Source organism: Protopterus annectens, chromosome 5.part0 (assembly GCF_019279795.1).
Source record: "Protopterus annectens isolate FY-2018-M chromosome 5.part0, PAN1.0, whole genome shotgun sequence".
Classification (NCBI taxonomy): Eukaryota; Metazoa; Chordata; order Ceratodontiformes; family Protopteridae; genus Protopterus; species Protopterus annectens.
Window position 1 is genome coordinate 1,268,564,727 of NC_056735.1, and position 72,089 is coordinate 1,268,636,815.

Sequence of the window (72,089 nt, forward strand, 5' to 3'; positions counted from 1 at the left end):
ATCACAGACTGACATCTGCACAAGCCAAAATATGACAGTCAGACAAAAGCCCACACATGGGGATGAGGAGTTAATCATGTTCTGTCAAATATAGACTGTTGGGAGACCGGTTTGGTAATTGCTTGTTTGCTCTTATGGGTTTGATGTCTGCTTCCCCACTGTCTGCCATTGCTGTTTTGACATGACCCTTTCTTGTTTGGCAAATAGTTGGCAGGCAATTGCAATGTTAGGACAAGCAGAACAGATATACAAGGCATACTTGTGTGCCTTCTGTGATAACCTGTGTCATTCTAGGGGTATGGCTGTTGGCCACTGACATGTTGTCAGTGCTGACACAGAGAGGTGGCAGCCTTTTATACACACTGACAGTATACTCACCTTCAGGTACCTCAACTTCTGAGAGCCAGACATCTTGACAAAGTCATAAGTGATTGGGGGACAGAGGCCTAAATGTAGGGACCATTTTAAGTGTTGGCCTTACAAACCTAGAAAGGTGGTTCAGTAACAGGTTATGCATTAGTATGCATGTTTCTATGGGTATTCAGTCTGACCCTACAATATGTCATTATTTTCTGACCTTAGTCTTGCGTGATTTGCCAATGAATTGCCAGGGAACCACTATTTCATGTTATACAGACCACAGTTATGATGCAAACCTCTGGACATTGCAGGTCTGTACAATTGAAAGGTATGGTAGGCACTGTGTAGGTTTGCCCAAACTGTGTACTTTCCATATGTGTGGCCCCCTGTCCATGACCTGTACAGCATTCCTGCATTAACAGATATTAACATCTGGACAGTATGTACATCTCCTACTATAGGTGTGGCTTGCATACATAATAGTTGGCACTGCAGTTTTCTGAGCATGGCCCTGTCAAAGATAGAACTGTACCTAAGCCACTACAACACAACAGCCAGGTGTAGATGCTGGCCAAATCCTTACAGTATTAACCACACATATACATAGCTCATTGACCCCTGCATATTGTGGACATGCAACAAGTTATCATGTGTATTTTAGACATCCCTGGAAATGTGTGCTCTGCTGCTATTTCCCTGCAAATGTACCTGTTACTGCATTTCTATGGGAATATGGGGGTGGGGGCACACCTGTCAACTGTATACATTTGCACAGACTGTGCTGCTATTTGTTTACATTTTGGTTCCATTTAGCATACTATTGTGCCCTGTCTTGGGGACTAGAGGCAAATCACTAAAGACCACAGGTCAGATTGTAATGGCATACATTTGAGTTTCAGACTTCTTACCTTTCAGAGCCTTACTGCAACTGCATGACCTGCTATTCTATCACTGTGTAAGTCTGCAGGGGATATCACATCATTGCAACCATTTGTGGGCCTTTGCTAGACATTTATTTATGGTTTTCTACAGCTGACTTGCTGGGTGAGGCTGAGGGGTGAGTATGGAATTCCCACACTGATATCCATGCCTGCGACCTATGGCCCCCCAGTTAGTTTGACCCCCCCCCACATATACTGCAGTGGGATTTGTCACCTTGGGTACTACTGCATAGTGTGGGGAGGCTAGTATTGGACAAAAAATTCCTGGTGTACCACATAGCTGTCAGTTGTCTGCTGTTATCCCAGTAGGCCATCTCATTCACTTGCATGCATGCAGCAATACAATACATATACTACCAGAACATACTAATACATTCATTTATCATTAAACAGACTGACTTACCTTGTGCCTGAGGCAGTTGTATGGACTGTGCTTGAGGGCTGCCTATGTTGGATGCACACAGTACACGGCCTATACATGGTAAGTTACAGGTAATGTGATGTGTGTGTCGTACATTTTTTTCTGTGTGTGCAAGTCAGCGAGAGGTATCAGTCCCTGGATGCCTACAGTGTCAGTGTGTGTGCTATGCATTGCCGCTTTGCCAAGGCCAAGCCATACTGGGCATGCCTCTGTCTGCCTATAGGAGCTGGCTCAGGTGGCTCCTCCTTCGAGTCCCTCTGTGCCTGTGGGGAACTTGGCAATGGTGGGGGGCTGTGTGGCCCTTCCCTGTGCTGTTCATGCTGAAGCTGTTTCCACATGATCATATTGTGTAGCATGGCACATACTATGAATATGTGTGCACATGTGGCTAGAGAGTACTGTGAGGCTCCACCAGATATGTCAAGGCAGCAGAACCGTAACTTGAGAATCCCGAACACACACTTTATAATGATCCTGGTTTGTGCGTGTGCCTCATTATGGCATTCTTGAGTGGGTGTGTGTGCATTTCTGATGGGTGTCATCATCCACGGCTCAAGTACATAGCCAGCATCCCCCACCAGATGGCCATATGGGATGTCCCCACTGGTAAATCCCTGATACAGCTTTGAAGAATGCCAGATGTGGGAGTCATGATAGCTTCCCGGGCTGCCAGCACACACATTCATGATAATGCCCTGGACATTGCACATGACCTGGCAGTTGATGGAGGGGAAGCCCTTGTGGTTTATATCGACCCTACCCTGCTCACCGGGTGGTGTTTTGATGTGGATGTGCGTGCAGTCTATGGCACCCAGTACTTCCAGATAGCCTGCTACATGGTGGAAGTGGCACGTATTGCTGGTCAACTCCTCACGGGTGCTGGGAAAGTAAATAAATGTGCTCACAAACATGTAGTAACATGGCATCCAGGAACTGGTGGAGTACCCTGGATGAAGAGGCCTGTGACACACCCATGGTGTCCCCAGTAGGTCTTTGGAAAGTACCTATAACTAGTATTCTTAATGCTACACATACCTTGTTATCCACAGGGATGGGTTCTCCTCTGTTGGTTCTGGGTCTGAGTTGAGGCTGGCACTTTCCCTTCCCATTTCCTCCCCTTTTAAGCCTCAAGGCACATCATGCAAACCCGGTGCAGAAATGTAAACAGTCCTGCTATTTCCATTTTTTTTTTGTTTTGTTTTAAACCCAGTGCATGCCATGCAAACCCATTTAGCTAAACTAAACACTTTGCAGTAGGAATGGTCCTCCCCTGGACATGAGCACACTCTTCATTTCATGGAATAAGTCAATACAGCCCCGGACACACCTCCTTGCTTAGCTGTGCATAGCTAAGCTCAAATGGGAGCCGTGGAGGTCCAATGTGTTTTCACCAAGCATGACACACCTCTTTTTCATGTCAGCTGCTTCTCCTGCTTACACTGCAGATTTATAACTCCTACATGGTTAGGTGCATTCAGACATGGTCTCCCACTTTGCTTATTTATGTTTTTGTCTAGTAGCCGAATACATTTCTGCAGCGGGCACTATTCTGGCATGGATGCCTGCCTGCTTCCTGAATCACTAATTTACCTCATTTGCATGGTTTTCACCAGCAAATGAGGTAATTAGCATTATTCAGTGGTGTCCATGCTGGAATAGTGCTGGCAGGCTTGTGCATGCTCCCAGCCTGCTTTCCTGAATCGCACAGGTTCCGAACTCCATGTTCAGGCTGTGCCACTATTCGGACACAGGATTTTACATTTATGTATCCCGGGGTGTGTGTACATCATGGCACAACATGCACATGATAGCGTGCTGTTTTGTATTCAGTAATCAACTCTACATGCCATGTAGAGCCACACAAACATGGCAAACATTGTGACATGCTAATGACTGCATAAGCAGCTGAATTGCATGCTAATCAACCAATCCAAGATGGAGAAGCTGTTCAACAAGCTATAAATAAACTGTGTAGATGCAGTGCTGGTTTTCCCTACAAATTCCAAAACTATTGGAATATAGCCACAGAAACTAATCTACATAGAACAACATGTTAGGGGCTGCTGTCACTCTTATTCATGTGCATGTGCCACAGGCCCACATCTATGCTGCTGATGCTGCTGCTAATGGATCATGGCCAAGACAGAGAAGGGTGTTTAAACCGTGTTTAACATTTCACAATCTGCATGAGGTGGAAATTATAGAGAGCTACATAGAGACACACTTCAGGACCTCTGCAACTTCTGTTGTCCTCAGCTGAGAGCAAGGGCAAACTGAGTGGAACCAATCCCAGTGGAGACTAAGGTATGTGCAGCACTTAGAATTTTAGCTTCAGGACCCTTCCAGAGAGACAAACAGCGAACATGCTGGTGTGTCACATTCATCAGCATCCAAGATCCTCCATAAATTCCTGAATGCTATGCTACAACATGCCATTGAGTACATATATTTTCCCCTGTACACTGAGGACAGAGCCAGAACAATGCAGGAGTTCTACCCTATAGCACACCATGCTGAAGTCCTGGGAGCCATAGACTGTACACATGTAGAAATTAAAGCACCACCCAGGGAACAGGAAAGGGTCTACATAAATAGACATGGCTACCACTCTATTAACTGCCAGGTCATGTGTTATATTAAGGGAATCATCTTGAATATGTGTGCTGGCAACCCAGGCAGTTACCATGACTCAAATATCTGGCACAACTGTCAACTGTATCAGATGTTTATTAAGGGGGATATCCCATAGGATCATTTAATGGGGGATGTAGCTTATCCATTGGAACCATGGCTGATGACGCCCATCAGAAATGCACAAACACCAAATGAAGAACACTATAATGAGGCACATGTTCAAACAAGAAATATCATAGAGTGTGTGTTTGGGCTGCTGAAGTTGTGGTTCTGGTGCCAAAATAAGAAAAGACAGGGCTCACAAAAAGGGTGGTGGGGTAGCTATACTCTACTCATCCACCCTATCCATTACTCCCTATAACAAACCCATTCCTCAATTCTCCAATGCAGAATTAGTACTAGCCCTATTTCAGTTAAATAATCACAAACACATCTGCATAGCCTCACTTTACATCCCCCCTGGAGACAATACCTCAGTACTTGAGGATATTCTATCCTGGCTGTCAACCAATATCAGCAATGAAACCATTATCATGGGAGACACAAATATTAATTGGTCTTCCATTCACTCCCCTACTCACCCCCTAAACATCAACCTATACAAGTACTCTCAACTCATCAACCTCACTACCAGACCCTCTAAAGACTTCTCCAGTGGCAGTATCCTAGACTGGATCTTAGTCTCTCACCCCCACTACTACTCTGATAGTGGAACTCTTCCTGATTCCCTCAGTGACCACCTCCCCATCTTTACCAGATGCCTTCCATCTCCATTACAAGTAACTCATAAGTACATCACCACTCGCTACCTAACAAAATTCAACCCAATATCCTTCTCAGAAACCCTAAAATCAATTAATTGGAACTCGCTAAAGACTCTACCCCTAGATAATGCAGTTGTACACTTCAATACAACCTTCCTAAACGTGCTAGATAGTTTTGCCCCCATAAAAACCAAAAGAATAAGAAATAATACCGCTCCCTGGCTAACAAGAAATACACTCACTGCAATGTGACTCAGAAACAAAACCTGGACACGTTACCAAAGAAACAAAACTTCCACCACCCTAAATGAATTCAAAACACTTCGCAATACCGTTAAAAAGCTTATCACAGTAGATAGACAGAATTACTTCTCACTACTCCAAAACAATCACAAAACCAACCCTCAAAAATTTTGGAAAGACATCACTACCCTCCTAAAACCTGGCTCCACTGATAACCCTAGCCCAGACCCTAATGCACCAGATATAGATCTGGCTACCCAATTTAATCCTTTCTTCACAGACTCTATCACCAAACTAACCTCATCCTTCTCCAATCATCCCTCACCTCCTACTTCTACATCCCCCCACTTATCACCCCCTTCATCCCCAGTCTCTCAACTCCCACCATTCTCCCTAAAACCCATTCCTACTTCTACCATAAGGAAACTCCTGCAAAGGCTTAAACCATGCACCAATGTCCCCAATAACATTCCCTCATCCTTCCTCATCATAGCAGCTGAAGCCATTGCCTTCCCCATCAGCATCCTTATCAATCGCTCTATCCAAGAAGGTCTTGTACAGACACTCTGGAAAAAGGCTTTCATCATTCCCCTATACAAAGGAGGCAATAATTACAATATTACTAACTTTCGTCCTATCGCCATCCTCTCTCCCATATCAAAACTCCTAGAGAAATGTATCCATCTTCAACTTCTTCCCTATCTCTTAGATAATAACTTGCTAACTTCCACACAACATGGATTCAGACCCAGTCACAGCACCATGACTGCCCTCCTATCCTTCCTGGAAACCGTTAATAAAGCCAGAGATTCTGGTTCTACTGTATCTACTCTCTTTCTTGACCTCTCTAAGGACTTTGACACTATCTCTCAGAACCTTCTCCTAACTAAACTATCTAAACTAAACCTATCCCCTTCCTCTCTCAAATGGTTCACCAGCTATCTCTCTAACAGGCAACAAGTTGTCAGCTGGACCGAACCACAAAAGGAGGGGGAGTATCCATATTCATAAAGGATACCCACACCTCCAGGTTAGTGGCAATGCACGAAGCATCGGAGACCATCCAGGTGCAATTAACCATAGGTAAAACTGCCCTACAGTTTGTAACATGCTACAGACCACCTTCTCAAACTCAGGAAACCCACACAGCCTTCCTGAAGACACTGGAGAGTATGAATGTCTCTCCAAACACCATCATATTGGGTGACTTCAACTACCCAAACATAGACTGGGAACATTATTCAAGCCCCAACACCCTAGCCCAAAGGTTCCTTGAGTTCATAAACTCAAATGCTATGGAACAACTAGTCACCATTCCCACAAGAGGAGAAAATATACTAGACCTGATCATCACAAACATGGGGACAAAATGCTCCACCCCTCATTGGTGAGATCAGACCATAAATTAATCTCACTGGAGATCCACATCCCGCCCACCCCAGCAAAAAGACCACAGTGAAGAACTTCAAAAAGCAAACTTCACACTTCTTAAGACTGGAGTGGTATCCTTCATGGCCCCGAGCCAGTGGAAACCACAACCCACACTGCTGAATCCCTTACAAATGCCTTCTACGAGCACCTCCAGGAATGTATGGATCAAGCAATCCCTAATAAAATCAAGACCCTTTCCACCAAAGGTCTGGTGGACTCCAGCCATAAACAAACTCTACAACAAGAGGAGAAAGCTACTACATGACAGAGCAAAATCCTAAATGGAAAGGCATCTCTGATCAATACTAGCAAAAACCGATCACTCATAAAATCATCCAAGGCAAACTTTGAGAGAAAAATCTAATGACACAAAAGACAATCATAAAGCCTTCTTTAGCTATGTTAGAAACCTGGGTGGAAACTCCCAGATATGCTCAGAATTAGTTCAAAATGATAAAAAATCACTGAACCCACAGACATTGCCAACATACTGGCAGACAGGTTCAGTGCAAATCTCCCTCCCTCCCCAAAGGAGAAATATCTATCCCACCAGAGTCTAGCCTCCCAAACATCTCAGATGCCCAGGTGAGAGCTGCTCTCTCTAAAGCAAAAACACAGCATCAATGGGACGGACGGTGTCCCTGGCTGTGTGCTACACTAACTCAATGAGGAACTAAACCCACACATAAGGCTGCTGTTTAATCATAGCCTTACTACAGGATACGTACCCAAAGAATGGCGTGACGGCAACTGTGGTCCCACTCACAAAGGAGGTGCTTCGGACCCTGGAAATAGCCTTGTCTGCAAAGCTATGGAGAGGATCATAATGGAACTCATAAATAAAGACATTGGGACCTACAGACACTGGATCCTACCCAATTTGGCTTTGTCAAGGGCAGATCCTGCCTCTTGAACTTGGTCAACTTTTGAAACAGTCACTAAGGCCATTGATGAGGGTAAGGCAGTTCACACAGCCTACCTTGACCTAGCAAAGCGTTGACACAATACCCCGGCATCATAGAAAAGCTCACCAGCTTAGATGTAAACCCATATGTCACAAGATGGGTTGCAAACTGGCTCAAGGACAGAACACACAGGGTTAGAGTTGCTGGTGCCATGTCAGACTCTAAGCTGTTCACGGTGTCCCACAGGGCTCAGTCCTGGGCCCCTCTTGTTCGGCATTTATTTTTCTGAAGTGCAGGCAAACATAGGGGGATTGTGGCTGACAAAATTTGCAGATGACTGCAAACTGGGCACCATAATTGACACTCCATCAGACACAGACATCCTCCAGAAAGGTCTCATAGAAATGGATAACTGGTGCCAGAGCCATGGCCTTAAGCTAAATGCCAAAAAATGTATAGTCATACCCTTTGGGAAAAACAAGGTAACCCCTAATTACCACATAAGTGGTAATCCATTAAACACAGAAGAAGTTATCAGGGACCTGGGGACCCAAGTTGATAGGAACCTCTCTTTTGACACTCACATTGCCAAAGTGGTTAGGAAGACCTTCTACATTGCCCACCTGATCATGAAGGGATTCACATCCAGATCAGGAGAGGTCATTGTACCCCTGTACTCTTCACTTATCAGACCAATGATTGAGTACAACGCCCCATTCGGAATGTACCTTACCTGACACCTGCAGCAGTTGGAAAGACCCCAAAAGTCCCTCACCAAAAGGATAAAGGGGCTCAAACAATATGTCATACGATGCCCGACTGAAGAAACTCCAGCTCTATTCAGTCGCATACCGTCTGCTCAGAGGTTATCTGTGCCTGACATACAAGGCCATGTCCAACCTGGAATTAATGGACATGCTCCACCTCAAAAAATCCAAATCCACCAGAGCCACGAGAGCAAGAGACTTAAACCTCAACACGGATATAAATAGGACGTGCTGGAGGGACAGATTCATCACCCAGAGACTCCCTACACTATGGAACAGAATCCCAGTCCATGTGAGGCAGAGCCCCTCACTGACTCTGTTCAAGAGAAATCTTGACGAGTGGATGGGAGATCGTAGGTTTACCCTGGGAATCATCTCTGTATCACTGCTGGACAGAGGCACAACAAACTAATGGGTATAGTATTCTCATCCTAAGGGGTGGTGAAAGCCACACACACTCTGGCTAGGCTTATAAATGCCTTAGGGCAGATAGCCTAGTATGAACCTATGAACCTATAAGTGGAAAAACACCACCTCCTCTTTCCTTAACACACCCACTGGTGCCCCCCAAGGATCCATTTTGGGTCCTCTCCTCTTCAATATATTCATTAATGATTTCTTCCACTCAATTCCTCATGCTATTATTATTCAATATGCAGATGACTCTACAATTATCTGTGCAGCCACATCCATCCCTGCTCTCCTAAAACTGACTCAAGATGCCTTCTCTACTACAGAACAGTGGATGAAGGACAATCATCTAGCACTAAATGCATCAAAAACCAAACTTATGGTATTTACCCCCTCAATAACTAACACCATTGATAGAAAACTATTCTCCATCACTAGCCAGAATAACACACCTCTTGAACTAGTATCTGAAACAAAACTACTAGGAGTCCAAATAGATAATCAGCTTAAATTCAATAGCCACCTACAACTAAACATAAAAAAAAAACACCAAAAACTTGGCATGCTCTACCGACACAATCGATTCCTCACTACATCTACTGAACTCACTCTTGCTACTACATTTCTCATCCCTTCCCTTCTTTATGGTGCCCCTCTCCTAAGAAACCTACAATCATCTCTCAAAACTAAACTGTCCTCCTGTTATAATAAAATTGCCAAATTTGCCACTAGTAACAAATCATCTACCCATCACTGTACATCTCTTCACAAACTCAACTGGCTAGAGCTTCCCAACTATCTCTCCTATATTCAGCTCACTTTTGCTCACAAACTCATTTTTCATCCATCTCTCTGTCCCTCTCTCAGCTCTACCTTTAAAATGCACCTGCCACAAAGAATTCTAAGATCTAATAACCAAAATCTAATTGAGCTGTATAAACCCCTTCACTCTCAGGAAAAACCTCCTGTCCTTTGCCCTGGCACGACTATGGAACTCCCTTCCTCCCTCCATCCGTATCACCACCTACCTCCCTGCTTTTAAAAAATCACTGCACTCACATCTAACATCCTCTTGGGAATGCTCCTGCTCCCACCCCTCATAGCCTATTCTCCACTTACTACCTTCAACTTATTCATATATTACCAGACACCAAATAATTAAGTCAACTGTAGTTCTCTAACCCTACTATTCCTCTGAAGAAACTATATATATATACTACCACAATGCTTTATTTTTCTAAAAATTTTTTAACTAAACTCTTTCTTTGCTCCTACTTAAATCTGGGTTGTTCTACAAAATAAAACCTAAAAATTACTTTGTAACAGCTTAATCTTTATTTAGTTTGCAACCCACAAATGACTGACATTGTAAACTGCTGCAATCTTTTGTTACCACTGCTTTAAAGCTTTGTGTTTAACCTACTAATAATTTGAAATTGTAAGCTGCTGTAATAATTTTTGTAACCTTTGTTTTGGAGCTTTTCTCCCCAGGACTCCATTGAAAACGGGTTCTTATTGGCCCAATGGACTATCCTGGTTAACCAACTGCAAATAAATAAATAAATAAATAAATAAAATACATCTGGGCAAGCCCTGAAGTACAGTCCCGGTACATGTGCTGAAATATTTACTGTTTGTGCAATGCTGCACAATATTATCCTCAGAAAACAGCTTCAGCAGGAACAGTAAGGGAAAGGGGCACACATCCCACCACCACCACCAGTAAGATCACTGCAAGCACATGCAAGTGAGGAGTCAGAGGGGGAACCAGCAGCCAATATGGATGTAGGCAGACATAAGTGTGCACAATATGCAGTCACACTTGCCAAGAGGCAATGGATAGCACACATGCTCACCACCTAAGGGACAAAACCTTCATCCTATGTACATACATACAGTAAAATTGATACCAGGTAACACTCACAACCTTTACTTACCCACCAGCCACTGGGGATGCACAAGCCAGTGCATTTCTTTGTGCTGGTCCCAAGCCCAGATAAATGGGGAGGGTTGCATCAGGAAGGGCATTCGGCATAAAACCTCTGCCAAGTGACTTATGTGGACAACATTTCATATTTCCAAACCATATCGATCGAGGCCTGGGTTAACAACGACCACCACCAGTACTGTTAGCCAACATGGTGCTGGCGGAAATTGGGCTACTGTTGGCTGAAGGAGAAGAGGAGGGGGAAGGCATGCTCAAAGGCAGAAAGAGAGAAGGTAGGTTAGGAGTGTAGTAGAGAGGGTAGGAACTTTGAATGTTGGCAGTATGACTGGTATAGGGAGAGCACTAGCTGATATGATGGAGAGAAGGAAGGTTGATATATTGTGTGTGCAAGAGACCAGATGGAAGGGAAATAAGGCCAGGTGTATTGGAGGTGGGTTCAAATTGTTCTATCATGGTGTGGATGGCAGGAGAAATGGGGTAGGGGTTATCCTAAAGAAACGGTATGCCAAGAGTGTTTTGGAGGTGAAGAGATGTCTGATAGAGTGTTGTTTATGAAGCTTGAAATTGATGGTATAATGATGAATGTTGTTAGTGCATATGCTCCACAAATTGGGTGTCCGATGGATGAGAAAGAAAAATTTTGGAATGAGTTGGACGAAGTGGTGGTGAGTGTATCCAAGGGTGAGAGACTGGTGATTGGAGCGGTCTTCAATGGGCATGTTGGTGAAGTGAACAGAGGAGATGAAGAAGTGATGGGTAGGTATGGTGTTAAGGAGAGGAATGCAGAAGGTCAGATGATTGTGGATTTTGCAAAAAGGATGGACATGGCTGTGGTGAATATGTATTTTAAGAAGAGGGAGGAGCATATGGTGACGTACAAGAGTGGAGGAAGATGCACACAGGTGGATTATATCCTATGTAGGAGGGCCAGTCTGAAGGAGATTGGAGACTGTAAAGTGGTGACAGGAGAAAGTGTAGTTAAGCAGCATAGAATGGCTGCCTGTAGGATGACGTTGGTGATCAAGAAGAGGAGGAAGAGTGTGAAAGCAGTGCCAAGGATTAAATGGTGGAAGTTAAAAAAGGGAGATTGTGAGGTGGAGTTCAGGGAAGAGTTAAGACAGGCACTGGGAGGCAGTGAAGAGTTACCGAATAGCTGGGTAACTATAGCAGAGCTAGTAAGGGAGACTGCTAGAAAGGTGTTTGGTGTGACATCTGGACAGAGGAAGGAGGACAAGGAGACCTGGTAGTGGAATGAGGAAGTACAGGAGAGTATACAGAGGAAGAGGCTGGCAAAGAAGTGGGATTGTCAAAGAGATGAAGAAAGTAGACATGAATATAAGGAGATGAGGCACGTGGCAAAGAGAGAGGTGGCGAAGGCTAAGGATAAGGCATATGGAGAGTTGTATGAGAGATTGGACACTAAAGAGGGAGAAAAGGACCTGTACCAATTGGCTAGACAGAGGGACAGAGCTGGGAAAGATGTGCAGCAGGTAAGGGTGATAAAGGATAGTGAGGGGAACGTACTTACAAGTGAGGAGATTGTGTTGAGTAAATGGAAATAGTAGTTTTTGGGGTTGATGAATGAAGAGAATGAGAGAGAGAGAGAGAGAAAGTTGTATGATGGGATAGTGAATCAGAAAGTGAAACAGATTAGCAAGGAGGAAGTAAGGACAGCTATGAAGAGGATGAAGAATGGAAAGGCTGTTGGCCCAGATGACATACCAGTGGAAGCATGGAGGTGCTTAGGAGAAATGGCAGTGAAATTTTATCCAGATTGTTTAATGAAATTTTGGAAAGTCACAGGATGCCTGCGGAGTGGAGAAAAACTTTTTTGGTACCTATCTTTAAGAATAAGGGTGATGTGCAGAGCTGCAGTAACTACAGAGGGATAAAATTGATCAGTCACAGCTTGAAGTTATGGGAAAGAGTAGTGGAAGCTAGGTTAAGTAGGGAGGTAATGATTAGTGATCAGCAGTATGGTTTCATGCTAGGAAAGAGCACTATAGATGCAGTGTTTGCTCTGAGAGTGTTGTTGGAGAAATACAGAGAAGGTCAGAAGGAGTTGCATTGTGTCTTTGTGGACTTAAAGCATATAACAGGGTGCCTAGAGAGGAGTTGTGGTATTGTATGAGAAAGTCGGGAGTGGCAGAGAAATATGTAAGAGTGGTACAGGATATGTACGAGGGTAGTGTGACATTGGTGAGGACTGCGGTGGGAGTGACAGATAAATTTAAGGTGGAGGTGGGATTACATCAAAGATCAGCTCTGAGCCCTTTCTTACTTGCAGTGGTGATAGACAGGTTGGCAGATGAGATCAGACAGGAGGCCCCGTGGACTATGATTTTTGCAGATGACATTGTGATATGTAGTGAGAGTAGGGACCATGTTGAGGAGACCCTGGAGAGGTGGAGATATGCTTTAGAGAGGAGAGAAATGAAGGTCAGCAGGGCTAAAACAGAATATATGTGTGTAAATGAGAGGGAGGGTAGAGGAATTGTGAGGATGCAGGGAGTAGAGTTGGTAAAGGTGGATGAGTTTAAGTACTTGGGATCAACAGTTCAGAGTAATGGTGAGTGTGAAAGAGAGGTGAAGAAGAGAGTACAGGCAGGGTGGAATGGGTGGAGAAGAGTGTCAGGAGTGATTTGTGACAGACAGGTACCAGTAAGAGTGAAAGGGAAGGTCTACAAGAGGGTAGTGAGACCAGCTGTGTTATATGGGTTGGAGATGATGGCACTGACAAAAAGGCAGGTGTCAGAGCTGGATGTGGCAGAGTTAAAGATGTTAAGATTTACACTGGGTATGACTAGGATGGACAGGATTAGGAATCAGTATATTAGAGGGTCAGCTCAGGTTGGACAGTTTGGAGACAAAGCAAGAGAGGCGAGAATGCGTTGGTTTGGACATGTGCTGAGGAGGGATGCTGGGTATATTGGGAAAAGGATGCTAAGGATGGAGCTGCCAGGTAAGAGGAAAAGAGGAAGGCCTAAGATAAGGTTTATGGATGTGGCAAGAGAGGACATGCAGGTGGTTGTTGTGAAAGAGCAAGATGCAGAGGACAGGAAGAAATGGAAATAGATGATCTGCTGTGGCAACTCCTAATGGGAACAGCCGAAAGAGGATGATGATGATGATAATGGCTGTGTCCTGCTAGCATCAAACAGAGTCAGCCCCAAACTAAAACTCTTCCAACTGCTGGATTTCCATGGTAAGTGTTGAACCTGTAATAGAAAACAAAAAATGTGTCTATGAATTCAAAGGAATGGTGTATCATTGTATACTGTTAATTGCTAATTTAAGTAAGTATAAGGTAGGTCATTTTTACAGCAATTACATCAAAATGTGACAACAGTGGCTTATGTTTTTTGTCAACTAATTGGCCTCTTGTATCAGAGATTCACAGATTCATATGCCTAATATTTACAGATTTTCACAGAATGTCCACAGTTTTGCATCATAATTTTGTTCTGGCAAATTACTAAAAAGTGAAGTTATAAAATAATGAGACACATTTCAGTTTCAGACTTCATATCTCAGGAAAAAAATAGTAATGCAAAACCTGTTATTATATCACTGTCTAAGTTTGTAAGACCCGCCATATTCAAAAATGTTCCCCTCTGTTATGCGCTTGTCACAGTTTTATTTATGACTTTGTCCAGTTGTGTTGTTCCAACAGGTTGGGAGGGATGTACGCATTTCAAAAACCTGTAAGAAAGCAATACAATTTGTAAATCAGCATCACAAACACATATACTAAGCACTAAGTCAGCTATGCACCCTGACCATCAGGCAAATGACTTATGGATCTCTGAATCTAAAAGATAGAAAACAAGGATATGACACAGTTATCATCATTTACACAGGGTGTTGGGGGGGGCAGATGACCTAGGCTGACAGAAAAGGTAGTGAGTAAGAAAGAGAAAGAAGCAGACATTTGGATAAAGTATAAAATGGCTAGAGAGACAAAATGAGCTGTAAGGCTCACAAGTGACCCATGTAACTGTTAATGTGTGTTTGTGTGTGTGTGTGTGTGTGTGTGTGTGTGTGTGTGTGTGTGTGTGTGTGTGTGTGTGTGTGTGTGTGTGTGTGTGTGTGTGTGTGTGTGTACCTGTATGGTCACGCAAAGTGAAGTTGGTACGTGAGTGTCTACAAGAACACAGCCAAGCTCTGTGCTAGCTCTACATCCTGTTATGTCGTACAGGTGTGAGCTGTGCATGGTAGAGGTGACACATCATTGTCCCCAACCACAAGAACTGGCTATGACAGGAGTTGCACTGGCATATCCATGCCCAGGGTCAGATACACTGCTGCTACTTGAGCATGACTGATGTGTGTTGTATGAGGTCTTCTCGCGAGTACACCCACAACCATGTCCCGATGGCCTGACACATCTGGGTGGACAACTTAACCACTGGCCTGACATGTCTGGGTATGGACACCTTAACCACTGGCAGAACAGTGGAATTACTGCCACTATGACTGGCCATGGCCACATCGGCTAACCTCAGATGATGTGGCTGACCTACATCCATGTGGATGCCAACCCCCTACAAGCAGAGGTTTCATTAAGGACACTGCCTGTTCCAACGTGTCATTCATCCAATCCATTGGACTGGCAACGTGGTGGAGGCAGTCATGCAAGTCAGCCTGTGCCACATCTACATCCCTATGCATTTCCTCATAGGCCCTATTAGAACAAGGCTGTGCCTTCATGTTGGCCCTAAACATATGTCTAGTGGCAAGAAAAGACACACCAGGATCAAATAGAGGATGGACAGCAGAGCTCCTCCGAGCACCCCTAACAACTCTCCTACTCCTGTGTGGTACCTTACCAACCCTTAGGTTGTGGCCAAAGTCAGGAGGCATTGATGCTGCAGTAACTACACTACCCTGATCAAGTATCTCACCTTCCACCTGTCCAATATCGGAGTTCTTACCAGAATGGGTTTGCATAGGCCTTCTGGCTGTGTCCAGTGGAATTATAGGGGATGGCCAAATGCCAAACTCAGTGTCAAGTTCAACCTCTGAACCCCCCCCAACTGTGCCTGTGTTTGTCCATCATCATCAGAGTCTGCGATACTCTGACATCAGGTGGGAAGAGTTCTGTACTTCCACTGTCAGGATCACTTTATGATAATATTAATAAAAAATAAACACAGGAAAGAAATTAATAGTTACACTACTACCATTTAATATTATGTTAAGAAGCTAGCAGTGGTGTCACTATCTCAGATGGTACAGAAATACAAACACAGTCCCAACACCTACCTCATACACATGGATACATTCATATTTCAGTCAAATGCTCATCAGTACAGAAATAAAAATGTTCAGCTTGCTATGTGCAGAGGACTCCACACTTGCTAGGGAGGATGGCCCGGGAAGAAGTTAAGTAAAATATAAGAACACCATCAGCACAATAACACAGGAAGAAATGTTTGGCCTTTATACATCCATTAACAATAGCTTTAATTGAAACTTGGATGACATGTCCACCCCAAGCCCATGTATAAAAAAACAGAATGCGTTGTTAACTGTAGCAATCTATAAGTCTCCCCTCTCCCAATAATGATGTATAACAACAAATTAACTATTGCTTTTAGTACTTCACTATACAAAAGAAATCTTTACATATGTAAGCCTACACAGAAGCTCACGAGTCTATGTTTAATCATCGTAGGTTCTTTCCTCGAACCTCCAATGAATGAAAACAACACACTGACCGTTCATTAATCAAACGTTCACTTACACAAATGTGTAAGATGGGGAAAGTAACTATTTGGTCAACATTTCCCCGTTACATAGAATGCAGTATTTCAAACTCACCCAGATGGGATGCTGCACCCTCAACACCTCCCTTATTTGAACCCAGCTGAACTGAGGTGGGCTACCAGCCACAACTCTGAGGTGAGATTCCAGAAGACTAGAGGCTTTTGAGCTTCCCAAACACCATACGTTTCCTGTTTTTTGCTTGATTATACTATTTATTGCACTTTTTATTGTGTTCTGTATTTTAATACAGTAAACTAAACTGCACTGTTTATACTGCATTTGTCTGCCTTACTGTGCCTGTTAAATTGCGTATTGTTGCTGGTTTCACTGTTTGCAAAGCGTTTGTGCTATTTTCACTGATTGCAAAGTAATTGTTGATATTTTTCACTGATTGCTAAGCATCTGTTCTATTTTCTCTGTTTTCCCACCAAACAGTGTTTTAAATAACTTATTTATTTGCTGTTTAAACATTCTTTAGTGTCTCCTTGCTGTTTTATTTATTTATTTATTTATTTATGTTTAAACTGTTTTTAGTGTCTCACTGCTGTTTTTCTGCTGTTTAAATAATTTTTAGTGTTTCCAGCCTAAATTACTGTAGCTGTCAGCTATAGCATAGTCCAGATATAGTTTTGCTGCATCTGGGTCTGTTTGTAGTGACTATTGTTCTCTGACCACATTTTCCAAGCCATCTTTGATTAGAAGGGGCCCTTCTGCACCCATGTGAGAGAAGTGTGCTGATTGGAACCTGTCTGGTGAAGGGTGATTGGCCTAGGGCTTGGAGTAAGCAACCTTATTGGTTCTTTTGAACTTTTTAAAAGTTTTCTTAAAGTTTTTAGCTTTTGGTATTTAAGCCCCATGTTTGAGCGGGTTTCTGCTTATTTGTGTATCGTGCAGCACCACTCACTGCTGCACAATTGTGCACAATAACTGGACAGATAATTTCGACAATTTTTCCCTTAGATACAGCTGTAGTACATTAGTGTAGTCCTCATCTTTAATATATTTCCAGACTAAGAAATATTGCTAGTGAGCTGTGAACTATTAAACCCCCAGCCAAAAGCCTTGTCAGAAATACCCATTTACAGAGCACCTCCTAGATCAGCCCTGAAACACCCCAGTTGTGATAAGAGTCCTCCAAACCTAGCATTATGGACAGCTGGTCTATCCCTGTTTCTCCTGCCAGCCGTGTTGACTTGGGTCTCTTGAAGCAGTGTAGCAACTGCCTCATGTACACTGACAACCCTCTACTAATAACTCCCTCTTGTACAGAGTGCGAGAGATGTATCTACACCAAGAATCTTGAATTCCTACTCTCTAGCACTCAAAGCAGTAACACTGTAGAGGTTGTCAGCTCACCCACTACTACTCATGCACATAGTACCACTACTCATATCCATAGTATGCATCCAACACATAAATCAACAAATGTGGAGGTTCTCTCAAATATCTTACTGAAACACCAGAGACCTCCAAAACCCAAGACTGCTACAACTATCACATTCCACAGCACCCAAGACATATAGCAACTCCAGCGTCTCAACCACCAAGCCCTTAAGGCATAACACTCATAAACCAAATTTTCTTGTCAGTGCAGAGTCCATAGTGAGACAAACAGATAACCCATTCACCAGGTTAGATAAGTAAAAAGTCACAGCCAACTGACTGTCTGGTGCCAGGGTTTGTCAGATCATGCATGCACTCAGGTCTCTCAGCAACCACTGCCATTATGACTCTGTCATAGCTCATGTTGGAGTGAATGATGTGAGACATACCTCACTGGACTATATGAAGAGATACATGATTGTCCCAGGCAGTTTATGTCCCTAGCCTTGAGCAGCATATTATCCTCACCTAGAATAATGCCACAGTATAAACAAAAAATTATCAATTTCAAACACTGGTTTAGTTTTTGGTGTCATTCCAAGGGGATCCAGTTTCTGTCAGTCTATGATAACATGGTCAACAAATCTCGCTTTTTTGCCAGAGTCAGTTTGCACCTGGCAACACTAGGCTTTTAGCTGCTGGCAAAAGCTCTTTTTAGGCAAGGCCTCAAAAACAAAATTGTCAACATGAAATTTACCAATCATAATAAAATAAGGGTTATGCTGCTAAATGCAATGAGCTTAAACCAAAAACTCCACACCCTGGAAGCACTCCTGTCACTGGAGGATGCAGTCACAGAAACCTGGTTCAAGGCCTCGGAGAGCACCCCAGCCTTGCAAGGCTATAATGCCATCCACACCTTCAGACTGCAAAATGAACATGTGAAAACTAAAGGGGGCTGTGTTTCTATCTATAATGGAGATAAAGTCACCTCCTGACTATTTAGACATGGAAACATCATGATGCTACTCTAAGTTCAGATTACTGTGGGTAGGAACCCCATTGAAGTCACAGTTAGTTATAGATCCCCATCCATGGCTCATGATGCACATGAGGCCTAGTTAACCAAACTGGAGTCATTCCAAATATTTCCAAACACTCTGGTCATGGGGGGGGTTCAATTACCTACCATCAACTGGGAAACCTACTCTAGCCCTAACTCACTAGCACAAACATTCGTTGACTTTGTTAATATAAATGCCTTGGAACAAATTATTCAAACCCCAACAAGAGGAACAAACATAATAGATCTGGTCCTCACTAACATGACAAACAGATGCACCATGGTGACTTTTGGATTTTCATTAGTTAAATCTGACCACAAATCAGTGTCCTTCGAACTGGCACTAACACCAGAACTCACAAAAGGTGAAGTCAGACTAAAAACTGTCACCAAGGCAAACTATACCCACCTAGGGGACAGTATAAATGCTTTTCAAGCCCCATCCCCAATTGGAAGTGGTAACTACATCAAAGCTTACACTAAAGCCCTGTACAATCACTTGTATAAGTGCATAGACTCTGCTGTTCCAGAGAGAATCAAAGCCAGAGTCCCAAGTAAAAACAAGCCACCCTGCTGGGCATCCAACATGAACAAACTTTGCAGCAAACACAAAAGGTTGCTGTCTAGGAAATCTAAGGTGAGGCAGCAACAATGGAAAAGCATCCTCCTCAGCCTCAACAAGCAAATAACACAACATGTCAAATCCTCTAAGGGTAATTTTCAGAAAAACTTAGCAATCACAGCCAAGGATAACCATAAGACCTTTTATAGCTGTGTACACAGTCTAAAAGGTAGGACCCAAGCATGTGCTGAACTAGTGATTAATGGTATCACACACTCTGATTCCGCAGAGATAGCAAACCTGCTGGTGGACAGATTTGGTGAAAATTTCACTCACTTATCCCCTCCAAACTTATCACAAACCTTGACCCCAAATTCCTCCGACCCTACAATCTGAAGAGCAGATTATTAAAGTTTTGTGTAAGGCAAAAAACACAGCCTCTCTGGGACCAGACGGCATCCTAGGCTGTCTTCAAAACAAACTAAAACATGAACTAGCCTCACCATTGAGTACCCTGTTCAATCACAGCCTAACCACAGGCTATGTTCCTGTGAAATGCAGAACTGCAGCAGTTATTCCCCTCCACAAAGGTGGCTTAGCAACAGAACCGGGGAATTATATACCCATAAGTCTGACCAGCCTCATCTGTAAGGCCATGGAACGTATAATCACAGGCCTCATAAATAAAGACATAGGCAACCTCCAAACCCTGGATCTACCCCAATTTGGCTTTGTCAAGGGCAGATCCTGCTTGTTAAACCTGGTGGATTTCTTCAAAAATGTGACCATGGGCATTGACGAGGGCAAATCTGTGCACACAGCATACCTATACTTGACAAAGGCCTTTGACACAATCCCACACACAGGCATTACCGATAAACTTAAAAAAAAATGAATGTCAACTGCTTTGTTGTAAGATTGTTTGCCAACTGACTCACAAACTAGTCACATGCTATCAAAGTGGGTGACTCCACATCAAGCAGCATGCCTGTCCCCAGCAGGGTGCCATAAGGGTCACTGCTAGTCTCCCTACTGTTTGGCATATACTTGTCAGAAGTTCAGGCCAAAACTAAGGGGCTGTGGCTTACCAAATTTGCAGACAATTGAAAACTGGGTGCAATTATCAAATCCACAAATTATATATATACTTCAGGACGGTCTTACACAGACCAACGACTGGTGCCTTAGTCATGGTTTCAAACCAAATGCAAAGAAATGCATCCTCATTCGCTTTGGTAAAAATGGTGTCCCTTCATACTATCTATTAACACCTGTACACTATGTACCTATGAAGTAGTAAGGAATCTGAGATCACAAGTAGACTGCGACCTTAACTTTGACCAACATGTGTCTACTGTATTAAGGAAGGCTTTCTACATAGCACACCTGATTAGCAAAGGCATAGCCTCTACAGCAAAGGAGGTTATAACCCCTCTATACTCATCACTAATCAGGCCGATAATTGAGTATAACACCCCTTTTGTCATGTGCCATACAAAGCACCTGCAGTAATTGGAGTGACCTCAGAGGTTTCTAACAAAAAAGATGAAAGGACTCCAGCACATGCCTTACGCAAACTGACTAAAACCTTTGTCACTATACTCTGTATTATACAGACTTAAGGAGACTTACACCTGGCTTACAGAGCAATCTGCAACCCAAATCTAATGAATTTGCTGCACATCCATAAATCAAACAAGCCAAAAACAAAAATTACAACCCACCTATTTACTAAACAATTTTGACATACAAAAGAAATGTAATGCATCAATATATATATATATATATATATATATATATATATATATATATATATATATATATATATATATATATATATATATATATATATTGGTCACTTTAAATAGGTGAGTTGTAATTTTTGTATTTGACTTTTTTCTATATGTATTGCTGAGAGTGCTAGCTTGCTGTATACACTGAGGACGCCAGGGGGCAAAACCAGTCTGTTTTTTCCTGTTCACTGCTGGTGATTGCTGGGGATATGGCCTACTAAGATGGCAGCATTCCTTTCTGCTGTCTTTTTCATTGTTTTTTTTTTTTTTGCTTATTATGGATTTTCCATATGAATTTGTGGTTGAAACAGTGATTGGATGTATTTGTAATAAATGCTTCAACTGAAGATAAAGAATTGAAGTGCTGGATTATTTGGTCTGTGTGTTTGTCTGGATCTATTTGCACTCAAACTCTGTATATATATATATATATATATATATATATATATATATATATATATATATATATGTATATCAGAAAGAGAGGCCCATGCTGAGCATCTAGAGATAGACTGAGGAAAGCAAGAGAAGCAATAGAAGTATTATTTTAGCTTTTAAATGTATTTCTTTTCTATGCAGTTGTAGCAAAATATGCATGCATATCCTAACTCTAAATGGAAGCATGCATGCTTCAGTTTGTAGCACAAGCCAACTGTAAGAGTCAAGTCTAAGATTGTAGTCAGATGTTGGCGGTTAAAATACCACAAGTAACAAACATAAAATAGTAACATTTTTTAAAAACATTACATACTTTAATTTCTACACAAGTGACATAAATGCCCTGCTGTTAACTTAATCTGTATAACTGGACCAAGCATATATACAATATATGCACATTGCAATGGTTACTTTGAGCAATCCTTACTTATAGTTTGCATTTGTTAAGAACTATACTTAAATGTAAAAGTTCAGATCAAATGCTTTATTATTATGATAATGCATTGTATGTCACATATGATGGTACTAATTTTTTCTCTCTTTTTTTCTCTCACCCCAACCATTATCTCTTTTTTTCTATGTGTTGTCAAACATTTTCCATGTCATCCATCTCTAACAAATCAGAAAATGCTTTACAGTACAGGGAGGTAGGCCAACGCCAGTGGCTCAGCCTGCCCCAGCTTCACGAACTCCATCACTGATGCCCAGCACATCTGGGATCCAACCTGGCAGTACTGCCTCCACTGCCCTTGTACTAACTGTTGCCTCAGGTGGCACTACCCTGCAGCTGGTGCTGTCGTAAACCCAATCATGTTGTCCCCCAGCCTGTTGTGTTCCTCAACATCCCTGTGTCTTGTCTTGTTTGTCCTGTTTGTTTGCATTGCTTCCTTACCTAACCTACTTAGTTGACCTAAAAATGTCTATGTTCCTTACCCGATATTCCTCTCTTACTGAAGTAAAAAAAATGGGCACCTGACCCAAAAAAAAAAATATTGTCCCATACATAGCTCTTCACTTTGCACGCGCCTTCTTGACACACTTGATTTTTGTCCAATCGGCTATACAACATGATTGTGTTGTTGTCACTCCTCTTTGTTAAGGTGACAGTCAAAATTCAGCTAATATTCTGTATCATATTTTCATGTTACACTGTTGAGGAAGTGGATAGCTATGGTTCTTTCTTGCCTTACTCCTGCACATTCCTATATTGCTTTTCATTTGTTCTTCCCCCTGCTTTCCGCCTATTTTACCACTTTCCTATCTACCCCACTTTGACACCTTTAATCTGGTCAAAAATAGACACATAAGTAAAAAAAAACAGCAATGGAGTCCTTCACTTTTTGTCATCTATGTTTGCACAATGGAGAATGGCTCTTCAGCACTGCTGTTACCTCTGTGCAATATCACTTAAACAGACTGTGCTAAGGTAACACACAGTGCATGTAGCATAAAGAATTATTTCACTGCACTATAAATACAGCTGGAAAACTATTAGCTACACCTGGATTTGAACCCTATATCATATGGGCTCTAAAAGAAATGTATCAATCTATTTACACTTACTGCCACACATTCAGCTAAGCAGCAGGTGTGTTTCTTACACTCTGTTCTCAGAACTTTCATAATCTTAACAATGAGGCTCCTGTTTGCTTGGACTTTAAGTATCTACAAACAGTGAAAGCAGTACAAATGTGCATCTCACGTGTGCAAACACTTTGCCATCAGTCACTCAAACCAGCTGCTCGGCAGTGCACTAAGGATAGTTTTCATTAGTATGCATTACTTATGTCTATAATCCATGTAGTCTTCATGCCATTAAAGTACATAGAAAATCAGAAACAAAGAGAAGGAACTTTTTAAGAAAAGAACACATATCTTTACACTGCAGCCATCTGCTACCTGCACCCATGCACTTCAAACTTGGTTGCTCAGTACTTGTTCACAAATATATCAACTATAGTACAGAAATAAATAACAAATGCTTTATTTTATACCATGCACATCTTTGTAATGACAATATGCATTCAGATTTTCCAGTACTTGTAGTAATGTAGACAGCTGTTTGCATATAGTTTGTAAAGCTATTTCTTAAAGTATACCTGCACATTAGAAACACAGCAGCAAATACTGCACTTTGCACCCTCATCAGTCTAGTAACATGCAGAACTTTTATATCTTGACAGTTGTACATGGCTAGCTATCCATTTCAAACAAGCCTCCGAACATCTTCTCTTAAACATCCAGTGCTGATGTCATCTGCAATAAATTGTTCTTCAGCCTTGGAAAAGCCAGAGTTTTGTCATGGTTCTTGCATTAAGTACTGAGATCTCTAATCTGTGTACTTAGGTATGGGTTTTAATCTCACTGCAGTCAGCTGGTGTGTGTGTGTGTGTGTGTGTGTGTGTGTGTGTGTGTGTGTGTGTGTGTGTGTGTGTGTGTGTGTGTGTGTGTCTAGTCAGAAGAACACAATTGTGGATCTTGCAGTCATCACTACAATCCCATGGAGTATCAATATTTTGACAGTTGGACATGCCTACACATCCATTTCATTCAGACCTTCCAACATCTATCAAACATCCAATAATGATGTAATCCACTGTAAACTGCCCTGCAGCTGAGGACAGCCAACTTGTACTGTAGTGCATGTGTTCATTACTGAGTCCTCTAATCTGTGTACTTAGGTAGGGGTTCTAATCTCACTCCAGTTAACTTTTGTGTGTGTGTCTTTGTGCATTTGCTTGACATTAGAAGGAGCATTTTACACCAGCATGTTGGATACTGCTATTACCATCTTCCTCTCACCAGACATTGCTGATGTCATCACTTATAGAGTATTGTGTGACTGTCCAAGTCAGACTTCTGCCATGGTGCTTGCATTAAATATGGCACTCTCTAGTCAGTGTACTTAGATACATAGGGATTCAGTTCTCACTGCAGTCAATTATGGTATGTGTGTGTTTGTGCACTTGCTTGACATTAGAGAGAGAGCTTTTTAACACCAGCATGCGAGATACTGCTATTACCATCTTCCTCTCATCAGAATCTGCTGATGTCATCAGCTATATTGTATTCTCTGACACTATAAAAGCAGGAATTGTGTTCTGGCTGTTGTGTTAAGTACTATCCTCTGCAAATAGAATAGATTTAGAATGATATGTGAATCCACAGCTATGTCCAACACTCCTCCAAACATCTTGTTGTAGCATACAATGATTATATCCTCCTGTGTAAAATGCACTTTGACATCATTCAAGACAAACTAGTGCTGTGGCAGTAACATTAACTACTGTATTTGCAATCTAATTTATCTACACATATAGGTGTTCTAACCTGGCTGCAAGCTGCTTGTGTGTCTATACATACAAATACAACTATCACTTATGAGACAATTTTACACAGGTATTTGACTGCACATCCATGCCTTGCAGTGCTCACAACATGTTCTCCTAAGCATACAATAATGCTATCATACTCCTTAAACTGCAACATTACAGTTTTACCATCAGACATTTCTGGTGTTGTTACTGTGACATTGCATGGCATTCATATTCTATGCATATACAGGTGTAATGTTCATATCAGGCCCACTGTACTGCTGTGTGTTTGGTTGCTGGTGTGATCCTTGGAATAGCTCTGCATTTCACTACCATTTGGGGTACCATTCATTGTAGCCCAGCACATCCTTCTTTATCTTCTGGCCACATGACATCCTTCTTGCAGAGGAGTGAAGGATGTTTTCATGTCAAATATGCATACATACATCATGAAGCAGGAGTCCTTCCATTAGCCTATGCAAGGCATCCCCAGACCACTGTATATGTGATTGCTAATTCTGTCATAGTGTGGTGCACAAGTCCCATATGGACAGTGGCAGAATGTAATTCAATCCAACAAATATACACATACGCACAATAATCTTACTATCTTCCATGCATATAGGCATTTTTACTTTCATTTTAAAATAATGGCTAGGATTTCCTGTGATGTTGGCCATCAGCCTAATAGTGTCCTATGACCCTATGATCACTTGACATGTCAATGTTGCTGTCATTGACATATGCTATATTGAGATGTGGATGTACAGTATGACTACAAGTGAGTATTACAATCTGTGATGTTAGCTAATGTATTGATGACCATTGCTGCCACTACATTACATGATCCTTCTATAATAGCTGCAGTTAATATGCCCACTGAGAACTGTTGACAATCGGTTCATAGTTTCATAGGAGTTTACTAGGCTAGCAGTTCTACAGCCCTTGCAAGTCTAACCATGTCCATCTCAAGTAGCCCCAATTGCCCTTATTAGGTGGATGCAATTGGCAGAGTGAGTCTATGGTCAACACCAACTACTGCTTGCCATGAGGGATGTAGATGCCACCCCCAGGGTGAATTTGCAGTCTCCCATCCATTTGTCTAGATTGTGTTTGAATAGGGTCAGTGAGGAACTCTGCCTCATGTGATTTGGAAGTTTATTCCAGAAGAGTGTCAGTCTCTGGGAGATATATCTATCAAGCATTTTCTGTTAATGTCACAGGCTAGGTTAAGATCCCTAGAGTGATTGACTGTTGTGCCATTACATTTGCGGATGTGCAGCATTTACATAAGGGCAGGGTCAGAGATTGCCCTGTAGGCCAGGCACCAGTCATCTCGCAGAAACCAGTATGATACACAGTACAGTGACAGGGCTTTCAGTCTATCCACTTATGTCATGACATGGTTTGGAGGCCCTGTATTTTCTTGTTGAAAAACCCCTGAGGTCTCTCCACCTACTGTAGGCGTCTGGTGAGGTACATTCAATAGGGAGCAATAATGAAGGTCAGCTGAGGGTCGAGTACAGTGGTGTTATAACATCCTCAGACCTGGATGGCCTTACTTATGAGGTGCATGATGTAGAAGGCTTTCCTTACCACTGTGGAAACTTGGTGGTATAAGTTCAGGTTGCTATCTACCTGTGTTCCCATGTCTTGCATCACTGGGTGGAGCTTAGGGTGGGTGTTGTCAATACTGTAATTAGCAGGGAAATATACTTTGCCAAAGGCAACAATAATGGGACTTCTTTGCACTTAGCTGTAGACCTTGGCTTTGGCACCAATCATTTGTCTGTGTTAGCCCCTCCTGTAAAATGTTAGCATCATTGGTGGGCTCAATGATTCTACCCAATTTGCAAGTATCAGCAAACATGTTAATCCAAAGGCCATCAACTGTAGCCTGGACTTCCAAAAAAATAGATTCCAAACAGTAATGGCCCCAGCACAGATCCTTGTGGTATGCTACTAGTGACGGCTCTACTGATAGAGGTTGAGTCACCAACTTTGACAGTATGTGTTATGTTGTTGAGCCACTTGGCTATCCATCTAGTGACATAAGGGTTAATCCTCAGCTGTGAGAGTTTATCAATGATATCTGAGTGTAGTTTTGTATAAAAGCTTTGGCCAAGTCAAGATAGGTGGTATACAATGTCTTACCTTCATCTAGGTCTTTGGTGACTTTCTCAAAGAATTCTACTAGGTTTAATAAGCAAGATCTACCCTTATCAAATCCAAACTGGATTGGGTCTAGAGTTTGAAAGCCACCTATGTCCTTGTTAATAATGTTCTTGATGATTCTTTTCATGGCCTTGCATATGAGACTGATTAGACTTATGGGTCGATAGTTCCCAGGGTCAGCTGATGCTCCCCCCCTTTATGCAAGTGGATTACTGTTGCTGTTTTCCACTTTGCTGGAACAAAGGCAGTTCTCAGGCTAGGGTTAAAGAGGACGCTAAGTGGGTCCCCTAGGTCCTGTTTTAGATTGCTTAGTAAGCAGCCTGGGATGTTATTTGGTACCATTGATGCTGTGTTTTTAGCCATGAAGAGTGCACATATGACCTGATATCTACAGATACTTGTCAGAGGACTGTTGTCTGGCATGCTTTGAGGTATGGCCTGTGGGTAGAGGGGGGTGAAGTTTGTGCCAAATCTGTGAGCTAACAGTTTGGCAATTTCCTTCAGTACAGCTTCATGTTTAGACTCCTAGCATTAAGCAGCAGAACCTTGAGTTTGCCTCCAGTGAAGTTTTTTACATTGCAACTTTTGTTGCCTTGACATTGCCTGAAAAAGGCACTATGGGGAGGCAAGTGCCTTTGCTAGTGTCCAACAGCCTGGAGGACACAGGTGCAGACCACCTCTGGCAAAACAGTGTGGCCTGTCCACCATCTCATTCCAGGATGACAAATTCTGGATCCCCCTGGATTGACACCAGAAGCTAAGCCAAGTGTTGATATTGATCATTTCTTGTTTATATTGTGGCATCATCCTGGGTGATGGTACAGTGCACAGACACATTCACTGTGCAGTCCATACTGTATCATGTTGACATGTAATTATTGTTCATCCTACAGCTGTCTTCATTGACATGCCCTCATCTGCTGTACATTACCATGTTTCACCTGTTCTCTTTCCCCTGTGTTCATTCCTACAGCTCATCTGTGTGTCATTATTCAATACACACACTTCCCCTGTTTGAATATAATGCATTCTGTGTACTCTTACTGATCATTTACACAACTTTTGTTCAGTATCCTGCCACAGGTTTTCACAATAATCTGCACTGTATACACTTTCATGTAATGTGTTGGAACTATATACATTGCTTTATTAATAACCCTGGTAATTATTGTGGCATTCCGCATAAACATGCATACCTACTTTGCTCACAAGTAAACAGGTTTACATGTCTGCTGCTGTTCATGTGATTTTACATGGTTTCCTAGCTGCCAACACTCTTGCTAGCCATGAACCATATTTATTTATGTTTAAACATGGTACATATGCAATTAGCAATGCTGCTCACCGAGCAAACACATAAACTCTGTATAGGCTTTGCGATAAGCCTACACAGAGTTTATTGAATGCCCACAATTATCTTTCTGACCCCATCAGATTTACACATAAAAATAAATGTACGTATTACTCACCATGTTACAAGTCTTATTCCAGGTTCAGTTTGTTCCTACTTTCATATGCATTATTGGGAGGGAGTGGTAGACCTACAAACTGAGGCTCAGACTCTTTCCAACCTCTCAAAAACTAACATATATACATTTAAATTATACCATATCTAAAGAAAATCATTGTAGTAAATGGAATCTGAATCCCAAACTATTAGAAACTGAAAAGTTGTATCAGTAATGTTCAAATTGTTTAATAACTTCTACAATCAAATATATCAGAATGTCATAAAACTGGATATTAAATGGTCTGCATCCAAAGCTCAGATTACAGGCAGTTTCATTAGTAAAGCCTATATTTTATAAAAAGAAAAGTAAGCAAACAGAAACTGCCTTAAAAGTAAACTAATTAACTGTGAAATCAGCCTTCACAATTTGATGATATGACCTTGAATAAACAAATCATAGCAGCTTGACATAAATAGTATTTCTTTACATGCAATAGCTTTCATGGTATGAAAATAAAACACTGGCTGCATATCCTTAATAGGCTCAACTACCATCAAAAGTCTTAGCCAAATTACTAAAAATGCATTCCACTCCAAAAGCTATAGAAGAAATTATAATAGATAATGTGACATTTACTGCAGATTTAGAAATCTTAAATATCTTACAAAAATATGTTTGGTATGCCTTGAACAACCCTTTGGTCGAGTCTGATATAGAAGTAATCAGTCAATTTCTCAACTAGTTATGTTTCCCTACACTAAATCATGAATATAAAAACCTCTTGTGTAACACAATAAGCATTCAAGAAATTCAACAAACAATACTACACTTAACACAGCATAGCCAGGCCCTGGCAGATGCATAGTTTTAGAATTGTTTTATAGAAATCCTCTCCAAACTTTTGTTACATCTATACAATTACATAACAAAAAATGGTATTACTGACCCATATTTAAATCAATCCAAAACTATTTTAATTCTCAAACCAAATGAAGATCTCACCAACATAGCTACTATAATATAGATAACATTTTTGCTGCTATCTTTGAAAGAAGACTTAAGCAGGTTCAGCCATCTTTTATACTTAAATAGCCATTTGGTTTTCTTAAAGACAGGCAAACAACTGACCAAACACTTAGATTACTTAGATTACAAAAAACTTACTATATGCCAATAAGCCCAATATTTTTGTTATTTTTCTAGACACGTCCACAACCTTTGACAAAATTAGTATGCAATTTCTTTTTAAAGTGGTGGTAATTCAAATTTACAAGTTCCTTCTTAAAGTGTATCAACATTTTATATGAAAACCTAACAATAATCTTGTTAAGAAACGAAATCCATCACCTATAAATATCAGTAACTGAGTACGACAAGAATGACTCCTTCTCCCATTTGTTTAACTTGTATATTGAACCCCTGTTCCTAGCGTTAACTAAAAAAATGTATTAAACTATCCCAGTCTGTTCTGGAATTAATATTTCATTCACTGCTTTTGCAAATTATGTGACTATTTACTTAACCCTACCAAATCAAGACATACCAAAAATGTTCAATACTATTCAAGTTTTTCCTAATTACTCTATCTGCTTATTTCACACTTGCCAAAAAAAGCTCAGAACTTTCCTTTTCATACAAAGACTTGCAAAATCTGTGGATCAGACAATGCAGAGATTTTTTTCTACATTTTTGGGACTGTAAATATTCTAAAAGCCTATGGCCTAAGTTAGTTTCAAAGATCAAATCAGTTATCTGAGAAATAAGAAATATTTCATGAAAATTATCTATTTATACATTCCTTCCTCCTCAGCTCATAAAAAACTTATTTGTTTTGATAATTTGGTTTTCCTTACTCAAATTATACATATCTCAGAACAAGGAGAAATAAGAATACTTTGTGCAATTGTCAACCATTAACAAAAATCTTTACAGTTAATAAAATCTGGAATAATTCCATCTTATTTTCAGGCTGCTTAATTTAATTTAGTATATTCCAAAATTAAGGTTTTATCTTCTTTCTATAACTCACAATATTGGACTTCTGAAGATGTCATTGCTATTTGTATATTTGCCAAATGTTTCTATTAAGTTCTTTCTTTCCATTATTGAACAAGCAGGACACTTTTCATGTCATTTTAGATCTCACTATTTTAGTCTACATAGTGTAAATAGCTTATTCTTTTATAATTTGGTAGTTATGTAGTTCCACATGTTATTTGTATTTTGTTAAATAGAACATTTCATACTCCACACAAATAGCCAGAGTATGTCTCTCTCTCTCTCTCACACACACACACACACACACACACACACACACACACACACACACACACACACACATAAGTTTTATATGTTAGAGATATATACATGCAGAATGGGGCATGTTTTTGGTGAATGTACAAAACTTGGAACTAAGTGGGATAAACCACAGACGTAATAAATATTATATACAAATAATGTTAAGCTTATGAACAGTATGATTTTATCTATTCCAATGAGATTGAGTGTAAATAATAATTACTTCCTTCTTAGACAGTTCTTTATTTATGACAATAAAAATGACATCAAGAAACTGTAACACAAAAAAGAAACTGAACCAAACATTACCAATTTTTGTTTCTCCTTCTGAAAGTCTTTTATAAAGAAATTGTAATAACAATTTGACAAAACAAAAATTAAATTCTGGCCTAAGCAGAAATTTTGGAAATCTATATAACAGTGGTGCCACATCAAATGAATGAATTATGAATGTCATGTTTTATATGAAATCAGTGCATTTATGGAGAACAAGTACATACTGTAAATAGTTATGACATCAGTAGTTAGTAAGAGGATGTTTAGAAAGAGCTTTGATAGCCAAAGAATGTTTAAGAAACATATATTTCCTCAGAGTATTTATTGTTATATGGCAAAGACAAACCAAAATGCATAACTGACAAAAATTAAAAAAAGAAAGAAAACAGCTGTTTGTAGATCCCAAAGTATGTTAAGGATCACATACTTCCCATAGCTAAGGGGAATGTTCAGTTTGGTTTAGCCACATATCTGCTTTTGCACTGAATACTACCTGTTTCCAACATTCATAAACCAGTAAGTTAGTTGACAACTATTTTCCCACATACCACAGCATCTTGAATCGGTATTTCCCTTTCTTTATCTGTATTTCTTATCACAGTTGTAGCTAATGTAAAATAATGCAATACAGTAATAATTAAGTCAATCTAATTCATTTATTAAACAATAAAAACAAAGATCTGACATACTGCTGGGATCCCAACAATATGAACTACTTCAACTCCACACACTTACTCCCTGAGCAGCTCGACCTCATGAAAAGAACTCGTTCAACCTGAGACTCTACTCACAAGCCACATCTACTCTCATTACCCCCTTATTACCCTAGAACCACACTCTGCAGCTTTGCATATGCCTTCTGCTCTACAGCACCTACTCATTGGTAAGATCTGCCCATTGGCATGAAAGAAGACAACACCAACTCCAAATTCAGAATGCAACTCAAAAAACAGATCATCCTAGCCAAATTCTCTTGCTTCAACACAGGACCTGTCACATAACACTCCATCCCTATCTCTTTCCCAAGTCTCTTCTCCTACTGAATGTTGTCCCATTTCAGAAACTAAACTATATATTGTGCATTACACTCTGCCTGTTCAAGATAATTTATATACTTAGAAAAATATATAGAAATACTCAACTCCTTGGCCCCCATCAGGAAACTTAGGATCAAAACTCATTTTACCCCCTGGCTAAAACAAGCCACCAGAACACTTATGAAGAAGAGAGATAGTGGATGGAATAAACATTAGAAATATAAATCCTTCACCAATCTTCAAAACTACAGAGAACTCCATAACTTAACCTAAAAAAGGTGACCATTGATAAAACTTTTTCCATAAGCCATTTGATATCCCACACTCTAACCCCCAAAAATTCTGGCAATCTGATTACATCCTGGATGCCCATCTTCCCCCAAGCCCTGCCCTAACAGCTCTTCCACAGACACTGTTACATTCCTTAATACCTTCATCGACTCTATCTGTACCCTGACTAAAACAATATCCATAATCCTACTCTCCCATTTCCACCCATTCTACTGTCTTTTCTCTCAAACCTGTCTTCACAGCCTATATCAAGTCCCTTCTCTCTAAACTTAAAAAATATTCTCCATCAGTTGATAATCTACCTCCACAATTCCTAAAAATAGTTGCCTACTCTATCGCTTTCCCCATTTCCATATCACTCAATAGATCCATTCAGCAAAACACTGTACCTAATATCTGGAAAAAATTCTATGTCATTCTCTTTCACAAAGGCATCAATGCAGCTGATCCCTCTAATTTCCATCCTATCTCCCCTGTCAAAAATATTGGGAAAATGCATTCAGAAACACCTCCTTGATCATCTACCCCTCCAAGAAAATCTTCTTACTTCTTCTCGGCATGTCTTTTGCCCAAAACATAGTACTGCTACTGCTCTTATAACCTTCATAACTACCATTCCACTAGCCTGTGATAATAATAAGTTAGTCTACTGCATGTTTCTTGATCTATCCAACACCTTCAACACTGTTTTCCACAAACTACTTTTATCCAAACGAGCTTCACTTAACCTTTCTCACTATCTTGGTTCTCCAGCTACTTCTCAAACAGATTCCGGGCTGTAAAATGGTAATCTAGCTTCTTCCCTTCTTACCTGTTCAAACTGTGGTGCTTCAAGGTTCCATCTTTGGACCCCTACTTTTCAATATCTGTATTATTGACCTTCACTCTTCTTGCCCACTATCTACTGTTATTCAATATGCTGATGTTTTCACAATAATCTCTGCTCTGACAACATTAATCACCTTAATTTCCTCACCCAACATCTCCTTCACTCTGTTGAACAATGTTTACTTCTAACCAATTGTTACTGAAACCTAAGAAAACTAACTTTTCCTATTCCTCCCTTCAACTCTCCAACACCATAAAACTATTTTTTTGTCTCCTCCTTGGACAACACAGCCATCTCTACTAAACCTCACACAAAATTTCCTTGGAGTTATTATTGATGACCACCTGAAGTCTGATCTCCACACTCAGCAATATATTAAAAAAAATCATCAAAACCTCAGACTCCTATACAGACACAAAAACATTCTCACTCTTTCCTCCAGACTCTCCCTTGCTGAAGCCTTCCTACTCCTGAAATTACTCTATGCAGCCCTATACTCACAAACCTCCAATCTAATCTTCTGACTAAATTAGAGGTCACCTACAACAAACCTGCAAGATTTGCCTCTAATTTTCCCTATTGGACTCATCATTGCCAGGCCCTAATTAACCTGTAATGCCTGGAATTTCAGCACCAAATTCTGTTCCCCCAGCTTCTCACAGCTCATTCAGACTTATACAATCCATCATTTTGCCCCTCCCTCTCTACTCTCATCCAGCCTTACATTCCCAGCCATGCTCTCCTTAGTTCTCATCAGAACCTACTGCAAGTCTATAAGCCTAGCAAAAATATTGGCAAACTTCTCTACAGCTACTCTGTCGCAAATGTCTGGAAAAAACTTCCACTATATGTCAGATCAATCACTAACTCTAGCTCCTTTAAAATAGATTTAAAAGACACCTATCGTAAGTCATGGTCATGCCTTTGTAACGACCCAACATAACTTATGGCTTACAAATGTCTGTAGTGTTTTTCTTGTACTCTACACTCAACCTCTCATTATTGCTGTCTTCCTAGCATGGCTTATAACTGTCTGTACCGTATTACTCCTTTTGCATTTATTTACACCCTCTTTATGCAGTTTTGTATCTAACTTACTTACTTACAGCAGATTTGTACTGTGCACATTTTGTTTTTCTCATTACTGTCTCACAAAAAAATTGAACTTGTTATTAACTATTTGCTATTTTATGTTTGTAATTTTTAATCTTTTCCTCCTGTAAGTATTTAAAATTGTTATTCACTGTATTTTTTTTTGTTTGTTTTTTTTTTTGTAATTCTGGAGCTTTTCTTCTTGAGTTTGTAATTGTTATTCACTGTTTTTTGTAATGCTGGAGCTTTTCTCCTCGGATCTCTGCTGAAAAAGGGTCTCTGCCCAGTCGGACTAACTCGGTCAACAAATGTCAAATAAATAAATAAATATACAGTTTTTCCATCTAACTAGTCTGAACTACTTTGTTATTGCTTCCATTTCTGTGTTTTTTACTTGTGAAATGTTTTGTATTTCATCTCAGTTCAGCCTGAAATCAGTGGACTATCCTGGTAAGCAAATATATGCATAAATAACCATTACTATATTTATTATACAGAAAATACTACTAGACATATATATTTACTGGATTATATGTAACTGAATAAAACACCTTTATGGGACTAAACAAACTGATTTGTTTAGAATACATCCCCATTTAAATGTAAATCAGTCATGGTTTATGCCATGGAGGCAGACAACTGGAGTGCTAGAGTCAAGACAGCTACAGGAAAACAGCACATTAAAGAAACTGTCAGACTATCCTTCAGATTATCTTCTTTTCTCACCTACCATTCATTTTCATTCAGGTTTGCACTTGTTGAATCCCTTTCTTTGTTTGTTCCTCTCAATAAGTGTATCTCCTGGAATATGCTCATTGACTCTTAATTAATCTCTCAAGCTTTTTTTTCATGACTGAATTTCCTAGAATAATTAGAATTCATTTTCATAACTTCTTACAAGGACATTAATACTTAGCAATGGCTTCTTTTTGGTACTTACTGCACAGCCTTTTTGTCATGCAGGTGATAAGCAAACATCATCATCATCGACCCCTTTTTCTTATTTTCTGTGCGTTTTATCATTCAATCCATCCGTCTTGTTGCTAGACACTCTAGTTTCATCTTGCCTTCATCCTATCGCTACTAAATTTTCTTCACCAAATTGTCTTCTGATTTTCTGCACATGTTCCTACACCACAGTAATCTGTTCTCTTTGACCTTCTATACAATGGGGCTATTTTAGCTTCTACTCTGAGGACCTCATTTCTTCATCCGCCCACATTGTGTATCCTCTCACCCATCTCAGACACTTTATCACCTTTATCTTCCTCAACTACTCTACCTGGTTTCTGAACCATACAGTACTACTGGTCACACAAATCATTTGTACACCTTACTTTTCAGCTCCTTTGACATTCTTATATCATACACTACCACTGGCACTTTTTCCAGTTGGCTGCAGCAACTCTGATTCTAGCTTTGACCTCCTCATTCAGAATTCCCCTCTCCTCAACTATTCCTAAAAGATACTTGAAGCTTTTAAGCTGATCCACTTTTTTCTCTTCGATCTCTGATTTCCCCCATTTACTACCATTACAACTGTCTTACCTGTACTCAGTTTTAAATTATATGTCTTCAGTTTTGAATTCAGTTCCCCCATCCATTCCTGAAGTTATTGCTCAGAGTCTGTCTGTAATACTACATCAACTGCATACAGTAACTTTGCTAGTCTGATCCCTCCAGCCTGTTTCCTAATATAGTCCAACACCAATATGAACAGTGGCAGCCTCACTGCTGGACTGTGATGCATACCTACTCCCACAGGAAATCCCTCTGTCTGGGACTGTGAACCACTGCAGGACTGCCCAAATCAGCTTTCTTTGGACCTTATCATATGCTTTCTCCAAGTCTAGGAATGCCCAGTTTGGCCTTTTCCTCATATCTAGCTTCTTCTCAACTATCTAACAGCAAACATCTGGTCATGTCTGTTGCATCTTGACCTGAATCCAAATTGCTCATTTCCTGTTTTACTTTTTACTACCCTCGCTAGGACATTCATTCAATGTAACATGAATTTGATACCTGTGGACTGCCCATAGTTGTGAATATCCCATTTGTTCTTATGCACTGGCACTACTTTGCTTATTCTCTAGTCATCTGGGATATGTCTCTCTCTCTCTCCATACTGCTACAAGTACCTTCAGGAGCAATTTCTCCTCTGCCTCACCCAACATCTTGATCATATCTGATGTGGCTTCATTAGATATGGCTTCATTTTCCTTAATGCTGTTACTACACCTTCTAGAGTGGGTTCCTCCTCTTCTCTCATCTCAGGCTGTGTCTGGGGTTGTACAGTTTCTCTGGGGGTTTCTTCATTTAGAAGCTGCTGAACGTACTCCTTCCAATTGCCTTTGATGGCCTATGGACTGGGAAGCAGGCTGCTGATGGAATCCCTTATAAAGGGTGTCTGACTATCTTCTTTATCTTTCTGTCACTTTTGACAAGCTGGTAGAGGGCATCTAGTGCCTTGGTCTTTGCTATTGCAACTCTTCTCTTAGCCTCTTTGTTAGCTTAACAGTCTACCTTCTTAGCCTGATCAGCCTTTTCTATCTCTGATTTTTTTGTTGTACTAATTCTTTTATTTGACAGCTTCCTGAACTTTTGCATTCCACAGCCAGCTTTCCTTGTGTACTTTGCTTCCGTACCTGGCTTGGCTGAATATCAGTTTTATAGTCCTCAAACATGATCTTTAGAAGTGCTGCCATTCTTCTTCAACTCTATTTCCTCTTCTTCCTGAGGTGCTAGAACCCTGAATAATTCCTTGAAGACTTGTGATTCTCTACAGCCTAGTATCTATTCACCTTAGAGCCTCTTCTGACCACAGCTTGCAGCTAATTGTGACAACTAGTGGTTTATGCCATGAGATGTCTGTTTCACTGATTCTACCCAAATGCCCTTTTATTACTAGGAGAAAGTCTACTTGAGTTGCATGTTGGCCACTCTTGTATTTAATCTTTTGACTGTTGCTTTTTCTGAACTATATGGTGGCTACCATGAAGCTATTAACCAGACAGAAGATTAGAATTCTCTCTCCTTTTTTATTTGTTGCACCACACATGTAGAACCAAGCAGTCTGTCTGACTCGATATGTGTATTCAGGTCACCCATTATCAAGACCAGCTCATGTTGCCCTGCTTTATCTAGTAGGTCCTGCAAATGCTGCCTGAATGCACTCCTTTCCTTAATATCACACCCCTGCTGTGGGGGATATGTTGATATTATGAACAGTGCATATCCTTATATTGGAGTCTGAGTGCCCTGAGTCTATCACTAATTCTAATGATTTTCTGAAGCACCTCCTCTCCACAATTCCAACACCATTTCTTGTCTTTCCTCCTCCTGAATAGATGACTCTGGATCCCAAGACAAGTAGCTTTGCTGCACTGTGGCATTGGGCCTCACAACACCCCTGGGCAGGCATTATTTACACAGTAACACACACTCTGTTGTGCCCTATTGCTTGCATACCAGCTGAAAGTATTGCATATACAATCTCTATTCTAATAATTGATTCATATTGGAAAATAATGTCCTCTACCTATGGAAAAAATCATTTATTCCACTACACGAGGTCAATCAATCATATTAAGACAATTATCATTTTATCTTCTTATCAAAATTATTAAAAAAAAATGTATTCATATGCAACTTTTCAACTACCTAGGAGATAATCAACTTCTGTCTTCAACTCAGCATGGCTTCCATTCTCATCACAGCATGACTAATCCTTTACTGAAGTTTGCTAATATTATCAACACCTATAGAAATACATGAAGCATAGTCTCCACCATCTTGCTAGACTTATAAAAAGTCTTGATAATCTCCCCCAAACAGAAACTCTCACATAATCTCTCATCCTTAGGGCTCATCAACTATGGGTCCCACAAGGATCTATACAAGGCCCCATGCATATTCATCAATGATCTCTACACTACTACAAGAATGCTACCCCAGTTCAATACATTGAGGACTCATTCCTAATCTGATCTGTCAACACTCTAAATTCCAAGACCTTGCACAACAATCCTTATGGATTAAAACATGGCTAAATAATTTGCAACTACTTCTAAACCCTAAAATAAATAAATAAATTACTGCTCTTTATCCCAAAACATGTATCAATGAAAACAATATTGTTCACTGTCTTCTCTGCCAATGACACCATGATAGAACCAACAAACTACATTAATTTATAGGTTCATAGGTAGGTACTAGGCTAGCAGCCCAAGGGCCTATGTAAGCCTAGCCAACAAGGTTCCCTGGCTTAAACCACCCAAGAAAGTTATTTTCCTGTGCCACTGTTGAGCAGAGACACAGAAGTGATCGCCAGGGTGTATTTCCTATTCCCCATCCACTCATCAAGATTTTTCTTGAAAAGTGCTAATGAAGAACTTTGCTTGACATAGATGTGTACACTGTTCCAGAGTATGGAAAGTCTCTGGGACAGGAATCTATCCCTCCAGCATGTCCTGTTTATTGTGGTGACAAGGTTTAGGTACCTATAGCGTGAAGCTCGGAGGGATTGGGATTTCTTTAGGTGTAGCATGTCCAACAGCTCTGGGTTTGACATAGCTTTATATGTTAGGCAGAGATCACCTAGGAGTAGGTGATATGCTATGGAGTAAAGCTGGAGTTTTTTGAGACGGTCAGTGTAGGGCATTTGTTTGAGGCCAGTAATCCTCTTTGTGAGGTACTTCTGTGGCCCTTCCAGCTGCTGCAGATGTCTTGTGAGGTACATTCCAAAAGGGGAGGCTGTACTCTATTATCAGTGAGTGTCAAGTAGAGGGGAACAATGACCTCTTTTTTCCTGGATGAGAACGCTTTTATGATGAGGTGTGCCACGTAGAAGGACTTCCTGACTACTGTGGTGATGTGACTATCAAAGGGGAGATTACTGTCCACATGTGTCCCAAGGTCTCTTATCACACATTTAGTGTTAAGTAGATTGCTGCCTATGTGGTAGTTCATGGGTACAGAGTTTTTAGCAAAGGGGATGACACTGCACTTTTTGGCATTAAGCTTGAGACCATGGCTCTGACACTGGCATCTGTCTCAGCAAGGCCCTTCTGTAGGATGTCCACATCATTTGGGGACATGACTATGGCTCCTAGTTTGCAGTCATCTGTGAACTTCATTAGCCAGAGGCCTTCTGTGTTAGCCTGTACTTCAGAGAATTAGATACCAAACAGGAGAGGTCTCAGGACTGAACCCTGTGGTACTCCACTTTTCACTGGTTTGAGGTCAGATTTGGAGTCTGCAACCTTTACAGTGTGGGTTCTGTCAGTGAGCCAGTTGGCAACCCATCTAGTGATGTAGGGATTTATACCTATTTTAGTGAGTTTAGCTATAATTCCAGAATGGGGGATGGTGTTGAAAGTCTTAGCGAGGTCAAGATAGTATGTGTGAACCACCTTACCCTCATCTACGGCTTTGGTGACTGCCTCAAAGAAGTCAATCAGGTTCAGAAGGCATGATCTGCCTTTCACAAACCCGAACTGGGTGGGATCCAGAGTTTGGAGGTTACCAATGTCTTTGTTTATGAGTTCCATGATGATATGTTCCATGGCCTTGCAGACTAGGCTTGTCAGGCTAATAGGGCGATAGTTCCCTTTGTGGAGTGGGATAACTGTTGCTGTGTGCCATTCAGTGGGCACAAAGCCTGATGCAAGGCTATTATTGAACATGGGGCTTAGGTGGGGAGCCAGTTTGTTCTGAAGTTTGTGTAAAATGCAGCCTGGGATGTTGTCCCGTCCCATGGATGCTATGTTTTTGGCTTTAGAGAGTGCAGCTTTTACCTGTATAGTTGTGATTACAGGGACTCTGCATTTTTCCTGTATAGATATGGGCCCTTTAGGGGGTGAGGTGGGGGTAAAGTGAGCACTGAACTTATCTGCCAGGATGTTGGCAATATGAGTTGGTTCTGTAATTTTTGTGCCGTTGTGCTGTAACTCAGAGCAGATCTGGGTGTTGCCATCGAGATTCTTGACATAGCTATAGAATGCTTTGTGGTTGTCCTTAGAATTAGTGGTGATTTTGTTTTCATAGCTAGCTTTGGAGAATTTTATAAGGGATCTCAGCTTGAGCTCCTCCACTCATGGGATTTTACTCTCTTTTGCAACAGTTTCTTCCTTCTGTTGTACAGTTTGTTTATGGCAGGGGACCACCAGATTGGCTTCCTTTTTTTGGAGGAGGCGTCTTGGTTCTGTTTGGGATAGCATGATCCATGAATTTGTGTAAGTGCTTATAGAGTGCATTTGTGTAGGATTCAGCAGTTGTAACTGTATTGTCCATCTGCATGGGTGTTATGAAGTTTACCACTTCTGTCTTAAGAAGCATGAAGTTGGCTTTGGAGAAATTTTTTACCGTGGTTTTCTTAATGGGGGGGAGGGTGGGATGTGGATATCAAGGCTGATTAGCTTATGGTCGGATTGGACCAACAAGGAGTTGACTTCAGGTGTGGAACACCTGTCACTCATGCTGGTAATGACTAGGTCTAGGATATTGTTGCCCCTGGTGGGGGGTGTGGATAAGTTGATCCAGGGCAATGGAGTTTATGAATTCCAGAAAGCGATGAGCTAAGGAGTTGGTACATGAGTAGTTTTCCCAGATAATGGTGGGGTAGTTGAAGTCGCCCATTATTAGGGTGTTTGGTTGAACCCTAATATTTTCCAGTTCATCAAGAAAAGAGGAGTGGGAATCCTGGGACATGGTGGGGGATTGCAGTTTTGCCCAGAGTTAATTGCACTTGGATAACCTCAGATGCATTGTGCTGAGCAACTAACCTGGAGGTGTGGATGTCCTTAACGAATATGGACACACCTCCACCTTTGGTGCTTCGGACCAGGTTACATAGCCAAAAAGTGTGGTATGAGTTATAGCCTGGAACTGTAGGGGTGATCTCTAGAGCCTAGAACCAGGTCTCAATCACTGCACAGATATCGATGTTCTCCATTTTAAGGAGTGCCTCACATGAGTGCATTTTGATATTTAGACTTCTAGCATGGAGTAGCATTACCCTTAGTTTTTGCTTACCTGTTTCTGTTACGGTGGTGAATTTGTCATTTGAACCTTGCCTAAAAAAGGCACTATAGGGGCGGCAAGAGCCTTATCCAGTATCCGGAATCCCAGGGGTGACAAGTGCAGGCCATCTCTGGCAAAGCATCATGGTCTGTCGACCATGTCATCCCAAGCAGACAGATACTGGATCCCCTTAGAATGACACCAGAAGCTTAGCCAATTGTTGAAGTCAATCATTTTGTCCTTGTACTGTGGTATCATTCTGGGCGATGGCAAAATGCTACTCAGGGTTACGGTCATGGCTGCCTGGGCTACAAGATCAGAGAGCTCTTCCATGTCTCTTTTCATGTAGTCCAGGGAGGTACATCTCAAGTCATTCACACAAACATGGACAATGACAGAGTCATATTTGTACTTGTTGGGGAGTGACCTGAGTGCAAGGGGTTATGTGGTGGATCCTGGCAACCGACAGGCAGCTGACAGTAACCTTCTCTGTGTTTAGCCTTTACTTTCCTTCATCATAGATTATCAACTGAAATTTGGCAACCACGTACCAGATGTGGTTAAAAAACAAAAAAAGCTAGGTATGTTGTAACTCATTAAAAACTATCCCTGGGATTCAATAAACTACATGTAGGTTCTGTGCAGAGCCTACACAGAGTGTAGTCATGTACATGATACTGCTTATAATGCTGCATTGTGCCACGAATATTAATGATGTGTGGTGGATGTAAGCAAGTTTTTGTGGCTCGACCTGGAGTTACTGGCTACAAAACCTGTATAAGGAATGCAGATCATTCCACACAACCATTTAGTGCCTGTAATGTCATCAAATAGTAAACTAATGAGGGGACAAAGAGCAAGCATGCCCTTTCTGAAGGATATGAAGTACGTAACAGAAATGTATGTCATTATATATTGACTGCAATCTTCACTGATTTCACAATAAACCACAGATTTTACAAGGAACAGGTCAAACATATGATGCTAATATCTGGACATTTTGCAAATCTGTGGACAGTCTGCCTTTTGTCTTTTAATTTCTTTTTTTTTTTTTCCTCTTTTTTTCTTACCAGTGTTTGTGCGATATGCCACTTGGCATAAACATGTTTAGATGTGCTCACCTGGTTTGCATGAAGTGCAGCAGTACACAAACTGGAGAAGTGCAGCTGTGCACAAACTGCAGGAATGGACTTCCCAGGTTGTAGACAGGATCCAGACATCCACACATACAAACTAGATGCATTTAATTAATGATATTGTGCATCGCATGGCCACGGTAAGCAACGTTGATTAACAGCAGGAACCTTACAATGACTACTAAGATAGGAGATATCATCTCACTCAACCAGTGACAACAGATGTTAAGTCTAGGTGTGGAGTGCAGATGATCCGGGGTTCTGTGTGCACATTTTGTTTTACTCTTGTAAGATTGCAGATTATAGCAATTAAGTGCAACATACACAACTGTTTTCTCAACCTTCTTGGTGTAATAGTTGTAAGTGTAGGAAAACTGTATATAAGGTACATTTGACTAGCCCATTTACACAAGTGCCTGTACACCTAATAAGCTAGAAATTGCATTGTTTGCCACTGGTGTGCATCACTTACTATCACACAAACATGGTGCCCATCAGTGTACACCCTCACCTACCATATTTGCACGATGCTAAGTAATGCACAATACTTTCAAATGTTCCAAAACCAAAATGTGCCCACTCTTAGTAAGTTCAAGAAGTGCAATAGGTGGGAAACAGCAGCATATAAAATGCAACTGGGTGGAAATGCTCATTAGACATTGAACTTGAACTATAGCGGGCATGTCAGGAGTTGCTGGAGAGGGTGTGCACTTTTGGGCACAGTGTTGGGGTGTCCAGGAGTCCAAGATTTTTGTTGGATTCCTAGTTAAGGAACATGGGCCCAGGTTGCTGCAGTGGGACTATTCAGGCTCAGAATATAAATCTGAAGTCTGGAATAGTGTTGTCAGTGCCATAACCAGTGTGACAGGTATATCCCACACAGGTGAGAAATGCAGATGTCATTTTAATGACCTCTGGAGGAGGAAGTGGGATACTCTCAACCTTTGATTCAGGGAATGTCGAATAGGGGACACCCCACAGATGTGAACGTGTCAATTTCAGTGAGTAATTGTAAGAGTTAAAAGCTGAGTATAGTCAAGGCTGGTATTCATAATAGTGTTCTGTTCTGTTTTTTCCACAGCTGCTGAGGCACAAGACATAAATATTCGGTCCCATGCTACATACCTAGTAAGGATGCAAGCAGCATGTGTTATGAAGGCATCAGAACAGTACTGCCTAAATAGTATTCTAATAATATTAATAATAATTTGCATAGTAATTTTGTAGCATTAACAGTTTAGGAATGCTTAGTTGGTATTTAATAGAATTGTATCAAATTGAGCATGAGTATCCCAACTGTAAAAGAAACTGTGCATGCCTTAGTCTGTAGCACAAAGCAATGGTGCCATACTCTCAAATAACAGTGATCATGCATCTCTAAACTGTAAAAGGAATGTATGCATGTAGTAGTCTGTAGGACAAAAGAACGTACAGTATTTTAGTGTAGCCATCTGTTGTGGGTTCAAAAACCACACTTCCCAAATTTACAATACTGTTGGATTTTCATCATTACTGGAATGTAACTTCATACATCTATACCAGTGGCACAAATGTCCTTCTATAAACTGTAATCAGAATAACTGGAACATTCATATGTACAATAAATGCACACATCAAGGATTTGTGGTTACAGTCTGTACTACAGTGTGGCTCTTATAAACTGGGTAGTCTTAAAAGTAATGAAGAAACTTGTTAGGAGTTTGTAGTGTTAAAAGCAAAGGTAACAGAATAGAGTCAAATATTTGTATCAATGCTTTGTATGTCATATATGAAATTACTAATGCTCTCCCTTTTTTCTCACAACCCAACCCTTTTCTCTCTTTCTTTTTTTTATTGTTTTATTTTTTGTTTTTCCCACAGCACAGCGAGATAGGAGTGTCAAATGGGATCCACTTCTCTCCAATCCATTGGCTACAGCAGTGCTGCCCAGCATGTCTAGTGCAGATCCTGGTAGCACCCCCTCTGCTGCCCCTGCCCTACCTAGTCCCTCAGGTAATTCTGCCGTGGAGGATAAGCCTGTGGCCCCCTCTGGGAGCAGTGGCAGATGGGGTGAGTTTATCACCAGTGAAGAACTGCCAGGGATGGTGCACAAGATTGTGCGCTGCACTGTTGGCACAGCCCAACACCAGATGGAGTGCCTGCTCTCCATCCTCATGTGGACACCCATAGGAGGCACAGACACTGGGCACTGCAGTCATTGGCACAGTGAGGTGACAGTGATGACAGCCCACTGGGTGAGCAATAGATTCTCACTGTTAACCACCTCGGTGTGTGTGGGACTGAGATTCCCCACCTTCTCCCCATCCATAGTGTTCACCCACCTCATGTGTCCTTCACCATCTTTGTCTCTTGTCTTGTCTTGTCTGTCTTGTCTGTCTACAATTTCTTCCTCATCTTCCCAACTTAATACATCCGGACATTCCCAAAATTCCTCTCTCTCACAAAAAAAAATCTTGCTGTACATTTTGCAGACATCTTCATTATACACATGATTCTTTCCAATTCTCTATACAACAGATTGTGTTGTGGTCACCCCTCTCTCTGGAGGTGACAGTCCAAATTCAGCAAAATTTGTGCATATATGTTCATGTTTTATTCTGGAAGAAATGGTTAGCTTTGGTTCTTTCCTACATTCTTCCTGCACACTCCTGCCTTGCTTTCACTTTGTCTTTCCCCTACTTGCCCCCATTTCATACTTTCCAGTCTTCCCCATTTCTTTTCTTTAAAGAATTATTGTGCAATGGTGCACTGTACAGCCAGAGAGTCAGTTAAATAGCAGGTGTATACAACAGCAGTTAAGTCTGCCATTTGCTATACAGTCTCTAAAATAAACCTGATAACCAACTGAGTCTATAGCACCACCTGTTAATGCAGTGATACATATATTTTTGGTTCAGATGTTACTTGGTTCAAATCCAGATGTATGTTAACAGTGTCAAATAATTTTACATGTAAATCCAAATTGTGATGTGTGATAGTTGGTAAGGAGTGTTGAAAATATGGCTAGAAGGTACTGGTTTCCAATCCAGCTATATAACACTTAGAACTGGTTCTGCCATAGCCACTTCTTAGTGTGTGATGGTTCTTTACAGAAATTAGGAAGACAGAAAAGTGGTGAAATGTGGAGCAAGCATGGGAATGAACAAAGCAAAAGAAAGGTAAGAATGTGCAGGAATGATGTAGGAGAGTACCATAGCTATCCATTTCTTCAAGAATAAAACATGAACATATATACACAAATTTGGCTGAGTTTGGACTGTCACCTCTAGACAGATGGGGCAACAACACAATCTGTTGTATAAGAAATTGGACTGAATTGTGTGTGCCATTAAGACAGGTGTGCAAAATGGAGACCTATATATGGGACAATACGTTTTTGTGGGACAGGTGCTCTTTTTTTTTTTTTTTTTGAGAGAGAAAGAGGAATATTGGGGAAAGGGGTGTAGGAATGTCTGGATGTGTTAAGTTGGGCAGGTGAGGAAGCAATTGCAGACAGACAAGACAAACAAGACAAGAGACAGGGACAGTGAAGGAAACATGGGGGTGAACACCATGGTTGGGATGAGGGTGGGGACCTTGCGAACCCATGGACGTAAGTTGGTTGACAATGCAAATCGAGTCCTCACAAAGTGGACTGTCATCACTGTCACATCACTGTGCCAATGGCTGCAGTGTCTGACATTTGCGTCTCCATGTTAATACAATGATGGATTGCAGTGTCGCCATCCAGCATAGGCGTGCACCAACAGTGTGGCACACAGTCCTGCTTACCATTCCTAGCAGTTCATCAGAGTTGATAAACTCAGCACTTCTGCCACTGCTCCCAGAGGGGGCCACAGGCTTATCCTCTGTGGTAGAGCTACCTGAGGACCCGTGTAGTGCAGGGGCTGCAGGTGGGGGTGTTACCAGGTTCTGCACCAGATATGATGGTCAGTGTTGCTGTAGCCAGTGGAGTACTTGCAGATGGATCTTGTGGGACAGTCCCACCCTGCTGTGATGTGGGCAACATACAAGATAATAAATAAACAAACAAACAATCAAATACATAAATAAAGATAGTGAAAAGGGTTGGTGTTTGAGAAAAAAATATAACATTGGTAACTTCATATGTGACATACAAAGCATTGATGCAAGTATTTTACTCTATTCTATTACATTTTCTTTTAACAGTATCAACTTTTAACAAATGCTTTTGTTTAATGTTAAGACTACCCAGCTCCTAACAGATCCACAATATACCACAGATTGCAGTAAGCAATCCTTGATGTGTGCATACATTGCACATATGTCTGGTCCAAATATACTGATTACAGTTTACTTCAAGCCAGTCGTGACATTGCTTTACAGCTGTGACATTACATTGCAATCCTGATGAAACCTTAGCAGTACTGCATATTTGGGAAGAGTAGATTTTGAAGGCAAAACCTATGTCTACACCATTTGGAGGGTGGCTTAATGGTTCAGGTGCTTGCCTTACAAGCACAAGGTGCAGGGTTTGACTTTCACAAGGGATAATTAGCTAGCCTTAAAATGGCTTGCAAGGGCAGTTAGCTAAGTACGAACCTATAATGAACTGTTGTTTTGCCTTCCAGAGTAATGCATGCATACTTCCCTAATACAGTTAAGAAATGAATGCTCAATTTGAGACAGCTGTATAATTAACCAGTAAATGAGTCATAACTTTTAATGCTAAAATAACCCCAGTGTTGGGATGCATATATACTGCGTGTCCTGCATCCATGCCAATCTAGGAAAATGGGTTGTACATTCAGTCCCCGGTCTGTGACTGCTGTGGAAAAAACATAACAGAACAGAATACCATTAAGCATGCCCATCCTGACTATATTCAGCTTTTAACTCTGACAAGGAGTGTCTGTAAATGATACTTACATATCTGTGGGGATCCCCCAGTCTTACATTCCTCAATCCAATGGTCCAGGGTATCACTCTTCCTCATCCTGACTTCTCAGTAGTGATTTCTACACTGTTCATCAGTGCAGGATATACTGGTAGCCCAGGCCAGACTGTTCCATGCTTCTGCTTTGTAATCTGAGCCAGTATAGCCCATGTTCTTTCACTTCTAATCCAACAAACACTTTAGACTCCTGGGCACCCCATCTTTGAGCTCAAAATCTCAAAAACTCTCCATGAATGCCAGCCATGCCTATCACAGATTATGACCATTGTCGAATGACGTTTTCCCACCAATTGCAAGTATGTCGCTTACTGGGAGTGTGAACTTTCTGGATTTGCAACATTTGACAGTGCTGCATATCACTTATCATTGTGCAAACATGCTGCAAACATGCTGCACAAGAGTGTGAGCTGCTGGGAAATGTGTTTCCCAGAATACCAATAGTATTATTTGAATGGATCCCGTATATGTTTTGGGCTGTCTGTGTCCTGTCGGCTACTTGAGTGGTCAATTCAGCTGGTTTGTGCACTGGCACTCTATGTGCAAAAGCGATATGTGTAGCCAAAGCCATTTGTGCTAAGCAGTGCATCATGAAAACAGTGCCCCCCCAAAAAAAAAACAAAAAGGCAAAAAATATAAAATATGGAAAATTAGTTAAAATGCAGAAAATCAATCTATGACATATAGAGTTGAAACTGTTAGTACACGTGATATGACTACATAGATCTGGATCCCAACTCTCATTGCAAAGCACCATCACAAAACAGGAGGGATGACTTATCCATCCTTGCACCACAAACACCTTTGCAGCAAATACATGATGTAATTCTTCATACAACCAAGTGCAACTGAATGTACACTGATATCAAAGCATGACCTGTTAGTTGTTAATGTATTCTATGTAATATATTTGGATGTTGTGCATTCACTAATCACACTACCAGCTATTATTATTCCTTGCAAATATACGGCTGTGTCCTACCTTTCTGTGTTGCTTGGTCATTCATCAGTTATCTGACCAGTACTCAGAGACATGTAGTGTGTAACCCAGTCTATATCATTAAGTAATATTATTAAGTATCATTAAGAAGCAGTAATGTATTAAAATGTGTGAGAATATTCACTGGATGCACAAACAAACATAGACTGATGTTTTGGGGGTGGGGGTCAAAGGTGTGTTCCTGTCATGGAACATGTAAGGGTATATTATTCTTTCAAGGGGATGGACCCACGCTGAGCTACTGTTATGGCACAAACAAGGCTATGTTGCTCTTTTTGTTTTTTTTTTTTTACATTTGTTAACCGGGAAAGTCCGACTGGATACATGTCCATTTTCAGCGGAGGCCCGGGGAGAAGAGCTCCACATTGCAATAAGTGATACTTAAGAATGTGGTTACATAGAAATCTAAGCAGTTAACAAATCACTAACAATTTATAATCAAAGTTCCATTTAAATGAAGCAAACATTGTGGGTTTATGGTATAAATATACAGAGATAACATTATACATCTTTGAAGTGTGTAAAAAAGAAAGAAAAGTATTTCAAGGTTGAATGTAAGGATGATAGTTAAGATAAAAGGTGGTTAGCTAAGAAGGAAAGTTATTGTGAATAGAATGTAGAGGGGAAGAAGAGCATAGGCTTAGAATGGGTAGTAAACAAGTTATCTTCCTGATAATAGAATTCTAAAGTTTGTAGAGAAGTGAATGTTGTCTGGGTGGGGAATGGTTATTAATGGGTATTTCACCTCTGTAAGCTATGTTTATCTTACCTTTGTCTTTTTATTTTTTGGGTTAGTCTGAGTGTAGACATGGACATAGCTATGTTTTTCTTACCTTTTTGTTATTTTTTGGGTAGTCTGTGTTTAGACATGGACATAGCAAATCCCTGTTTAGATACATCTTTAGGGGTATTCTGAATTGGGGCAAGGAGGATATAGTGGTTAGTTCAGCAGGAAGTAGGTTCCATTTTTTTCCAACAGAGTTGGAGAATAATGATTCTCCAGCTGAGTTGTTGGCTTTGGTAGATCGTGCTAGCATTCTGTTGGATGAGCGGAGGGATGCTAGGCTGCTGTAAGGGGTAATAATATTAGTCAGAATGGGAGTACTAGTACGTAGGTAGAGGATTTTATGAATAACTATGAGTTTTTTATAATGGAGCTGATTGGGTAGTTCTAGCCAGCCTAATTTGTGAAGATTGTAACAGTGGTGGGTTCAATAGGCTGAGCCTGTGGCAAATCTAGCTATATTGTTATAGCAGCTAGTGATTTTGTTAAGGTTTGATTTACTTAGATTTGTAAGGATGGGTGAAGCATAGAGAAGGGTTGGCAGCAGATGTGTCCAAGCTACGGCAGTTATGGCAGATGGGGTTAAGAATTGTTTAATCCTATACAAGGAGCCTATTTTTTGTTAACTGTTTTATGGTTTTGTCTATATGGGCATCATACTTCAGATTATTATCAATGATTATTCCAAGATGTTTAATGCAAGGTTCAGGGGAGATTATGGTGCCATTGTTAGATGAGATTGTAATTATTGGTAATGTTAACTTACGGGTAGGGGAGAAAAGTACAAGTTTGGTTTTGTTTGGGTTAAGTAGGAGACAGCGATTATTCAGCCAGTTCTCTACTTTGTGAAGGTGATTTGGGATAGGGATTGTAGTTCTGTGGGAGTGGATGCAGAACAGATAAGTGTGGAATCATCTGCATACTGTATACACGTTGCATCTGGGATAACTTTGGGCAGGTCATTAAAGAAAATAAAGAAAAGGATGGGACCCATTATAGAACCTTGGGGTACTCCAAGGTTGACAGGTAGAAGGCGGGTTAGATTGTCTTTCCATAGAACAGCTTGTTGTCTGCCATGCAGGTAAGAGTGGAACCAGTTGATTACTGGGTTGTCTAAGGAAAGTGAATTTAGAGAGTCTAGGAGTAGGTGGTGATTCACCACATTGAATGCTTTTGATAGATCGAGAAAGAGGGCAGAGGAGAGCTTATTCTGATTACAGTTGTGATTTATTGTGTGAGAAAAGGAGAGAAGGGCAGCAGTTTTACTATCTGTGGGTCTAAATCCATGCTGGGTTGGTGCTAGGAGAGTATTCTGAGTAAGGTGAGTTATAATTTGCTTATGTATGCATTTCTCCATTATTTTGGCTAAGGGAGATAGCATGGCTATAGGTCTGTAGTTAGAGACTTCTGTGGAGTTTACCCCTTTATGAAGTGGAATAATGTGAGAGGTTTTCCAGATGGAGGTGATGTAAGATTCGTGAATAGTACAATTGATTAGGATGGAGATAGGGTATGCTATTTCATTAGCGGCCTTTTTCAGAAACTCTGCAAGAAGTAGGTCTGCTGCCAGGGTGATGGGTTTTAGTTTCTTAAGTAGGGATTTAATATAGTCATTGGGGATAGGATCAAATTTTAAGGTAGAGATATTTACCTGAGTGGGTGTGGTTGTAGTAGAAGAGGTGGGAGATAGATTATTAGCTAGGGACTGGGCTGTTTCTGTGGAGAAAGTATTAAAGGTCTTTGCAACACACATAGGAGGTAGCTGTTGGGTAGCTGAGGGGGTGGGGGTTGCGGATTTGCCTGGGTGGAGCAGTTTATTCAGACATGACCAGAATTTTTGGGGCTGATTTTGGTGTTTTTTCTGCAAATTGAAATAGTAGTTTTGTTTGTCTAACACAACAGACCTTTTTGTCTCATTTCTCATTCGTTTGTATCTAATGTGGGCTTGTGGGGATTTGGCGGCTCTCCAGGAGGTCCATGCTGTCTTTCTAGCAATAAGGTTTTGTCTAGTACTATTGGTTAGCCATGGAGCAATTTTGTTTTTGGTTCTGATGGTTAATGTGGGAGCATGCGTGTCTAAGATGGCAAGGAATCTAGCATTGAAGTCTGAGACTGCTTTGTCAAGGGGAAGTACTTTAAGACTGGCCCATTTGCATGAGTTAAGTTTGGCTTGGAAACAAGTTAGGTTAAAGTTCTTTGTATACCTAAGGGTTTTAATGGTGGTTTGGTGAGACATGTCATCCTTTTTTCTGATTATATAGGTTAGGAGGTGATCACTCATGTCCTCAGGTAGGGTGCCTGATTTGTATAACTGAGGGTTGTTATTTATTAAGATCCAATCTAGGATACTTTCCTTATTGTTGGGCTTATTGATTCTAGTGGAGGAAGTAATAATCTGGGAGAAACCATGTAAGTTGATATGGATGGTTTGATGAACATGTTAGCCAGTCGATATTGAAGTCCCCGAGAATAATTGTTTCTTGGGGGTGGTTAGTGGATAGCCATTGGAGGGTACATTCTAAGGTGTCTATGTTGTTGCCTGGGGGAATATAGCTACATACTATGTTTATAGATTTGTGTTTGTTAAGTTGGACTTTTGACATGATTGTTTCAGAGTTGGTAGTTGTTAGGTCTTGTGGGGTGCTAATTGTGGATACCTCAAGAGTGGATTTATATAGGATGGCTACTCTGCCTCCTTTTCTACCTTTCCGGTCAAGACTTATTATATTGTAGTTGGGGATATAATTTCATTATCAGGGATAGTGGGTTTGAGCCAGGTTTCTGTAAGGCAGAGTAGATCAGGGGAGTGCATGTCCAGGAGGGCATGCAGATAGTGGATTTTCTTATTTATACTTCTGATATTTAGGTGACAGACTAGAAATGACTTAGGGGCATCATATGAGCTTCTTAGGTTAGAAGGAGTACCATTTGTGGGGTTAGTGGTAGCAGGTGAGTTTGGGCCTGGGTTAGGGTAGATGTCGCCGCCGGCTATGGGGGTACGTAATATACTCCTTATGAGTTTGGTGATCTTTAGTAGGAGCTGGTAATAGTTTTTAGCCCTAGGGTTTAAATATGTAGGCCGTATGGGATGGAGAGCTTTTGGAGTAGTGGAATTGGAGATGAGGTGAGGTAGTATTGGCATGGGGGTGTGTGGTTGGATGCTAGTGGTGGTAACTGAAGTAGGATATTGAGCGTTAGGTAGATAGTGGAATTCATAGGCGGTGAGAAGATAAAGTATGAAAAGTGGGGGTATGAGGTAGTAATATGGTCTAGGTTGTGGAGATAAGGTGGGAGTTAGTGGAGACATTGTGGGATAAGGTAGTAATTGCGATAGAGAGTATGGGTGGGGTAATAGAAGAGAGTGAATTATGATGGATTGGGAGTGGGAGTTGGGTGTACAGAAAGGAAGAATTGTAGTCGTAGGAATGTGATGTGTTGGAATGGCAGAGTAATTAGAGGGTGTGGTTAGGGTAGTATAAATGTAGGTGTACTGGGGTGTGTGAGAATTGGGGGCAGGGTAGGGGAGCAGAGTGAGCCCGCAGGGTGAACAGAGCAGGTACAGCCAGTGAAGGACTAAATTCTGAGAAAACAGTCAGTGGAGTGCTGACTTTTAAGGTGAGTTTAAGGGGAGATAGTAGGGTGTGCAGTTGAGAAATGTATAGTAAAAAAGAGGGGTATAGTGGGTCTACCAGATAGATAAATATATTAGGAAGATACTGCCCGAGATTTATAAATTAAGATTAGAAGAAAGTTATTCAAGGAGATTAGACCTGGGAAGAGGGTGCCACCTAGTGGGAAAAGGTTATCCTGCAACCAAGGCTACTCGCAGGGCTAGCAGATCTAGTGGGAAAGGGAGGGTAACACAGGAGTTTTATGAAGAGGCTATAAAAGGGGAAGGTATGGAAGTTGGGAGGAGAGAAGGTTTTGACTGCTGGCTGTTCTGGCTAGGGAGTGTACAATAGACACTTGGGGTTATATAACAAGTATATTATTTACAATCAGTGGTTTAAAACATGCTTTCTTGTATCCTTGAGGGAATGATGCCCAGAGAAAGGTTTGGCTATGTTTCTTAGCTTGGGGAAGAGGCAGCAGTCTTAGACAGGGCAATAAAGCCAAAACCTAGTACAGGTCAGGCAGGTTGGATAGCTGGGTACATAAAGGGAAAGAGAAAAACAATGGTGAGGTAAGCAGTACGTCGGACACACTTTCTAAGCAACTTTACAACTAAACACAGTGCATATGTAATCACTTAACCAGGTATATACTAGTTAGTATTCCAAAATATTCTATGAGGTTAACACAGTAAGGTGCAAGGTAAATGCAGTTTTCCAGTGATATATACACAGTAGGGATCAAAGTATCAGTATAATAACAACTATACAGTTCTTAAAAAAACAAAGCAGTACAAGGAATACACTAAACATCAATATACATCTTAGTGCAGATAACAGTTGCCCAGCATGGAGAAAGAGGTAGGTGATTCATTTGTAACTGTTGGCTAAAATACTACATGTGTTCTCTTGTTAACAAGAACCGAAATTTGCCTAAATATAACATGTATGGGGCCACCCTACCATGAACATTAACTTAATTCAGCGTTTTAGCACTAAAGAGTACTAATACAGCTTCAATATCCCGTTGTATATCAGGTAAACCAAAAATATATATAAACCACACATATGCAGTCTACAATATGGAGCGCCAATTTAACCCGGTGTTTTCTGGTTTAAAAAAGTACCGCTTCCTCTTAAATTATAATCAGTTAAGTTCCAAAGCATACGCGGTTTGCTTCACAGAGAATGCTATTTCTGCATGCTATATTCCTTGTAGTGTTAGAACAGTGTCAATGATGGTGAGGTGTAGATTAAATCTAATTCTTTCATTTATTTCCTACTAAGGATCCAATCTCTGTGCAGTCCCCATTACAAAAAAGCCACTACCTTAGCGTGGCATTTCAGGTTTTAAGTTGGTTAGTAGTTTGCTGTAACCGCCCTCGCATATACAGTAGTAAATGCTTAAACGCTACCCTGACTTCGCGTTCACTGTGTAGACATAAAGCAATCTCTTACTGTTAATTTAAAATAATAATCCGGCACAATCACTCTACTGCCAGTGAAACGCTATGCAGATTTTGTAATGCCTGTTAGAAAAGGACCATTACTCCCTACAGTAGGAATGGAACATATTGTAGGTTCATTCAGTAGTGCGTACAGCTCCACGTGCTACAAGGATACAAACATAGTTGCTGACAGAGATAAAGCAGCTAGTACACCATTACAAATGTAAAATTATAGCATTTAGCTATGCAGAAACAGTTTCTATCACTATAGTAAGCAGCATATGTCTCTTTAAACAAATGATAAAGCAATATGAATCACTTACACAAGGTGTGGACACCGGAGGCAGGGGTGCACAGCAGCCGGGAGTTAAGCTAAGATTTAAATATGGCACAACTTGGGGTTAGGTATATTTATGGGTTAGGTGAGGAAATAGGAAGAAGGGAGAGGAGTATGGTAGGTTAGTGCAAGTACAGACCGGATGTGATCAGTACTCTGCTCCAGCAGGGTAGGCTGGAAAAAGATAAAACCTATTGTGCTTCACTAAGCTAATTTAGTTAGGCTTGAGAAAGGAGGGTGGATCTTGTTTTGCATCTTGCCGGTTTCATCTTGTGAAGGTGGTGAAGATGGAAACTGCTATGTGTCTCATCATTTCAAACTTCCCATTACAAACTTATGCTGCTAAACTGAGGGCATGCAGTAATCATCATTCATTTGGGGAGGTATCAATGTTGTGAATCATTGAGGCCTGCGGCCTACTACTTGCTTATGGATACATACAAGTCAAATAACTCTCTGCTGTCTCATATGACATTAATTTATGTACAACTCTACCACCTTGTAGTTGTTTACTGTACCAAGTGATGAAATATAGGGACATGCCATAATAGTATTATACAGCACAGTACATGTTCAGGACTTACCTTGTAAATGCAGCAGTTGCCATAGTATTAGTTCATGGTTGTCTGTGATGCAAGCAGTACACAGCCAATACATGCAGAGGTAAAAGCTGTGGCTCTGAGTTGAGGCCAGCAGAGGTCATAGGGCTCCTGTATTGTGCCCTCTCCACCCTGTAGCACTCTGCAATGTCCATATAATGTATATTGTGATAAGTTAAATGTGGCCTGAAATCTCTTCTCCTTCTCGATGTAGGCCTATTGGCAGCAGCAGCATTGCCTGCAGCCTGTAGCACAAACAAATGGAGTTAAGCAGCAGCAGCTCCTAACATTCTGTCTGTGCAGACTTTATGTATCAGTACTCCACTACTTTTTAAATCCGTAAGAAAATTAAGCATGGAGTCTAACTGGTTGCTTTATAACTTCTTGAATAGCTCCACCAGACTGGTTGATTAGCATGCAATTCAGCTGCTTATGCTGTAATTAGCATCTCTGAAACAGCCTAAATAGATGCAGTTCATTAATAATCTACTCCATTATAAAAAGGCAAATGTGTAGCTAGCCAAACTGATGGTCAGGATACTTGCTACATGTTCAACAAAACAAAATATTTCCCAAGCTATCATTACAGACGAATAGTGAACTCCAGCATGTATGTTGTCAATTCTTACCTATATAATGATTATTATGGAAGATATGAATGAATAATGTGAAGCAAAACCTTTTACACTGTTATCTGTATGCATTACACAGAAGTGTACTGATGGCATGGCCTTGTTTGTCAAGCTATTTCAGAGGTACAAATGATTGACAATACAAAAAACTGGTAAGCTGTTTGATACATATGTAAAAATGTTTCAGGGGCAGGTCCTTTGAATGCATGTTTAGCATTTCAAATGTGTTTTATTAGTAAAATGGTTCATGTGCCTGTTCTTTAGTGGGTGATGGGGAAGAGAAGTTACTGTTATTTCACAAACTATAATAGACTGTTCTTTTGGGCAGTAGACAGTTGAGTTACTGCTATGGCACATATAAGGATATATTGCCCTTGCTACTCTCCTTGTTTTGAATCCTGCCTGTTGTTAGTATTTCACATACTGTATGTCATATGTGTTATGTTTTTTTCCAGTGGGTACTACTGACTGCCTACCTTAACTGTTTTATCTGGTAACAGTTACTTTGTAGTTATGTGATAGTTATGTGTATTATCATTCTGTTGTGTTTTAGGACCAAAAATGTCACTGAGGTGCAGACCCCCCCATTAGTGATGCAGAAAACACAATCATAGCGGATGCGCTTCATCAACATGGCATGTTTCTTCTTGGAAGGGGTCCTCCCAATATGTCAGAGAGACTGAGAACATGGCAGCAAATTATTGCTAACATAAAGGCCATGGGCAGCCATGGCTGTACTGATGAGCAGGTGTGCCGCAGGGCCACTGACATGTTCACATCTGCACAGAGGCATGCAGCTTTTGTTGCCTGAGATGAGAGGGTAACCAGGGTGGGCCTGCTTCAGAATCAGCTCTCACCCCCCAGTGGGGAATTCCTGGTGAAACATCTGCAACAGGACAACTCACAGCAGAGTAGCCCACAATATGTGATTGATGTGGGTGCCCCTACTTCTCAGTCCCAGGATGAGCTTCCAGGTAGGTATTGTTATATGACCAGTTGAATACTGTTATGTAGTAAAACAATTGAAATAAAAGTTACTTATCTATCACTTGTGTTTTTTGCAGGGATTGAATATTAATACAGTGATAAGCAGAGTTTGGACTTGTCAGCCACATTCTTGGTGAAGTAACACGGCATGCTGGCTGGGAGGAGTACATGTAGTACCTCCTGTGTTATTGTGAAATGTGATGATATTGGCCTTACCTCTTGCTTAACTTATTTCAGGACCTTCAGGAATCCAACAATGCAGGCCTCCTGCAGATGTTAAGCCAAATCAAGTTATTTCAGTACTGCAGATCAAGTTCTAAAAATGTAATGTGTCATTTTAGGCCCGTTGTGTGTATTGCTGTACTGTCTGTAATAGTGGTAACACTGTTAGTTGTTCAGCATATATTGTACCATAATAGTGCAGGTATTAATCTATGCATGTGTTTCTCCCTTTTTATCACAGGTGATTATGACTGTAGGAGTGAGGGCTCTGTGCAACCTGATTTCAGTTTATCATCAGACGCTGATGATGATGATGATGATGATGCTGATGATGGTGCTAAAACTAAGGCACAGTTGGCAGGTGCAGAGGTTGAATCTGACACAGAGGTTGACATCATCCCCTTCTTTTTCCTCAGACACAGCCAGTAGGCCTATGCCTACTCAGTCCACTGTCCCCACAGATATAGGACAGATGGAGGGTGATGACATTGAGCAGGGAAGTGGGACTACTGTGGCTTCATTGCCTGTTGAGTCTGGCCATAGCCAAAGTATTGGTGAGGAGCCATGCAGGAGGGTTGATAGGGGTGCTTGGATGGAGCCTGCTGTCTCACCTCTACCTGCTGCAGGTGCCTCTTCCAGTGTCACACAATGTACAGTATGTTTAGGACCATCATGGAGGCACAGGCATGTCCAGAAAGGGGTTCCAGACAAATGCTCAGCATTGTGGATGTGTCACAATCTGACAAGCATGACTGCTTCCACCATGTCACCAATTCCCTGGATCAGATGAATGACACATTGGAATGAGGTGTGTCTGTGATAGACCAAGGGGTGTGTATCATGCAACAATCAGTGTCTGTGATGGAATGTCTGTTGGGAGGGGAATGGCACCCGCATGGTCATAGGACAGTCACAACATCTGCTGATAGCCAATGTGGTTGTTCCAATCACACCCCCATAGTGGCAGTACTTCTCTTGGTCTATCTGTGATTGTGCTATCCACACTCAGATATCGCAGGCCATGGGGTCATGGTCCTGGGTATTCCTGTGAATGGATCACATCCAGCAGTCATGCTCAGGTAGAAGCACTCATCTGACCTTGAGTGTGGAGGTGTCGGTGCAACTCCTGGCAGAGCCAGTTCTTGTAGTCAGCTGCACAATGATGAACTGCCACCTCTACCTTCCATAGCTCACACCTGTCCAACATACCAAGATGTAGAGCTAACACTGAGCTTGGCTGTGTTCATGCAGACTCTCACAAACCACTTTCACATGGAGGACCCCTACAGACACATACACAGCCTGCCTGTTTCCCTTTCTCACCCACACACACTCACCAACCTTTTGTGTCAGCCTAGGCTTTCTGCACCCCCCGCTGTGCAAATGATGATAACTGTGCCATGTCCCTGTTTTCTTTCTTTCGGATTTAAGGATACAAAATCTTTGCATGCATAGCTGCATTAGTGCCTACTATATCTGCATTTGTTTTGGTGAACTGATAATTGTACCTGTCAGTTATATTTGCCTTGATAAATTCTACAGTAAATGGCATCATCATGACAGTACTTTCTAGTGTATTCTCTTGTAAGGGTTGTGTAGTCAGGAACTGCAATGTGTCTCATTACTTTATAATCTTTCTCTTTAATGTTTTCCAGTAAACAAATATGGTGCACATCATAAGACACCATTAGATTCAGATCTCAGAATTGTATGACAGCACTGTAGTCAGACTCATCAGAACAGTAATACAGTATAATGCTGTCTTCAGCAGGACACCAGACACATGCAGCAACTGAACAGACCACAGGGCTTTCTCATCAAGATAACACAGGGCCTACTAACCATGACGTGATGTATGTGGGTAGATTAAAAGACATGTCACTGTCATCTGTTTGGCATTACATTAGATTGTAACTGTTATTCTAAGCCTATTACTTTTGATTTAAGCACTTGGGCTTCAAGCCAGTTATATTACATTGAGAAGGTTTATAGTCTACACTCTGGTGGGAGGAGATGGTAGCCTTTGCCCTTCTGAACTGGAAATTGCTGGTTGAATGCTTATTGTGGTTGTTCTAAGTCTCTTTGTTATGGTTTAACTCATTACAGCTGAGCTTGCCTCTAGGCATTTCTGCAGTTACCTCCTACTGCACCTCTAGGCATTAAATATCGCTTGTTCATATTTGCATTATTAATTCCAAAATCATACTACATAAAATGAATCAGAATATTTTATGTTGAAGCATACATGATGAAAAATGCAATTGTATTGATATTTGACCTCTGTCAATGAGTATTTGTTAGAATTGTAAGGTGATAACTTCATTTTTTAAAGGTCCAAGCCACACTCACTGGGAATTAAAGGTACACATTCAAAAGACCTGCACTGGAGGGAATGAGTTAAGCACTTGGCCTCCAAACCAGTTATGTTACATTAGAAAGGTTTGTGGTGTAGACTCTTGCGGCAGGTGAGAATGGTCTTCACCTTTCTAAGCTGGGAATTGCTGTTTGAAGATTTATTGTGTCTATTCTTCTGAAAATGTCTTAGTTCTGGTTTAGACACTTGGGTTCCAGACCAGATATTTCACACTAAGAAGGTTTGTTGTCTATGATCTTGCTGGAGTATTCTACTGAATTGCTGCTTTATTTAAACTGTTTCTTCTTCTGTTGTGAATGTGATTTTCTGCACTTTGGATTTCTAGTACTTCTGCATTTTATAACACAGACTCGATTCAGATTTGCTGACTCTAGACTGTTGGTATAACTGGAGCACTAAAACCAGCCGTCTTACATTAAGAAGGCCCCCTTGCATCCTTGTGGCAGAACTGTAAATCAAAAACCCATCTGAATTGGAGATTGCTGGTAACACCTTACTGTTGTCCTTTCCCTTTGTTTACTTGTTTAAAGCAGTCTAACTTTACTTGTATTCTGACGTTGTGTTTTGGGGTGTTTGCACTCAGTTTACCATAGCTGCTCAGAGCTTGCACTGCTGCCCTGCGAGTAAGTCAGTTTTGCATTCTGAAACATTGACACATTTTTGTGACCCTAACCCCCCATAGAATAGACACATTTTGTTAGTCTTACACCAAGACCTGGTCCATCTAGCCCTCTCCCCACTGGTTACTACAGTATACACCTTCTATAATGGATGGACAGTTTCCCTTAATTTCTCTAGGCAGTATGATTTAAATGAGAATCAAGAGGCAACAGAGCCATTGTCTCATGTATACTAACAACTAGTTACTGCTAAAAACAAACTAATACAGCATGTGAGAGCTGTATCGATACTATGAATTTGCAATCAATTCCCTAACAAACAAACCAGATATCAGACATGTTGTCAGCATACTCAATTCAACTCTTGCACATAAGCTCACAACACATAAACCCACATACTCAGAGGTACTTGCTAGAAACCTAACTGAAGATAAGAGACCTCCCAAAGGCAAATCTACTGCACACAGTGCAGACCCAACAGAATCCACTGCACGTAATAATGCACGCACCTGTGTCTCAGCTAATAAGTCCCTCAGGCAAAACACCTCAAAACCAAATGTCTTTCTCAGAAGTGACTCCATAGTGAGACACACAGATGTCTCCCTCGCCAGGCTGAAGAAGGAGAAGGTCACAGTCAACTGCCTGTCAGGTGTCAGGGTCTGTCATATCACGGCCACACTCAAGTCTCTCAACAAGTACCATTATGAATCTGTCAGAGTCCATGTTGCAGTGAATGACTAGAGATGTACCTCAGTGTACCATCTGAAGGTACTTGCCTCCCCCCTAGTGGTCTTTTTAAGCAATGTCAGAATAGCTAAAGTCCCAACTTAAAAGAATCCACTACAGACAAACTGAAGGTTATTCTGCATAATGCAAGGAGTATAAATCAGAAACTGTACTCTCTGGAAGAACTTTTTACCTTGGAAGATGCCCATGTCTGTGCAGTCACACAGACATGGTTCAAGACTTAAGAGAGCACCTTGGCCAAGCAAGGGTACAATGCCTTCCACACATTCATTCACACATCAAAATAAGCATGGAAGAACTGCAGGCAGAGGTGTATACATCTTCATTAAAGACAAATGCACTGCAAGACTGGTCAAAGGGTACAACTCCGTAATGCTACTCCAAGTCCAACTATCTGTATGTAAACCCCACTTCCATATAATTTTTAGCTACAGGTCCCCCACCATGAACCATGACTACCACTTTGCCTACTTGAACCTGAGTCACTCATTAGACAGCCAAACATTTTGGTCATAAGTGATTTCAATTATCTTTGTTTTGATTTGGCGAGATATATATGCACAAACACACTCACCCTAAGGTTTCTAGACTAATACACTTGCTGTATAACAGATGGTCTGCACCCCTACAAGTGACTTGAATGTCCTAGACTTAGTACTGACCAGCACAGTGGTTCTCTGCACTAACCCCTGTGTGCTGGCCCCCATGGTAAGGACAGATCATAATTCAGTTTTGTTCACATTCACAATCATAACTAACTCCCCCCTCAAGAGCAGAAAGGATGAAACATTTATCTAAAGCAAATTATAAGCTTCTAACTGATGCCATAAAGAGTTGCAACCCCCCTGCTACCACTATCAATGATGACTGCTATATAGAGGTGTACAGAAATGGCCTGTATAAACAGCTATACAAATGTAGACAGTTGGCTGAAAGTGAGCAGATCAAATCAAGTTCCTCACAGAAAATAAGCCACTCTGGTGGGGATCAAGCATACATAGGTTATACAACAAGTGGAAGAAAGTAATGTCTAAAACAAGACATAACTGCCTCAGTAGAGGAAGGACACCTTCCACAGCTTGAAAAAGGAAATTAACTATCTTGAAAAGTTCTCTACAGCAACATGCAAACCTAAAGTAGCATCTCCAGCTAAAGATAATCAGGAGGCATTATTTAGCTACATCAGAAATCTAACAGTGAAGTCCCAACTTTGTGCCAAACTAGTAGTGGATGGTACCACTCATACTGGCACTGAGAACATTGCCAACCTGCTACCAGACAGTTTGGGGCAAACTTCACCCCCCCCCCCCGTCTCCAGCAGACATACGCCAAAGCATACTTGTCATCAGTCCTCTACCTAGTAACCTCCTATGAACCTAAGGTGATGTCTGACTGGGCTCCAGGCCAGTGTCTGATCCTGGCCTGGTGGGATGGTTGTATATGCAATAATCTGATACAGTTGATTACATCAACATTGTCTGTTGAGCATATGGTGATAAAAGTGTACCGCATGCTGGTGTAAAATGATCTCTGTAATGTGAAGTAACATCTATCACACACACACATTTGATGGCAGTGAGACCAGAACCCCTACTAGACTACAGAACTCAGTACTTTATGCAAGCAGCATGGCACAAGTCTGACCTTTACATGGCTGCAGGGGAACTTATGGTAGATGACATCAGCAGGTCATGTGGGACACAACAGGTTATGAGGTCTGCATAGGCACGTGGATTTCTTGGTTCATATGAGACCAGTAACCTAACTGTAGAGTGTGTCCTAGATGTGTAGAAGCCTAGCTGTAAAAACCCAAGTACCCTTACTGATCATAGTTGGATGTTTGAGTTGAGCAGAACTAGGTTGTCAGCACCACCGACTGGCCATGTCCATGAGGGAGCACACATTATATATTACACTTTGTAGTGTGTTTGATATGTGTGTGAAAACTGCTGAGCTCCCAGTGTTGTATTGCTTGGTAGGGGTGGACAACACATGTATGTACTGCAAATATATGATGTAAACTGAGAATGTGCCCTGAAAAACTGATTATATACACAGAAGCTTAGGTGAATTTGGACTGTCACCTCCAGAGAGAGAGGTGACAACGATGTAATCATGTTGTATAGCCAACTGGACTGAATCAAATGTGCCATGTAGACATGTTTGTGACATGGAGAGCTATGTATGGGATAGTTTTTTTTTTTAGGACAACTGCCCTTCTTTTGGAGAGAGACAGGAATGTTGGGGAAGAGACATAGCTATGTCTGGGGGAGGTAAGTTGGCAAGGTGAGGAAGCAATAGCTGACAGACAAGACATACATGACCAAACACAGGGATGATGAAGAACACAAGAGGTGGGTGAACACCATGGTTGCAAGGGTTTGAACCTCTCAAGCCCATGGACATCAAGCTGGGTGACAGTGAGAATCAAGTCCTCACCTAGGTGACTGTCATCACTGTCATCACCATCACCTCACTCTGCTGATAGCTGCAGTGTCTGATGCCTGTGTCTCCTTGTGTTATTCAGTATAATAATGAAGCGCAGTATCTCCATCCAGCATAGGCATGTGCCCACAGTGTGGCACACAAACCTATGCACTATCCCTGGCAGTTCTTCTTGGATGATAAAATTGCCCCCTCTACTCCTGGAGGGAACCCCCAAGCCTGCCCTCTAGGGCAGAAGTACCTGAGGAGCCAGGCAGTGTAAGGGCAGCAAAACAGGTGTTACCAGGTTGCAGCTCAGATGTGCTGGGCCTTGCTGCCATAGCTGGTAGAGTGGGGGAGGTATATCATTTTGCCAGGCCTGCCTGCTGTGCTATGGAGGCAAAAAATTAAAACAACACAAACAAGCGAAAGAGAAAACAAGATTTGGGGTGAGAGATTGCACAAGTTGTCTTATTTGCTTGTTTAGGTTGAGGAGAATGGTCTTCAAGTTCTGAGGTTTCATGTTTGTATTTGTAGACAGCAACTTCTTTTGCTTACTGTATAATCTAGTAATAACAGATGTGTATCTGTGCAGGGCAAGATAAGTGACCTACAGGCTGCTGTAAAAAGCTCACTGTAATGTCCAGTGATATCTCTCTCTTTGTCACACACACCCTCTCCATTTGACTACAGGGAGAATAGAAGCCCTGCCTATCCAAGTACACAGACTACAGAACACAGTACTTAATGCAAGCACCATGGCTCAAATCTGAGTCAGAATGTGTCAGACAAAACTTTACAGATGATGACATCAGAAGTGTCTGTTGAGGACAAGATAACAGTGTACCACACGCTGCTGTGAAAGGCTCACTGTAAAGTCCAGCAACAGCTCACACATACCAACACCCCCATTTGAATGCAGTGAGAATAGAACCCCTACCTATCAAAGTACATGCCCTACAGAACACAGTACTTAATGCACATGCCACAGCACAAGGTTGATTTTGAGAGGACTGCAGGAATGTGGGCGACAAGAGGTTAGGAGGCCTGCATGAAATGGATGTGTAGGTTTGTGCAAGTCTCAAAAACTGGCAAGCTATGCCAATGAAGAGATAACTGTGAGATACCCACTTCTGCTTTTTTGTGCATATGTACACACATGCACTCACACCTAGATGACTACAGTTAGAATAGAACCCCTCAACTATCAAAGTAGACACCCTACAGAACACAGTACTTAATGCACATGCCATGGCACAAGGTTGATTTTGATAGGACTGCAGGTAAACTTATAATAGCTGGCATCGGCAGGCCATGTGGGAGACAAGAGTTTAGGAGGCCTGCATGAAATGGATGTGCAAGTCTCAAAAAACTGGCCAGCCAAAGTAACTGGGGGATATGCACTTCTGTGTAGAAACACAGAAGCACACCCAGTTGACTGCAGTGAGAATAGAACCCCTACCTATTTAAATATCAACAGGCCATATGGGAGACAAGAGGTTGGGAGGTCTGCATTGGTACATTGTTTTATAGTGTCATCTGAGGCTAATAGCCTAATAGCAGTGGGCTGTTTGAAAGCCTAGCTATGTAGCAACACAAGTACCCTTATTTACCTTACATGGCTGTTTAAGTTTTGCAGAACAAGACTTTGAGCCCCAGCAAGTGGTCCTGTCCATGAGTGAGCACATGACATTATATATAAAGCTTTGTATTGTGGTTGACATATGTGTAGAAAAAGTAATGAGACCCTAGAGTTGTAGTGCTTGTTTGGGGTAGTTTGATGGGAGGGGGGACAAATGTTGTTGTGTCTTTCGGCTTTTCCTGGTGAGAGGTTGCCACAATGGAACTCCAGTCTGCTAATGATTGGCAGTAAATTTTTACGTGCTGGCTTGCCAGGCCTAATGCACAACCTTCAATGAAGGAACGCCCATTCACGCATGTCACCACACAGAAGATGCTCTAACTGAGAATTGAATGAGCAAAGTCTAACTGTGAGGCAACAACACTACCGCAGCACCACCACCGCAGTTGTATGTATTGTAATATTGTGCCCTTAGTTTGCAATGTTTCCACATGTAGTTTTATTTCATACAAACAAACTGAACAAAAATACCAATAATAAGTTATCATATATACAATTTCAGTGTGCAATGAGAGATGGTTAACAAAATGTACACATATGTGAGAAGGTTACTGTCAGCTGCCTGTTGGGTGCCAGGATCTGCCACATAACCCATGCACTCAGGTCACTCCACAACAAGTACAAATATGACTCTGTCATTGTCCATGTTAGTGTGAATGACCTGAGACGTACCTCCTTGGACTACATGAAAAGAGACATGGAAGAGCTCTCCGATCTTGTAGCTCAAGCAGGTATGACCCTAGCCTTGAGTAACATTCTGCCATCATCCAGAATGATGCCACAGTACAAGGACAAAATGATTGGCTTCAACAATTGGCTAAGCTTCTGGTGCCATTCAAAAGGGATCCAGTATCTCTCTGCCTGGGATGACATGGTCGACAGACAACGATGCTTTGCCAGAGATGGCCTGCACCTGTCACCCCTGGGATTCCGGATACTGGCTAAGGTTCTTGCCGCCCCTATAGTGCCTTTTTTAGGCAAGGTTCAAATGACAAATTAACCACCGTAACCAGAGCAGGCAAGCAAAAACTGAGGGTGATGCTACTCAGTGCTAGAAGTCTAAATCTCAAAATGCACTCACTCGAGGCACTCCTTAAAATGGAGAAGATTGATATCCGTGCAGTGACTGAGACCTCGTTCGAGGCTCCAGACAGCACCCCTGCACTACCAGGCTATAATTCATACTACACTTTTCAGCCATGTAACCTGGACCGGAACACCAAAGGCAGAGGTGTGTCCGTATTCATTAAGGATATCCACACCTCCAGGCTAGTTGCTCACCATAATGCAGCCAAGGTTATCCAAGTGCAACTAACTCTGGGAAAAACTGCAATCCAAATTGTAGCTTGCTACAGATCACCCACCATGCCCCAGGATTCCCACTCCTCTTTTCTTGATGTACTGGAAAATATTAGGGTTCAACCAAACACCCTAATAATGGGCAATTTCAACTGCCCCACCATTAACTGGGAAAACTACTCATGTACCAACTCCTTCGCTCAACGCTTTCTGGAATTCATAAACTCCAATGCCCTGGATCAACTTATCCACACCCCCACCAGGAGCAACAATATCCTAGATCTAGTCATTACCAACATGAGTGACCGGTGTTCCACACATGAAGTCAACGCCTCATTGGTCCGATCCGGCCATAAGCTAATTACCCTAGATATACACATCCTGCCCCCAACCCCCATTAAGGAAACCATGGTAAAAAATTTCTCCAAAGCAAACTTTATGCTTCTTAAGACAGAAGTGGTGAACTTCATGACACCTATGCAGATGGACAATACAGTTACGACTACTGAATCCTACACAATTACACTTTATAAGCACTTACATGAGTGCATGGATCGTGCTATGCCAAACAGAACCAAGACGCTATCCTCCAAAAAAAGGAAGCCAATCTGGTGGTCCCATGCTATAAACAAACTGTACAACAGAAGGAAGAAACTGTTGCAAAAGAGAGTAAAATCCCATGAGTGGAGGAGCTCCCTGGTCAGCCTCAGTAAGAAGCTGCAATCCCTGTAAAATCCTCCAAAGCTATTTATGAAAACAACATCGCCACTGATTCTAAAGACAACCACAAAGCATTCTATAGCTATGTCAATAATCTCAATGGCAACTCTCAGATCTGCTCTGAGTTACAGCACAATGGCACAGAATATGCAGACCCAACTGATACTGCCAACATCCTGGCAGATAGGTTCAGTGCTAACTTTACCCCACTCTCACCCCCTAAAGAGCCCATCTTTATACCGGAAGAATGCAAAGTTCCTGTAATCATGGCTGCACAGGTAAAATCCACACTCTCCAAACCAAGAACCCAGCATCCACGGGACCAGACAACATCCCAGGCTGCATTCTACACGAACTACAGAATGAACTGGCACCCCACCTAAGTACCATGTTCAATCATAGGCTCACCTCAGGCTTTGTGCCTGTTGAGTGGTGCACAGCGACGGTTATCCCACTCCACAAAGGGGGAGCCACCATGGACCCCGGGAACTACTGCCCCATTAGCCTGACAAGCCTGGTCTGCAAGGCCATGGAATGTATCATCATAGAACTTATAAACAAAGGCATTGGTAATCTCCAAATTCTGGACCCCACCCAGTTCAGGTTTGTAAAAGGCAGATTATGTCTCCTAAACCTGACAGACTTCTTTGAAGCAGTCATCAAAGTCGTAAACAAGGGTAAGGTGGTTCACACAGCCTATCTTGATCTTGCCAAGGCTTTCAACATCATCCCCCACTCTAGAATCATAGATAAACTCACTAAACTAGGTATAAATCCCTATGTCACAAGATGGGTTTCCAACTGGCTCACTGACAGAACCCACACTGTGAAAGTAGCAGACTCCAAATACGACTTCAGACCAGTGACAAGTGGAGTACCACAGGGTTCAGTCCTGGGTCCTCTCATCTTTGGTATCTACTTCTCTGAAGTACAGGCTAACACAGAATGTCTTTGGCTAATGAAGTTCACAGATGACTGCAAACTAGGAGCCATAATTGAAATTCCTAATGATGTGGACATCTTACAAAAGGGCCTCACTGAGACAGATGCCTGGTGTCAAAGTCATCGCCTCAAGTTCAATGCCAAAAAGTGCATTGTCATCCCCTTTGGCAAAAACTCTGTACCCATGAACTACAACATGGGTGGTAGTATACTTAATGCCGAAAGTATGATAAGAGGCCTTGCGACACAGGTGGACAGTAAACTCTCCTTTGATAATCACATCACCACAGTAGTCAGGAAATCCTTCTACATGGCATACCTCATCACAAAAGGTTTCTCATCCAGAAAAAAGAGGTCATTGTTCCCCTCTACTCATCACTCATTAGACCCACTATAGAGTACAATGCCCCTTTTGGTATGTACCTCACAAGACATCTGCAACAACTGGAAAGGCCACAGAAATACCTCACAAAGAGGATTACCGGCCTCAAACAGACGCCCTACGCAGACCGTCTCAAAAAACTCCAGCTTTACCCTGTCACATATTGGCTACTCAGAGGTGATCTCTGCCTAACATACAAAGCTATGTCAAACCCAGAGCTGTTGGACATGCTCCACTTAAAGAAATCCCAATCCCTCAGAGCTACACACTCTAGGGAACTAAACCTTGTCACCACATTAAACAGAACATACTGGAAGGATAGATTCCTGTCCCAGAGACTTCCCATACTCTGGAATAAACTACCTATCTATATCAAACAAAGCTCCTCATTAGCACTCTTCAAGAAAAATCTTGATGATTGGATGGGAAATAGGAAATTCACCCCGGGGATCACCTCTGTGGCTCTGCTCAACAGTGGCACAGGAAAATAATTTTTTGGGTGGCAAAAGCCATGGCACCTTTTTGGCTAGGCTTGTATAAGCCCCAGGGCCAATAGCCTAGTACCTACCTATGAACCTATAGGTTTGTTTACATGTAGGGAAGCAGTGCAGAAACACAACTTTCATTGTTAATGTTTGCTACTATACCCCAGTCACATCTGTACTCCAGGCTGGCTTTTCACGATGGTTAAGAGCATTAATTGAATGAATTCATTTTCTATTTTTAGGTGTCTGCTTCTAGGAATCAGTTTTTCCCTGTTTCTGCAATGTTGCACTTCACACAAACAAGATAAGCTTAGTCAAACTGTTTTTCAGGATGTAGTGCATCACTCAAAAGTGGAATTAAAATACAAAGAGAAAAATATACTAAAACTAAGGAAAACATACACAAAATTTGTAAAAGCACAGTAAAAATTGATAGTACACAACACAAATTTCTACATATGTCAGGATTTGAACCCTCACACTAATGCAGCTTCAGAAAATAGGAGGATGATTTAGTCCTCTTTGCCATACAAACAGCTTTGCATCAACAAAATGACGTAATTGTTCATACAACTGTATGCATCAGAATGTACACTGCTATCAAACCATCAGCTGTGATTTAAACATTTAATTCTCTCTACTATATTTGGACATAGAGCAGTTTGTGGTTACACCACCTGGCATAAATATGCTTACAAATATACAGCTCTGGCTTACCTTTCTGTGTTTCTTGATCATTAATCTGTTATCTAACCCTTGCAGTGTGTAAGCCACTCCATATCACTGGCCTTAACATGTGAGAGGATATTAACTGGGAATAACATGATATGCAATTGCTAACAAATGAAGTCCAGGTTGGATGGGGCAAACAATCATATACTGTTCCTTTGGGGGTAACATAGCTGAGTTACTGTTATGGCAGGAACAAAGGGTACACTCCTCTTTGGGGGAAACAAAGCTCACTTACTGTTGTGACGCAAACAAGTCTGATGTCTGCAACTGAGATGTGTATCATCACTTTTTTAACTTCTGTCTTTAATGATTTACTAGTAAAAACCTATGGTGCTAAACTGAGGCCATGCAGGGTACATCAGTATTCTTCAGAGGTATGGATGTGTGAATCTTTCATGCCTAATGCCTATTAATTACTAGTTGACAAATAAAAGTAAAATAAGTGTCTAGTGTCACATGTTAAGACACTTTCTGTACATATCCACCACTATTTACTTGCTTACTGTGTCAGGTTAGGAAATACAAGGATGTGCCATAATATTATTAAAGAATACACTCTAGGTTCAGGACTTACCTTGTAAATGGAGCAATTGATACCTTTACTTTAGGGCTAACTCTGTCTGATGCAAGTAGCACATGGCCAATACATGGGGAGGTAAAGGTTGTCTGGTTGCCTGCCATCAATTTACTATATGTATATGAGTAGGAGAAAGTTATTAGGTCCCTAGGTGGTCAGTGAATTCACTATGCATTGTCTCTTAGCCAAAGCAAGGGCATACTGAGCACCCCTATGTCTAACTACAGGGACAGCAACTGGGTGTTCCTCCTATGACTGTGGCTGTGGTGACCTAGGCATTGGTGGGAAGATGTGTCTCCCTTCCCCTTGCTAATCCTGCTGTAGCTGTTTCTGCAGAATCAGATTGTGGAGCATAGCATGTACTGTGAATATCTGTGTACAGGTGCATGGATTATACTGCAGGGCTCCACCGGATATATCTAGGCACCAGAACCATGACTTTAGAAGCTCAATAACATGGTCTATGACATTTCTAGTTTGCATGTGTGCCTCATTATGGCATTTTCTATGGGTGTTTATGCACTTTGATGGGTGTCATCATCCACAGTTTCAGGGCATAGCCAGCATCCACCAGTAAATGACCCTGTGAGATGTTCACCCTAGCAAACATCTGATATAGCTGTGATGTGTGCCAGATAAGGGAGTCATGATAACTGCCAGGGTTTCAGCATACACATTCAAGCTAATTCTCTGGGCATTACACACAACTTGTCAGCTGATGGAGTGGTATCCCTTGTGGTTAATGTAGATTCTACACTGCTCACTGGGTGGTGCCTTGATGTATATATGAGTACAATTTATGGCACCCAGTAATTCAGGGTACTGCACTACATGGTAAAACAGTTCCATATTACTGGCCCTCTCTTCAGAACTATGGGAGAAAAGATGTGCTCATTGGCATGTATGACCATAGCATCCAGAAACTGATGGAGAATCCTGGAGGCTGATGTCTGTGAAACACTCATCATGTCCTCAGTTGGTCTTTGAAAAGTACCAGTAGCTAATATTCTAAGGGATACACATAGCTTAGTTTCCACTGGGATGTGTTCCCCTCGGTTGGCTCTGGCTCTGAGTTGAGGGTGGCAGGTTCAGTTCTTGTAATGTGTCCACCCTGTAGCACTCTACAATTGCCAGCTCATGTAGCACCTGGAAAGTCACCCTGGGCCTGAACACTCTTCTCCTTGGCCTAGGCTTATTATCAGCAGCCCCAACAGCATTGGCTTCAGCTTCTAGCACATACAGATGTAGAATAGCTACAGCAGCCCCTAGCATTGTGTCAGTTAAAATCTCATTGTCTCTACCCCAATGGTATTGAAGGATTGAGGAAAAAGAATGGAGGCTACAAGGATACTTTATACATTGTTGAATAGCTCCTCCATGTTTGATTGATTGATTAACATGCAACTCACCTGCTTATGCTATAACTAGCATCTATTAAACATATCTATTGCTTGCTCAGTAGTGTGCTATGCACACCTCTATGCATGTCTGCCTACCTCTGTGCACATTCGCATAAATAAGGTAAGCATAGGCAAAACTGATATTTCTTCCGTTTTTTGTGATAGTGAGCAAATAAGGAGCACAAAAAGTGAAGGAAAGGTTGAGCACCATATAGTCGAACCCAGGACCATCTATATTCCAGTCCTAACACATACATATGCTGCCACAGGAATAGTTACATGACAACCCAGAGAAACCTGCCATTCATTCATCTGTTTCTCATGACTAAGTGTTATAAACAATAGCAAAGTAAAAAAAAAAGAACGGACAGAGACAACGCATTTTAATAATCAAATGATGAGGATGACACAGAACTTAGGACTTGCGCACTGTTTACATGGACTTTCACCCTTCACAGCTCTACATGTTCACCTCTGCCAGAGTAAGCTGACTTAGCCCCCTGATGTCAGCATTCACT